The sequence below is a fragment of the Helobdella robusta genome (assembly GCF_000326865.2).
Source record: "Helobdella robusta unplaced genomic scaffold HELROscaffold_46, whole genome shotgun sequence".
Lineage (NCBI taxonomy): Eukaryota > Metazoa > Annelida > Clitellata > Rhynchobdellida > Glossiphoniidae > Helobdella > Helobdella robusta.
Window position 1 is genome coordinate 712,749 of NW_008705138.1, and position 72,089 is coordinate 784,837.

A 72,089-nucleotide genomic window follows, 5' to 3' on the forward strand; every position below is an offset into this window, starting at 1 on the left:
TGTTTGATAGCATCTGGTAAATAATATGATTAACGGGTGGAAGAGATTTTAAATGTTGTTCTGCTTAGGAGGTTCGCGCACACCTCGCATGGTTTACAAAAAATATGTAAGCACAAGTGCAAGTGTCATTGAAATAATAAATTGAAAATGATGATGTAAATATAATATTATGTAATATAAACAATATTAATTATTATAATGGAATTCTTTTCTACAACAATGTATGACGACGCAGTAACAAAGTCAATTTAATACCTGTACCTCAACAAATTTTTAGCCAGTAAATTATCATTTTACAAGCTTAAAACAGCTCGCACAAATTATGAATTTGAGCATTAATAAAATAGTAATTTTTATGTTAACCAATGAAACTTTTTACATTGCACGTGCATGTCAGTTCATTTGATTGATAGATTTCATCATTTCATCGCTGTCAATATCGAATTCTTATATAAGAAGATTCTCTTCCAAAAATCGTTGTTTGTTTGTGTGTGTGTGCGTGTGTGCGTGCGTGTGTGTGCGTGCATGTGTTTTGTTTGAGGTAGGAAAATACTTTTTATACTCCGGGATGCGTTTCCTGGATATGTCGGACTCGACGAGTAGATCCCATACCGACCAAAAACCTTCTTGACTCCTAGTCTCTGTTTCCCCCGCTGACACGCAGTTCATTTTATAATAACTACAACATTCAAATATCTATCGTTGATCTTTTGTCTTTGGTTATTATTTGCTTTTTGTCTTTCCATGATCCGCAAATTATAGACAACATCAAACGCAAATGCATCGATTGCATCCCAAGCAATTTTCAATCCATGACTGGATTTTCTGTTGGAGAACAGTTTCCAAATTTTTTCTAATCATGTTGAAGCGAGGAATCGAAAAATACATGCTATGCATCTTCATTAACTCCTGGACAGGATGGGCATCCCGAAGAAACATCATGCCCAAAGTGATGGAGTTATGTCCGGAAACATCCATGTCTCGAAAGCATCTGCGTCAGGTAATAGTTAACCTCACCGTGATTTCGGTTTAACCAAACATATATTTGAAATATAAAACGGTTTGATAGCATCTGAAATGCCTTGCGTGAGAGGTCCACCTACCAGCTGTTGCAGAATCACAATGCATTTGCCATCGATGTTGATATAAAGCCTTCCTTTCTTTGGCCAGTTCCATGATAACAGGCAATTGCCAGCAATTACACCTGTTCTGTTTTTTCCTCCTGTTCTGTTTTTGACTTTCCACGTTAGGCATTAACGGTGATAAAGCTATTTTCACTGTTATCACCGTTAATGCCTAACGAGGAAACACGTGTTTCGTTTGTTGTTTAAAGTTTAGTTGGTCGGGTATCAATCACTATCTTCTTTCAGGTACCAAATAAATGGTTATAATGATTTTTTATGTTCTCAAAATGACAGCGTAAAGGTTTTTCTTGTTTTCTTCCTGTAATAAGCGCTGCATCCGTTTTTTGTTTTGCCAGTTTCAGTTAAACAATCAGTTTTATCCATTTTATTTAAATTTAGAGCTTTCATGTCTTGCTCGATTGTTTGCGACCAGGACTTCTTTGGACGGCCTTTGAGACGTGTGCCAGTTACTTCAACATCTGCAAGAGAAGTTATGACACTGTTTCCACTTCGTTTGACATGGCCAAACCACCGCAGACGGTGTTGCCGGCATTCGTCCTTTATATCATCTAAACCAGCACGACGCAGGATTTTGGTAGATTTGATGTGGTCTTTCAGACTAATTCGTTGCATGCATCGGAGCATTTTTATGTCGGTTCGTTGAAGTTGTTGTTCCAGTTTGGTTGTCATTGGCCATTTTTCTGCACCATATAACAACACCGGACGTATTACAGATTTATAAAGTCGTGATTGTAGTGGTAGTGGGATGTCATTTATTCCAAGCTGCACGTATCTGTTTTCTCTCCAACGTGGCTATTGATATCACCTTCAATCAGGATTGTTTCAGATTTTGGTAATTTTGAGATGGTATCAGAGAATGCAGCCCAGAAGTCATTTTTCATCTCTTCTGATTCGCCTGTCTGTGGTGCGTATGCAGAAAAAATAGTCATTGTTTGCTTTCCTAGGCCAAAGCTTGATCCACATGAGACGTGAATGAATCTTTTTACTATCCAGTATTTCTTGGGCTAGCGGTTCTTTGACAAAAATTCCAACACCATCTTTGGCCGTCTTTTGACCATTCCAGAATAGTTTATATTTTAATTTAGTTTATAATTACTATCTCAATCAGACTCCACAACTAGTCTTCGGAAGACATCCAAGTTCCCTTTTAATTTCAGTGATCCTGGTTCATGGCCACAAAATTTTTCTAATTCAGAAAGGTGTTTCATAACAAAAATGAGATTTGAAAATTTGGCTGAACCAAATTTAATTAACAGTAGCAGAGAAGGACGCAATTTAACCAAAGATTGGTTTTATAAAGGTCTCAAAAATGGACAAAAATTAAAAAGATCATGGTTAGCTTATAGTGAAAATAATATAGCTCTCTATTGTATTCCTTGCAAGCTGTTTCCTCACTTAGCTAAAGGAAAAAGACTTACCAATTGAAAAAGAATAATACAAGACATTTTGGATGCAAAATGTTTTTCCTTAATATTTGACTGCACTCCAGATATCAGTCACAGTGAACAAATGACTCTGGTAGCTCGTTACGTCAAAAAGATACAACGGAAATAGATGAAATTTTCATTGATTTTTTCCCAGTTAGTGACAAAACAGGTAAAGGTCTCAATCAAGAAACTTAAAAAAATTAGACTTAGATGGACTTAACTTGGAGAATTGTAGGGGTCAATCTTATGACAACGGGGCAAATATGGCGGAAAAATATAAATGAGTACAGTCCAGATTATTGCAGAAAAACAAACTGGCATATTTTGTTTTGTGTGCTGCTCACTCTCTCAATTTGGTTGACTAAGAATTTTTTCGGAACTTTGAACAGTTTGTATTCTTTTTTTGCAGTTTCAACTTCACGCTGAGAAGTTATCCAAAAAAATGTGCCGATAACATTGAAGCCTGAAAGCAAAACAAGATGGTCTGCAAGATTAGATGCGGTCGAAGTTGTATATAAACATTATAGTAAAGTGATGCAGGCTCTAGAAGGTTTTAGAAGTCATGATCTCTCAACTCCTCAAACTGTGAGTGAGGCAAGCTCTCTTTTGAAAAATATTGAAAAACTTGAATTCATTGAGATGGTTAATTTTTGGCATCCATTGTTAGAAAAAATTGACCACGTAAACGAATTTTTACAAAAAAGAGATTTAACGGTAGATTTGGCTGCCCGAAACCTCAAAGAACTTTTAACATTCATGAAGTCTTGCAGAGAGTTTGCACCATCTGAAGCCATTGCTGATGGTAAATTGTTAGCAAAAATGAATAATCTAACATCTGAATTTTCAGAAAAGGAACCAAGAAAAAAAAAATGCCTGATGAGTTGTGTAACAGTGAAGCTTTTGCAAGTGTTGAAAATGTGTACCAAGTGGCTATGTTAGAAATCATTGACCGGATAATTACAGAACCTGGTGACAGATTTGAAGCTTTGAAAAATGTAAACAGCATGTTTGGATTTTTGAGTGGTGTTAAAATTGAAAAAATGCAGATAGTAAATCTAAAAATTAAAGCAGAAAAATTGGCAAATAGATACTCAGCTGATCTCAACATTGAAGAATTCAACTTTGAAATAGAAGGTTTTAAATATCACGCTTTGACAGTTGACAAAAGTTTGAAAAAAGCCACATCAAAAGAAATGTTAACTCTCATTTATAAAAATAAATTTAAAAAAAGCTACCCTAACATCACAGCTGCATTTGAGAATGTTTCTCACATCAAAGCCACATCAAAAGAAATGTTAACTCTCATTTATAAAAATAAATTTAAAAAAGGCTACCCTAACATCACAGCTGCATTTGAGAATGTTTCTCACATTGCCTGTCAGTGTCATCTGGAGAACGAAGTTTCAGCAAACTCCAAATCATCAAAAACTATATGAGAAGTACAATGGGGCAGGAGAGATTTTTCAATCTAAGCATAATTTCAATCGAATACAAACGAGCATCCCTTGTCAATTTTGATTATGTAATCAATACATTTGCAGCTAAAAAAAGCTAGAAGAGTTTGTTTTTAATGTATTACTAATATATAAAACAATTACTTGAAACGTAGACGCTGCAATATAAACAAAGTTTTTCACTTTTTAATGTTGTCGATTTCTAGGTATGTTAACATGTATATTGATATTAAAATAATGAAAAACATGTAATTTAAAAAACTGCATTTAAACGATAGCTTACGGTAGTAACATAATAATAACGTGGTAAGGGGCGGCACACTGAGTTTTACCTCCCTGGCAAATACGCTAGTTCCGGCCCTGAGTTCGATCGATGGCAGTTCAAAATGATGAGGTAAAAGGAAAAGTTCTTCATAAAAATTTGAAATACACCTCAAACTGAAATCTAATAAGTTACGGAAAAAACAGCGGCGATGTACTCGAGGGTTTTATATATGGGCAATTAAAGAGGTGTGTGGATTAATTGTTAGCCAGTGTAGATAAATGTACAAAAATGAGCTGGAAGCTATTCTGGAAAGTCTAGAACAGCTTTTGCAAGTTTGTTTTGGTGCTAAATAACGAAAATTATTAAGATGATTTTGATAACAAAGAATCACATTAGGGACAAAAAAGGGACATACCAAATCATATAATAGCAAGTTTTTATGAGATGTGTGATGTTTGAATGTACTGTCTAGAAGTTTGTGACTGGTTCATACGATTTCATGCTCGAGAGTGAACATTTAGTGAGGTTTGCTAAAAAGAACATAAATTTCACATTTCTGTGAATTTAATTGAAAGAGTTTAAAAAGTAGGTATGTATATGTGTGTCTGTCAGTGTGTATGGGTGTATACATGTGTATATTTTTTATAGACTTTTTTACATTTATATTAAACGTGACATTTTAGGCTTGAAGCATTTAGATCATAAACAAAATTGCAACTAAACTACTGAAGTACCAAGGTCACGAGGTCAATGTGGTCTACATGAATCTGGTCGTTTGTTGTTCAAACTTCAAGAGTATGGTGCGAATGGAAAAATAGTAAAATGGATCGAGAAATATTTCAGCAACAGAATTTTTCAGGTCAAACTAGATGATGCCTTATCAGAGTCAAAACCGATTTTGAGTGGGGTCCCTCAGGGTGGGGTTTTGAGCCCGTTGCTTTTTCTTATTTATATTGATGACATTTCATCTGTATATGACAATATCCTACTTTTTGCAGATGATTCAAAATCTACGGAGTATTGAAGAGTGAAAAAGACAAAAACAGTTTTATGCGAGATATTGGTAAATTAATAGTTTGGCTTAAAAATAGGTAATTTTAATTGGTAATTGAAATTAAACACATATAAATGTCAAAATTGGCTCAAACAAACCGTGTTTACCCTACACCATTTTGCATGCCAACCCAGCCGTCCATCTTTCCGAGGTCGGTAAATGAGGAGACGACGTAAGTTGTCTCATGTTGGCCGGCGAGATGGCTCAGTGGTTCAAATGCGCGCTGAATCAAATATCTCTTTCTTTTAATATTACTGATTCTTGTCTATCCTGGTTTTCTTCTTATTTCTGTAATCGTTTTTTTTCTGTTGTTCTCAATAATTCTACTTCTAACTCCTCTACTCTTACTTTCTGGGTACCTCAGAGTTCTATCCTTGGCCCTTTCTATTTATACTCTATACTTCTGAACTACCTCGTATTATTAATAACTTTTTTTTCTCTAGTCAACTAAATGCTGATGATTCTTACATTTATACTTCTTTTCCTCCATCTAATCTCAATAGTGTTCTTCATAATTTATCTCTATGTCTTTCTTCAATTATCGCTTGGTCTGACTCTATGTGTCTTAAACTTAATCCTTCTAAATTTGAATTAATTTGTTTTAATAAATCTAAACACTCTATTACTATTCCTCCTATTATTTTACCTGATTCTAAAACTCTTGATGTCTCTCATAAGTTTCGTAGTCTAGGTTTTATCTTTGATTCTACTATGTCTCTCTCTTCTCAGAGAGTTAAGAAGAAGTGTTGCTAGAAGCTCTTACTTTCATTTACGTAGAATAAAAAAACTTTTGCCTTTTCTTGATGATCCTACTCTTCTCCTTCTTGTTACTTCGTTAGTCTTATCTAGGATTGATTATTGTGCTCTACTATGGTCTTCCTGACTCTATACTCTATCCTTTAAGTAAAGCTTTTAACTCTGCTGCTCGTCTAGTTGCTGGTGCCCCTTTCTTTTCTCATATATCTCCATATCTTGTTCTCTTGCATTGGCTACCTATAAAATATAGAATAATTTTTAAAATTTGCACGTTCATGTATAAGTCTCAATCTAAATTATTTCCTAAGTATTTATCAGATATATTAATTGAACCTAAACGCCCCGGTTTATGATCGTCTTTTGGTTCTCGCTTCTTCTTAACTCGTGTTAAACACTCTTTTGCCAAATCTGCTTTTGCTTTTTCTGGTCCTTTTCTCTGGAACTCTCTACCTACTTCTCTGACTACTTCTCCATCACTTGCGAAGTTCAGAGCGGATATCAAGACCCATCTGTTTTCAAAATTCATTGAGGAGCGCTGTTGAACATCGCGGAAATAGCGCTTTATAAGCTAATTGATTGATTGATTGATTGATCTCAATGGCTATCATAAACTCAGCGTATATGATGCGGTTGACAGCAAGTAATGGCAATCTACTGTCCACAACCTTTTTCAAGAAAAACCATCGACAACTACTACAAGGTGTTAAAAAAGTCGTTGGTCGCCAATGTCTTGAAAAGGATAAGGCAAAAAAATATAAGAAGAAATCTCATAGGTATTCGGGCTGCTGATGAGTAACGATAGGGACGAAACACGTGTCCAGCCTATCCAAACGAATACTATTCTTTTCTTCTTTTCACTCCTGCTCACTGCTCTTCCTGGTATGGTGTTCTCATACATTAGCGCAATCACAACAAACCTGTGGTAACGTTAGATTAGTAGATTATGTGCGCTCGGTGCTACCGACATAGAGATGAAAGAACTCAAAGAATCGGCTATAATTGTTTATAATGTCAAATATGGAGCCGGTTTTAAACCACAAAATGTTCGATACCATACCTTTATTCAATCAATCAATTTATCAACCATGGGAGTCTCCTTTATATGATAGTTAAAAAAATCTCTGTAAAGTGACTTAAGAAAAAGATAGGATGATTTAAGAGGTCCAGTTGTGAATTGACACAATTTTTCTAATATTTTACAACAAATTACAGTTATACCATAATATTTTTTCAGCCCCATTTTTAGTAAAATAATTTCGTTATAGAATGAAAATATATTACGCATTATTATTTTTCCTGAATATTCATTAGCTACATAAAGCTAAAACTGCTAAACCAAGTGGAGTATTATCAGATAAAAAAATGCTGTTGTTAAGAAAACTATGAAACTGTTGTATTTCACAGTGCATATGATTCAAAAAACATCGTGCTCTTGACATGACAACAAAAATATTTAGTGATTATAATAAAAAAAACGTTGGACGTTTAGAGAGATCACATACAAGTAGGTGGAGTTATTCAAAGAGCGTGCACATCAGATCACATACAACATGCGTTCACATTAGACGTCTGTACACTCTGCATGTACCACTCATTTGCTTTTGTATCGGGTGGTATTAGTAGAAACAAAAATGAATGAACGAAGGCGCTGAGTCTTCGTCGTGTCCATTTTGTTTTCAATATACTTCGTTTTTACTTAATTTAACAAAATAGTAAAAGTTTAGCTAAAATTAAAATATTAAATTTGTACCTTGTTTACTATTCTAAAAATCGAAAATTCTAAAAAACTCTGGAAAATGGATATATAAACAAGGTTAATATTAAAATGGCGTTTTCTAATTTTCTCATATAAAATATAAAAATTGAATTGAATCCACTGAATGACTAACTAAACGGAACGGTATTCAGCCGCAAAAAATCGACAAAATATTGATCATGTTATTTAAATTTTGTAATATTAAATTTATAATTTTAGATTCTAATGTTTTTTTCTTTAGTTTTAGTAGTTAATTAAACATTAAAAACTTATTTATAAAATATTTATAATTTTATACTATATTACTAGTTTTATTAATTTAATTAAAATTATTAAGGACAAGCTGGGTAAAAAATATTGAAATATATTCTAAAGTTTTTTTTAATTAAGTATATATTATAATAATTATAATAACTTAATTATTGTTTTTTAAATAAGTGGGATGGTTGTTTAATTTCTGAAATCTGAAATGTAAAAAAATATTTAAAAACAGGATGTATTTAAATTTTAAAAAAGGAACAGCAAAAAATTAGAAAGAATGAAAAGATTAATTAATTTTGATATTAGTTAAATTAAATTAATATTAATTATTGATAATTTTATTTACCTTCATTGTATTATTAATTGTTTAATTATTATTATTGACCATTTTAGTATTAAATAAAGGCTTTATTTATTTTAGTGTTAATCATTAAAATGAAATTATTTGTCAAACAATTTGATAATTGACAATTTTATTGACCTGCATTATATTATTAATTGTTTAATTATTATCATTGACCGTTTTAGTTTTAAAGGCTTTATTTATTTATTTTAGTGTTAATCATTAAAATGAAATTATTTATTGAACAGCTGTTTTTAGTTTTATTGATATTGACATTTTATACTTATGTATGAGCTTGTACCAAAGTCAGAACATCATAAAATAAGCCAACCTAAAATGATCACTAAGATATTTTGTAGATTGTTGAAGTCTTGCCAAAATTAATCAATTCATATTTAAAAATAAATGATTAAAATTGATCAAAGAAAAATTAGCAAAACTTCTGTTGGTTTTTTATAGAAATATTTCTCTAAGTTGCTACTATTATTTAGTTAAATTTAGGGGAAGTGAGTTTAAAGATCTATAACCGTATATATGCGAGATTGTGGATAATAGTTTTGGTTTTTATTTTATAGTATGTAAAATTTAATTTCAAAATGTACTAATAAATTATAGGTTTTGTAACAAGTAAAAGCTTAAAATAAATATATTCAAAATTCTAAATTCAACTGTTTTTTCAATGTTAACTTAAGGTTTTCTAACTAGATTTCTTACTGCTTGCATATATATATATATATATATATATATATATATATATATATATATATATATATAAAGTATAAGATTTATATGTGGAGTTGTAGTTATGTGCAATATTTTCTTAATGGACAATGAAAGGTAAATTGTAGATTGTTCTAAGAAGGTTTTCTAACTAGATTTCTTACTGCTTGCATATATAAATATATATATATATATATATATATATATATATATATATATATATATATATATATATAAAGTATAAGATTTATATGTGGAGTTGTAGTTATGTGCAATATTTTCTTAATGGACAATGAAAGGTAAATTGTAGATTGTTCTAAGAAGGTTTTCTAACTAGATTTCTTACTGCTTGCATATATATATAATATATATATATATATATATATATAAAGTATAAGATTTATATGTGGAGTTGTAGTTATGTGCAATATTTTTTTAATGGACAATGAAAGGTAAATTGTAGATTGTTCTAAGAACTAAGGGTTTGCTGTAATTTTTATGCATGATTTACTTCGATTTCCAGTTTAGTAACAAGTTCTTTAAACAATTTTTAAATCTATAACTTCTGGGTAGAATCAATCAATCTTCGTTTTGCGTCCAGAGACCCGGTTTCCCGAGGTAGGACGTTGTTTTCTTTGCCATCAGCTTTTTGCGCCAAATTAGACGATCAGTAGTATTGTTTAAATAATAAATATTGTTCTAATTAATTATAGAACTCTCCAAGAAATAACTTAACAACATGCCAATAGCTGTGACAAAACGAAAGAGGGACAACACATCCCCTAATACAATTTCGTTAGGAGCAAGCAACATTGGCAACACTTCTGATGAAAGAACCAGACAACAATTTCTAAGGGCTTTTGAAAGAGAGTCCATTGTGGGACATCATGTATGTAACAATTTTTTTGTAACAATTTTTTGTGATCAAATTATTTTCCTAAATTATTCTCTAGGAATATAAAGTGATGTGATACAAAGTTTTCTGTTTATATGTTTTTGTGTATATTTTCATATATGTGTGTAGGTTTGTTTGTATTTACAAACCTAGGTATGTTTTCTTTTAAAATGTATATCCATGCAGACAATAGAATTTTTAAAATGGTAATAATATTTAGAGAATAAAAATGATTTTTGACAAATAAAATTATTTTTAAAGAGTAAAAGGTAAATATTCATAAAAGAAAACTTTAAAATGTGAACAATTTGTTTTGAGATTGATTGAGAGTAAATTAAATTATTGATGTTACCAACCATCCACTAAAACGCATAGTTTACAATCAGAAGATGAGGGATTGATAAAACTATAGTGGTTAGTGAGGACAGCAAGTTTCTACATGAATTGTTTTCATAAACCTTGCACTATGGCATTGAAACCGGCACAGTTGAGAAAAAAGCAAAATTCTGAAGAGAAACAACTTATGTTCATAACAATTTCTCAAAAGCATTTAGACTTTTTGACAAGTAGAACTGTAGACCATAGGAAAGAAAATTAAAAGTAAATGAAACAATGGCAATATTCATGAAAAAGAATGGCTAAAACAAGAACAGAAAGTCCCAAAAATTTGTGGCTTTCCAAAGAATAGTTAAAGATTGCATCTAAGATTAATTAGTTAGTCAACCAATGTAGATGTGCATGAGAAGAGAACATTGAGAAGTTGATGTTCATAGGTTGCTGCGTTGTACAAAATACTAAGGGTAAATAACTTAAATTAAATGCATGACATGCTACTTTATTCCTTGTGTTATATTAATTGACTTGACTTATCAATTTATTTGTAAAAAAATGGCTGTAAAACAAATCATCATTTGCAACTTGAACTAAAATGTAACCAGGCATTTTTTAAACAGTGTTTTGCACCTTCTTGAAATTTTTAGATGGTTCTATTTATTAAAAATGTTCAATATACATCAACCATTCAGTTTGAATTGGACATATCACCTCGAAGTTGTGAAAGCAACACCTCATCATTCCAATGTTTCAACACCCACTCTCCTCCTATACTTAATTTGAGTCCCAACTTGAGTCCGATGCAGGATGGTCACAGAACATCACCACTGGAAGTCAGAGTTCAAGAGGCAGTTGCTGCCATACCTGGTTAATTATTGTTTATTACATCTAGTCCATTCTCTTTTTATAGGCGACTTAAACATGATTATTGTTTGACTGCATAATTTTATTATTTATGTATTTTTTTATATCATCAATTTCCCATTTTCATTTACTTTTCTATTATTCTGTTAGATATTGGTCCTCAATTCGTTGGTTCGCCTATTTTGTATCCATGCATCATAAATGAACCTACCAACTCTATTGAGGTGAGTAAATTTTTAATAGTCATTCTAAAATAACATTATCTATGAAATTGTCTCCAGTGTTTTTGGTCCAGTCAAATCTCTTAACTGAGTCCGACCATTTAATTGGATGACTTCATTTTAAAATCTCTTTGCATCATAATTTAATTTCAATTAAGATTGAAGTCTTGATGTTTTAGCCAACTGGGCTTTGTGCATCATTCTTGTGGTTGCAATACCTCATGAATTCAGTTGAAAATGCACCTCAATTGTTTTAATTTTCAGTTCAATTTTTTCAAATCACCAGTTTTTCCAAAAATCTGATGTATATAATTTATATTCAAAACTCTTATCTTTTTCCAATATCATTGAAATGATCATCATGTTATTCCTCAACATTATTAAAATTCATACATCAGCTGGATGATACAATACCAAGCAAGAAACGCAAAGTGGCTGCAGAACTAGTTGGCATGTCGCCTGATGCTCAAATTGTTGTTCAGAGCCCAGGACTGAACAGGATGGAACAGGTGACGACTTCTGCTCCCAATCAGCTGAGAAGGAAGAAAGTGGATAGAATGCTGATGGAGCATAACAATGCTGCCAACAGTAACAATAGTGTTAACAATGTTAACAATACTAGAAGGTCTTTGAATGTTTTGCTAAAACCTGTAAATTGTTGTCTTTATTCTCCGTATGACCACTGCTTTAGTTTAAAATATCGTTATCATAAAATACGACATGGATTGTTATGCTACTTCTCTTTAGTCTAATGCAATTTTAATGTTGTGAATTTTTTATGAGTTTGTCTCCAATATTTTAATGGTCAGATAATTAATTATTTCTCAGTTACATATATATGTGAATCATTCTTCTTTCTTAAAATCAACATTGCTTTGTTGATTTTAAAAAAGCGTTTGATTCTGTCTGGCATGAAGGTTTGTGGGCAACATTAGAAAGTATGAGGACATCAGAAAAGCTGGTCAAAGTACTGAAAGGACTTTGTGAAGAATTAAAAATGTCGGTAATAATAGGTACAGAACTTGGGGATTGGATAAAGGCAGACATTGGAAGCAGACAGGGCGATCTAATATCACCAATACTATTCATAGCATTGCTAGAAAGAGCAATGGAAAATTCGGAATTGGGTGGAATTGACATATGAAGGAGAACTGTCAAAAATCTAAGGTTTGCTGACAATATAAGACCTTCTAGTTGCTAGTGAAGAAATTCTACAGAGACTAACTAACACATGTTGGTGGAAAAGATCACAGGTTGCATATCAACAAAGACAAAACGAAGGTGATGATTACGGGAAAAGGCAGAAACAATGCGGAATTTCAGATAGAATCAGAAAAAATCGAACAAGTAGACCGGTTTGTGTATCTTGGCAGTCTTATAACCTGTGACAACAACTGCACCAAAGAAATTGACAGAAGGATAGCAATAGCCCATGGAATGTTCGCATCATTGAAGGAAATATGGAAAAGTGGAAATATATCTATAAAAACAAAGTTGAGAATGATAGAATCTTGTTTTTTTCCGAGCTTGCTCTATGCATGTGAGACATGGACAATAAAGAAAAGAGACAAAGACAGATTGGAAGCATTTGAGATGAAGTGTTACCGAATCAGTTGGGAATCAGTTGGAGACAGAAAGTAAAGAATGAAACCATCAGAAATCAACTTGGAAGACAGAAAAGTGTATATGACAAAGTCAGAGAAAGAAAATTGGGATTTTTTGGACACATTTGTAGAATGAGAGAAGACAGATTGATTAAGATGGTACTAATGAGGAAAAGAGATTGGAAGAAAAAATTGGTAGACCTGCAAAGAAATTGATAGATGACATTACTGAATGGACTGGTGTTGGTATTCAGAATTCAATAAAACTGGCCAAAGATAGAAAAGGTTTTTGGAAAGAAAAAAGGAAAAAATAAAAAGTAAAAAGCATGTAAAAAGCATACACCATCGGCCTCGACGGTCCCTCGACGGACAAAGGAGGATCATTGATTGATTGATTGATTCATCTATAATACAGCTTGATCACCTCAAAGGTTACAAAAAGCTGTCTATGTCGTCAACACTAATACTAATACACAAATATTTTTGACTTAGCTGGTCCACAAAGTTATCGATGATCACTTATCAATGACTTTATATTATAGTCAATGTGTATGGTTTGTTTGGAAATGAAGTATTAGACATTTATTCATCGTAACTATTTCGCCACAAAGGATAAAAAATGTCTGTGCACCATCCAACTCAGTCAATGAAATAATTTTTGACCTTTATTCTTTTGAAGTTCTTTAAGATTCTTTTGTGTATAGGTATGTGTTTATGCGCGTGCGTTTGTGTGTTTGTGTGCAATTTGTTGAAAAGATGATGTAGAACTCTCAAAATCTTTTGTGATTTACCCGAAAAATAATCTAATTCTGATTTATTTAAATAAAATTGTGGATTGAAACGAAATGAGTTTACAATTATGTTGGTCTCTAACAGATTAGTTAAAATGATTTAGAGAAAGAAGCTGATGCATTTGTCATGTAGAATACTTCTAGGAGAGTGTGTGTAAAAATTTAATAGCAATTTGAAAATTAATGACAAATGTTTTTAATTTTGATAAGCAAATTTTTAATAAGCAGATTAAAATGATAAGAAGTGTTTGTAATTTTTTTTAATTTTTGCATTAAAACTTACCTGAAGCCCTGTTTTGAGAAGCAGACATCACAGGACTGCCAACAACAAAACCAACCCAACTCCAACTTCAATGAACATAACAACTCGCAGTAATTCTATGCAACAACAACAGCAACATCATCAAACCAATTCAAGAAGACTGCCTTGTTTGTCGCCCCCTGCTAATGTACCGCAGCTTGCCAGCCACCATCACCACCACAATACCACATCATCATCCTCGTCAGCAGCATCAAGAAGATCAGCACATAACCATTACATAGCACCTGAAAGAGGATATGTATATATCAATTCTGTTAACCAGCAGGTGTTTAATTGTTTTGACAGTATCTTGCTTTAAGTCTTTTTTATTTTAATAAGGGAATTCTTACTAATCTTAATATAAAGAGTCATGAAATCATTTTGCTTTTGTTCACTTCAAAGTTTAATTGAGCAATACAAGAACGGGGTTGAAATTTGAGCAAAATCTCTTCATTTGCTCATTTTTTGTTTGCCCTGATTGCTGCTGCTTGCATATTCTAATAACTAATTGGTGAACACATAAAAAGATAATAGCATCACAATAATAATATCATATAGGTGCAAGATTTCCTAGTGAGTCAACAGGACCCACAACAACAACATTTGATGGATCCCAACAGAAACAACACATATCTTCACAATGCCAACAACAACCAACAACACGTCCAACCTCCACCATTTATAGCTTCCAACATCATAAACCCACCACCGACTGCTTACCTACCTCCTTACACATTGAGACTGGCCCCTTATGAACTGCCCATCAATCATGTAGAAGTTCTTCCTTCCCCCAACTTCTACCCACACCCTCTGTCATCACCCACTGGCCATCAGTATGACAATTACCAACACAGAGCCACAAGACAGTACACCAGGCAGACCATGCTAAGAAATATGGAGGCTCCTATCAATAATAATATTTTGCTTGTGGGTTTTTAAGGGCTTTTAATATGATTATTTTTTATAAATTTTTCTTCCCTTCCAAAGTTGGTTATCAAATATAAATGTGTTTGTTTACATTATGTTAATTAGGATATGAGTTCATGTGGTTTATATTTTTGTAATTAGGATATGAGTTCATATGGTTTCTATTTCTGTTGTTGAATTAAATCATTATTTTCCTCAGCTTACGCTTGGCAATCTTAATGCTTTCTTCAGTATTTTTTATTTGTAATGGCACCTTATGAGCTGCTTGCTCATCCGTCATGCTGAAGTTCCTCTTTCTTTTAACATTTTGCCTTACACTCTTAATATTTTCATTTTCCAATTATACACCCCTAATGTTCAAATCTGTAAACCATGTTTCATGTGCACATATTTTTTACAATTAAAATGGGTTGAAGATGGAAGACATGAGTGAAGTTATATCATTAAATTGTCTGTTGTACATTTTGTATTGTTTTGGTGGCTGTGGTTGCAATTTAATGCAAATCTTTCACAGGGAACTTATTTATTTTATAATAGCAAATAGTTTGCAACATTTCTGTATTGCAATAAATGCTTTAGACGATAGCATTAATTTAGCAAATATTAATTTTTATATTAGATTTGAGAAATAAATTATACGTTTTTAGACATCTCATCTTCCAGTTGTGGACCCATTGGTCCCCACTTACATCAATTTTGTACCCTACTCGGACCCAAGCTACTACCAGCAGCCTCAACAACATGCAGCCAACAACAACAACAATAATGTTAGTAACAATGGTGCTACTGATAGAGCCCAACCCACAAGACTGCCTCTCAATGTCATTAATGAACCAATCAGAGCCTGGGATTATGTATGTACATCATTTTGTTTCGTCAGTCATTTTGTTATTTTATGTCATTTTATGTTCAATCGCATCCACGTTTTAAATGTCTAAATATAATTGTTTAAAACTTTCAAAGATTTTTTATCTTTATTTAATTTATGATGAAGAATATATCTATTTGTAGCAGTGATCTAATTTCAACATAAGTCATATAATTTCCTAATTTTGTTAATATTTCTCGATTCTCTTCTTTTTAAATTGATTTTCAATTTATTACTTTTTTGCATTTGTTTTTTTCTTATTCCTGCTTTCTATGTTGCTCTGATTTATAAATTTAAATGCAAAGCTATCAAATCTTAACATCTGCATTTTATTTTTGTTATAAACTTATATGAGTTTAGATATCTGGTTCAGCCGTATAAACTTATTAATGACAGAAAGCATGTATTGTGTATGTATGTATGTATACATTGTCAGTTATTATAATAATAATTGTATGTATGCACTCGCAAGCACCGCATCTATATGAATTGCTATGTATCTTGTTATTGATAATGATGATACTGAGGATAAAATTGTTCACAGGCAAGCCAGCACATGCCATCGTCTCCACCTCCATCATACAACATCATGTTACCACCAGCTGGTCGCTCGTACAGAAGGCATCCTGGTTATGCTAATGGATTCATACAACACTTCCTGTTAGTTTATCTTCTTATTTATCTTATAGTTGATTACTTGCAGTTGTTTAGCAATTTTTTGTCAGCTGGTCTATCAAAGTACGGGGTAATTATTATAAGTAAAAGAAGTTAAATAAATTTTTGTATTTTGAAAATAAATTTTTTTCTATAAAGTAATTATTCAGAACTGCAATGTAGTTATCTTCTTATTTAAGGACATTCTCTTTCTGAATTTAATTCTGATACTAATATTATTATAATAATAATATGAAGAAGAGTGTACGTACAACTGCATCTACATTGAGTGTATGTTTGTCGTCACTGTAGATAAAAATAAAATTCCTTCTGTTGTTAACCAATGTAATTAATGCTGGTGTCTTGACTATGTCCAATTAACCGTTGGGTTTACATTAAAATATTGGTTGCTGATGTCAACTTGCTGTGGTGGCAAGTTGGTATATCTCAGATTGATGATGGAATATCAGATTTGATTGGTCTCTTCAAAACCAATACTCTCTACTCAAATTTTATAATTTTTGATTTGTTTGTGGCTTGGTTAAAAATGACGAGGATCGTGTTATTGTTATTATTATTGTTTATGTTATTATTATAAATTTAGTATCTAGTCTTTACATAGATGTAGCTATAGCTAACTAGACAACTATAGTAAGAGTTTCATGAAGATACTCTCAACCAGTTCATAATCTGTTAATTATCATCTTATCAATTTGCTTTCCTCACTCCAGTTATCTAATTTTAGAAATTGTTTAATTATTCATTCATTAATGTCTAATTAACTATAATTTTTTAATTAAAAGTGCGCTTTAGTTTTTATTCTATTTTGGTTCAATGAATGAGCTAGCTATTAATGTAGTGTGATTACAGTGTGTATTATGTATGTACGTATGTATATATATATATATATTAGATAATATATATATATATGCATATGTATGTATGCATGCATTTATATATATATGTATGTATCTATGTGTGTATGTATGTATGTACAGTACATGGTATGTTATGCACAGTTTGCACCTGTTTGATTCAATTATGGTTGTATATTATATTTGTTTATTGCTGGAGAGATATGGGTTTCAAATAGGACGCTGGTGATGTTTTTCTTGGTGATGATGAGTTGGTGATGCCTGTAGCTTAAATGAACAAGGTTTATTGAAATCAAATTTATATGCATTGAATCAAAATTTGCATATATAAGGTGATTTTTTTTAATTGCTCATTTTATCTTAATTAATAAATTTTTGATCATAGATAATTTATAAATTTGCCTATTCTTCGTTAAATTTTAATTTTCTTACTAATAATAAATGAAAAATGCGAGATAATTTTAATGTCGTGAGGAGGTTCGGGAGTTTTGGAAACGCAAAAGTTGAACAGAGTTTTAGATAGTACTGAACCTTGAGGCACTCCTGATCGGATGATACGCTGTTTGGAATGTTGATGTCGGAACTCTGTTATGGCGGTGCGTCCATGCAGATAGTTTGACAGTCATCGGACAGTTGACCGTGAAAGCGATGATGGTAGAAGGTCGGACAACAGTGTTTGATGACCGTGTCAAATGCCTTTGTAAGGTCCAGCACTGAGGACTGTGCGATGGGCTGGTCTCTTATGGTTGAGGCCGTCGGCAATGTCGGTGACTATCAGGGTGATCCTGAGGTTGTTGAGTGATAAGAGCGAAAACCATTTGGTGGTTCGCAAGTGTTAGGTGTTTGACTATGAGCGGCAGCAGGCATTTTTCAAGTATCTTTAAGGCCGGGCATAGTAATGATATAGGTCGGTATGATTTTGCTTCACTGTCTGGTTTACCGGGTTTGAGGAGAGGAATTATTTTGGCTTTTTTGTATATGTCTGGAATTCTGCAGGTTTGCAGAGATTCATTAAATAGTTTGGTTGGGAAGGAAATTCCTGTATGGCCTAAATTTTTAAGGTGAACGATTGTCAGGTTGTCTGGTCCTGAGGCTTTGAACGGTTTAGAGTGCTTTATTGCTGCTGAAACCTGATCTGGTGTAAGAGTCGGATGATCATCAAGTGTTAATTTCTTGATTGTTCTGTTAGTGATTCTATTCTATTTGTTAGATGTATGACGATTAGTTGCGGTACACTGTTTGTTGAATAAGTTGGCCATCTGCAGGTTGTTGTTGAAACTGTTGGGATATTGTATTTGTTGGCCATTAAGAGTTTTCATGGTTCTCTAAAGGCGTTTGCTGTTAATATTTCTATTGAGACTGCCCAGGAAATCTTTCCAGTGAGTTTGTTTTAGTTTGTTAATCTGTTGTTGGATATCTGATGACATGATGGCGATGTCTTTGGATGAGGAGTCGGATTATCTGAGAGCATCCCGTTGCTTCATGAGCTCCCTGATTTCTCTCGGAAGACCTGGTGACGATGATAGTCGTCTTGTATCTACTGGCAGCCCACTAAACTTAACGGAATAATTTTTCAACTGCTGACGGGTTGCGTAGGAAAATGGTTATGGAGAAAGCGGCTTCGGTTTCAGTGATGAAGCCGATCCAGTTAGCTTTGGCAAAATGTATTATTTTTATTTTAGGAGTTTTGGTAGGAGAAAATTTTGTTTGTAATGTGATGTGGATTGGTAGGTGATCTGATGAGAGAGCTGTCACTGTTGACCAATCTATACCTGCGATTAAAGAATCTGATGCGACGGAGATATCAGGTGACGATGGTTGACGGGTTGTAGGCAGACGGGTTGGAAAATCTCTGTTGAGCGTGCCGCAGCCTGAGTTTTCGATTTTCCAGGCTAGGTCTTCTCGTGAATTATCCAGGCTGAGTGCCAGAGCGTATCGTGGGATGTCTAGAAATGTTGATATGGAGGCTGTTAAACAATCAATCAATCAATCTTCGTTTTGCGTCCAGAGACCCGGTTCCCCGAGGTAGGACGTTGTTTTCTTTGCCATCAACTTTTTGCGCCAAATTAGACGATCAGTTGTATCCATTTCATTTAAATTTAGAGCTTTCATGTCTTACTCGATTGTTTGCGACCAGGACTTCTTTGGACGGCCTTTGGGACGTGCGCCAGGTACTTCAACATCTGCAAGAGAAGTTATGGCACTGTTTCCACTTCGTTTGACATGACCAAACCACGGCAGACGGTGTTGCTGGCATTCGTCCTTTATATCATCTAAACCAGCACGACGCAGGATTTCGGTAGATTTGATGTGGTCCTTCAGACTAATTCGTTGCATCCATCGGAGCATTTTCATGTCGGTTCGTTGAAGTTGTTGTTCCAGTTTGGTTGTCATTGGCCATGTTTCTGCACCATATAACGACACCGGACGTGTCACAGATTTATAAAGTCTTGATCGTATTGGTAGTTGGATGTCACGCCGCATCAATATAGAGGCAAGGAGATGCCATTTATTCCAGGTTGCCACGTATGCGTGCTGAAACGGCAGCTTCAGCTGTTCCAGTACAATCCAGAACATCTCCTAGATATTAAAACAATGTGACTTTCTCTACCTTAATGGCTTCAAAAACATTACTATTTTGAATTTGTTGCTGTGGATTGATGCAAACAGGACAAACAAAATTGGACACTTTAGATAAATTACCAATTATTTTTGAGCAACGTTTGTGGCACCACTGATTACACTGCTGACACTTGATTGAATTGTTATTTACACCAGCTTTACAAACTGAACATCGTCCAGTAGCTGTGGATTGGATGGGTTCACCAGTGTTCTTTGCTATGGTTTTGCTGATGTTGACTTTGAATCCATGATCGACGAGTCTGGTGTTCCAATCTTCAAACATCTGTGCTGCATTCTGCTCAGACGTGTCTGTTAAAACGATATCATCAGCATATATTAGATTCCAAATGTCACCAGTGCGTATCGGTTTTGTGATTTCTTCCATCACAGTTATAAATAACAGTGGACTAAGAATCGAGCCTCGTTGAACTCTAACGCCGATGTCAAATGCATCTGTCTGTCCAACCGTTGTGCTGACGAGAGTCTTAGTATTCCTATACATTTCCATCACAAGTCGAACAAGATATTCTGGAATGAGTTGTCGACGTAGACTCCACCTGATTGCTTCACGGGGAACTCGATCAAATGCTTTTTCAAGGTCTACAAAAATGTGTGATAGTTGTTGATGCTTTAGGTACTTCTCTTGCAGTTCCCGAAGGATGTGAATTGCATCGATTGTTGATTTTCCCGCTAGGAAACCAAATTGATAATTTCCGATTGTGATGCACGACGTTAATCTTCTCTCAATGATTTTCTCGACAATTTTCAGGGAGTGTTCTAGCGGACGTATACCCCAATATGATTAACAGTTCAATGGATCACCTTTGCCTTTGTATAGCGGGACTGTCATGCTATAGTTCCATTTAGTCGGCATTGAGCAATTTCTCCAGATTTCACGGCAAAGTTGTAGTAACGTTTGGATACCTGCAGTACCAGTTGCTTTGATAATGTCATTTGTGAGTCCAGAGGGCCCTGCTGCCTTTCCATCCTTCATAGCTTTCAGAGCTTCTGTAAGCTCCTCTACAGTGATGTCTGGAATCGGACCTTCGATGGGTGGAGCGTCAAAGTTAACATTGATGGGATTTGTTTCGTTTAACAGACGGTTGAAGTATTCTCTCCACTGTAGCTTGATCTCATCTTGTTCAAGAACCATCTCATTTTTGTCATTTTTGATACATGAGGCACCAACTATGTCTTTTTTCGTACGCTTTGTTTATTTTGCTATACGATACAAAGATTTCATTTGTTCACCTTTGCTTTTAGTGAGCCACTCTCTGCACTGATCTGTCCGAGCCAGTGCAACTTGACGTCTTGTATAGTTGTTCTTCTCACAGAAAATTTTATGGTCATCAACAAACTTTGATTTTTGCCATTGCTTGAATGCAACTTTCTTTTCAGCTATTGCATTTTGTACACTGTCATTCCACCACCAAGTGTCCCGTTTATGCTGACGTTTTGTACCAGTTTTCCCACAAACTGTAGTTGCAGCGTTTATCAAAACGGTTTTTGATGTACTCCAATCTGTACTGGCTTGCGATTGGTGGTCTAACTGTGTGGCGACAATCTGTTGATATTTTTCTGGATGAATATTGTTTTTCAGCTTCCACGTTTTGTTTCTCCGAGGCATTTGTTTAGACTTATGTTTTGACAGTTCGACAACCAGGTCTGCCACAAGTAGTCTATGTTGGGCGACACATGATTTGCCAGGTATAACTTTGGCGTTTTTGAATAGCCTTCGGTGTTGTTGCTTGACAGCGAAGAAATCAAATTGCGTGGCTGATGGTCCACTTTTGTATGTTATGAGATGTTCTAACCTCTTTCTAAAATATGTGTTCAGTAAACAAAACCCGTGACTTTCAGCAAACTCAAGGATGCGGTTGCCATCTTCATTATGTTCTCCATAGACAAAACCGCCATGTACGTTTTCAAAACCATCTGTTTTCTCTAACGTGGCCTCCAATCAGGATTGTTTCAGATTTTGGTATTGTTGAGATGGTGTCAGAGAATGCAGAAGTCATTTTTCATCTCTTCTGATTCGCCTATCTGTTATGCGTTTGCAGAAAAAATAATCATTGTTTGCTTTTCTATGCGAAGCTTGATCCACATGAGACGTAAATTAATCCTTTAAATATCCAGTACTGCTTGGGCTAGCGGTTCTCTGACAAAAATTCCAACACCATTTTTGGCCGTCTTTTGACCATTCCAGAATAGTTTATATTTTTCTTTGTCTGAGTTGACATGACAGACACCATTCAATTTCCATCGGGTTTCCTGAAGGCAGCAGATGTCAATCCTTCTACGCTCGAGCATTTCTGCGATTTCCATGCTGCGGCCAGTCAGTGATCCAACATTGAGCGCTCCAAATCTAAGTACCATAGAGGGGCCATTTTGAATTTTTCTGCAACATCCCTCCGCTATTGCATACTTCCCAGGGATTCTTAGCACTCCTTGACCACTTAAGGCCTGCTGGGGACAAGGGACCGTTGTTTTTCTTTGTGATGGCATAAGAGTAATTTGGGGAAATGTTTTTACATCCGGACACCCATCCTGACGACAACCACCAGTTATAAGCGGTGGGCCTAGCCTTTTGCTCAAAAGCACGCAAGGCAGCGTGGATGCAGTTTTATGTCATGCCCAGGACCATATGGAGGCTGTTAAACCAGGAGGGCAAACTGATTGAGGAGGAATGTAGATGTTTAAGATGTTGGTATCTTCGCCGTTTATTTTAATCGTGATGGCTTGACTTTCTGTTGTTGCAAGGTTAGGTGTAGCTTTGATGGTTTAAGGAATGCTGTGGTGGATAAGTATGATTAAACCACCACCTCGTCCGTTCGTGCGGTCTTTTCGATACAGTGCGTAGTCCTTGAAAACTGGGTCTTTAGAGCTTTATGAAAGCTTTGATTTTTGTATGGCTGCGACGTGGATATTGCGTTCTGTTAGGTGTTGTGCGATTTCGTCGTGTTTGTTTTTTATGCCATTATAGTTCAATTGAAGGATGTTGGATTGTCCGGCATGTTGAGTGGGTTTGTTTTGTGAGTTCGAGCTTTTAAATGTTGTTGACGGCCGCTGTAGTGAAACATCTGGTACCTTAGAGCTACTCGTGTCTGTGGACTGATGTGGGCAGTTATCACAGTGGTAATAACCGTTTTTGTTGGTGATGCATTTGTCTAGATGGAACCAGTTGCAGCAGGTTCTGCAACGGGCCGAAAATTGGGTCTTGTTGATCTTCTTGTTGCAAGCGGGCTAATCCAAATTTTTGGGCCTGGATTTTACTCTAATCCGGCTCTTAAAAGGAGGAGGCGGGAATAGCAGCGGTTCATTGGAATTTCTGAAAGGTTTGACTTCAACAGTCGATCCAATCGGCTCCACCAAGAGAAAGCCGCTGCACCAGAGCTCATGTTAACACGTTTATGTTGATCTTTGGTGTATTGTTGTCTTTTTCCATTAAAGTTTTCTTTTTGAATAATATTGATAATATTACATTTATTTACATCTTTTATAGCTGTTTTATTGATGACTATTACATCATTAATTTTCTCTTCTACAAAATTTTCTTGTTTCGGTTGGTTTTTTTAAGGTTATTGTGAAACATTGAGCTTAAAATTTCAATTGTATCTTTTTTGTTTATTTATCTTTTTTATTTCTGGATTTTCAACTTTCTCTTCAATTTTTTTGGATTGAATTTGATGTTATACCTAAATCCTCATTGATAAAAATTGGAGTCATTTCAGGAAAATTATTCAAATTTTTACTTCTTCATGTTTCATAAGTACTTTGAGTTATATTCTCTTCTTTTACCGCTTTTGCTGATCGGCATGCCCAAATTACTTGTTTATAGTTTTCTGTTGTCTATTATTGTCTTTTTCTCTTTATGACATCTGAAGATGTAATCTTTATTTTCACTTCTTCTGAATTAGTTTCAAAAATTTCAAGATTTTGAAAATGTGCATTAGTTTTGAAAATATTTCCCACTCTTTCATCAATATTGATTACTTTCATTCTTTCATTAATATTTATTATAAATCCTGAATGCTTAAAAAAGGTATTATATTAGTAGCCAAAAGTTATCATTAATTTAGTTTAGACAAAAATAAACAACATTTAATAAAACGTTTGTCTTCCGATTCATCAGGATATAATTTGTGACAACAATGATAATTATGAGTCAGTTTTATTAAATGAAATGGTATTTCAAAAAAATGAAAGGGTAAAATGTTGAAAATAATAATATAATGTTGGTTGAGTGCCATTTTTGACGTATTTTGATTATTCTGCCTGGTGATATCAGATTATTTATTGAAAAATAGTAAACTTATTTTCATGCATATTTACAAGTTGTGAAATAACTCTATTTTAAAAAAATATAAACAAAATTGACACTTGAAAAAAAATGTTGCCTGTTTTTGAACTTTGTGATCTTTAAAGAAGAAAAATACCATTTTTGTTTTATGACATGTTGCTCAACTATGAAAGCATTATACAAAACGACTTGATTGGTTGATTGATTGATTGATTGATTGATTGATTGATTGATTGATTGATTGATTGATTGATTGATTGATTGATTGATAGTTTGGTTTATCGGTTGAACATTAGGTCCCTCCTGGGAACGACTCATCCAACATCAACGAGGAGTACTGTGCCTGGCTCTGAAGTTGAAAACTATGAGGTCAGTCTTTCATGTAATTTACCTTGTGTACAAAAATAATTCATGTTTTTTATGTTGAAATTTTTATTATTTTTTTTTTCATTGAAATATTGCACACTTTATGACAATGTAACAAATAATTTTTGGATGGACTTTGTGAGATGTTATCTAAAAATTATGTTTCTTGTATTGTGTGCTATGTGAAGTAATAATTTGAGGCTTTAACATCTTTAGTTTTGTACTCAGTTAATGAAATATTTTTAAATTAAATCAACCAATTTATCCTTTTCAATCTTTTGATGTGTCCAGTCCACTTTATTTTTGTCCATTCCAAAATCATTTTGTTATTTTATTCCATCCCACCTATTTCCTAACTCTTTTTCCAGGTTTCTCAGTCTTGTTTCTTTTTCTGTATAGTTCAGTTTAATTAGTCTAGCATTCAGTAGATGTACCTTGTCTTGCGTTGCTATTACTTGATGGCATGGTTGAAACACTGTCCGTCCGATTCTCAAAGACCATCATACCTGTATGATTGCAGTGCTTGCATGTGGTGTGAATACTACAGTCTTTGCGGCACATTTGTTTAAGCATAGGTATAGAATAATAACTTGCAAGCAGCTCTGCATAAGCAGCTCTGCGTTTGACAGAGCTGAATTTAAAAAAAGTGACTTACTGAAGTATTTAATTTCCTGTTAGTGAAAATCTGTTTTTTATCATATAGTAGAAAAAAGAGGTTATTTCAATTTTGGGGGTGAGATGATATATATATATTATTATTTTTATTATTATTATTATTAAAGAATTTAAACAAATTAAATACATTTAAATAATTAAAAGTTTTGAATATTTTAAATTAAGAAACCCAAATGAAAAAATTAAAATAAACATCATTAATATGGTTTCTACAGGCTTTGTTGAATCTTGCCGAAAGATTAAGTGGAAGTGGCAAGCCTCGGGGACTGACGAAGAGTGAATTTGAAAAGCTGACAGTGTACAGGTTTTCAACATCATCATCTTCACCGGCGTCGGACATGCAGACATCGTGTGTCGTCTGTATGTGTGACTTTGAAGATCAACAGATGCTTAGAGTTCTACCATGCACTCACCAGTTCCATGCAAAATGTGTCGATAAGTGGCTCAAGGTTTTTCCTTTTGTTTATTTTTTTTATTGTATTTATTTGGTTTAGATGTTGATGTGTTCACTATGGAATAGTGGTCGATGCGGTTATCGTGAGTTGCACAGCATTTCTATTTCGATTTTTTAAACAATTTTTTGCGGGGTAACTTTTTTAAAAAATTTTTCACCAAAAATTGAATTTCTTTTTTAAAGCAAAAAGATGGTTAGTTAAATAACGTTTAAAAGAAATTGTCTGTCACTTTTTGATCGAACCAAAAACTTTGTTGCTACAGTGGCATAACACTTTGGTAGTCTGTGATTTCCACATTTAAAAAATGTTGTTGTTGGTTGGATGGAAATTTGGATAAGTATTTATAGGGGGTGCATGAGCTAAAATTCGTTACTTATTTATGTTATTTAAAGTTAAACTGTATCACACACCCGAGCACTCACTTACACATATGCAGGCTAATCAGACTTGTCCCATATGTAGAGCAAGTGCCTTGGAACAAACGAAGCAAGACAGCGAGTGATCAGTGTTCAACACAGCAACACCATCCCTCTCCCTCTCTCTCTTTCTCTCTATCTCTGTCTGTCTGTCTGTCTACATCCGCCATCTTGTCATCGTTGCTTTCTCGACGTCATCATCAGGATTATTATTATTATTATTATTATTATTATTATTATTATTATTATTATTGGCTTGTCACAATTTATTCTTATATTAATTTTTGTAACTGAAATTATTGTTATATAATTATTTTTATTAATTGATATTTTTGTTGGAAATTGATATTATTTCATTGTTATCACCATCATATGGTATTGTTGTTGTTTTCATTGTTATTATTATTATTGTTGTTGTTGTTGTTATTATTATTATGAGTTCGGTTTGTGTTAGCAATGTTACATTTTCAGAGGTGAATCGCTACGAAAATATATTTCATTTCTTCGTAGCTAATTAACGTTAACTGTGTGCTTATCATCATCATCATCATCATTTTTCATCATATCATGTAACTTTTTCAATCCTCGCAACAATTGTATAATAATAATGATGATGATGATGATGTGATGGTGGTGGTGGTGATGATGATGAACACGATAGGCGGTGAGATGCACTCTTCGTCGTCATCTTCTTCAAAAGTCTGCAAGCTTGTGCTGATGATGACGAGGGATGGTCCAACCAACATTAACATTTCCTTCATTATTTGTAAATATTTGTAATCCAATCGACGAGAGTGTGAGGGTCGGTCGGTCCTTTGTTGTGTATGGGCCTGTCACCTGTTGACATTATTATTCACATTATTATTGTTAATACTGTTGTTGTTGTTATTATTGTTTTTGTTACATTTTATTTGTTATTATTACCATTGCATATAATCTACTACATTAATTATATAATTGTAAGTATCTTACTTTGCGTGAGTGCGTGCATATATGTGTGTGTGCGTGTGTATATATTGCAAATTTTTTTGTTATTGTCAACCTACAGTCGCATGTTTGTTTGTTTACATTGGATTTCCATTTGTTTTTTTGTCATATTTTCACATGTTTGTTTTGCTTTTTTTGTATATTATTATTATGATTATTAAGTAATTATTATTTTAATTGTAAATTTTTTTCTTGTTTGTCAGTTAATAATTAGTAATGAGTCTTTTTTGTTCCAGTTAATAACTAAAATTAATACCACGATTTTTCGCTCATTTGTTCCTTCATTCATTCAGTTGATCATCTCATACATTAACTTTATTGTGTGTGTGTGATGTGTATGCGTGCGTGTGTGTGTGTATGTGTGTGTGTGTGAATGCTTGCTCGCGATCCCCGTGGTGCACATCTTCATTTTTTATCAATTAATAATCAGCTTTTCACCCAGGTTTTGCCACTTTCCTATTAGCTTGGTGACACATTTTCATGTCATGTATGAGGTTGAGGACTGAGGAGAGGATGCGTGCATGAATGTATGTGTGATATATACATTAGTGTAGTGTTGTTACTTTTAAATGTATTACTTTAGTTTAACGAATGTTATTACAAAAAACATTCATACATACGTTTATATGTAAAATCTTTAAACAATCGTTTTATAACAAATTTGTAATTCAAGTTTAGCTGAACGTTAGTTTATTTTATTGCAATCACAGCTTACAAATTTATAAAACTTTTGAAGTCATTATTCGGAGTTAAAATTCAAGTTACTTTTTTGTAGCTTTTTTGTTTTTTGCGTACATTGGATTGCACTTGTGCATTCGCATTACACAACGGGATATTATTTTGTTATTAAATCAGTAACATTAATCCATTGTTTAGTTATGCTTCTCACGGCGTTGGTTACACGGTTTGATTTGTGTCTGTGATGAACAGCTCAATTAATGTAATGATTTTATAGAATTGTGGCAACTGATTATACGAATGTTTTGAAAAGATGGGGCACAACAATTTTTTTCATCTGCTGTTCATATAAAATCTACTTGGTATGATTTAAATTCTTTTTTGTACGTGTTTTTCAAATTTGGCAAACTAACCGATTTTTCAGTTTTATTTATTATTGCATAGTTCTGTTGTTTACTTAAAGAGTGAAGGAGAGTATAGGCTTGCCTGTATGTACCTGTTGAATTAACACCAAAGTTACTATCAAGTGGTTTCTAAATGGAAATGTTCGATGGTTTGCTTTTTTACAAGCCAACTGTCAAATATTATTAAGAAGGGTTTCCATATGAAAAAAAAACCTTCAATTATAAGAAATTTGCATTACTTATAGATAGCTTTAGTTTATTTCAAAATTTAAATTATCAGTTGAAATGGGTATATATATTTTTTAAATTAACTACTTGGATTTTTATGGTTGGTGGTCTGTGCAAGTGGGATGTACGCTTAGTGAATATGCATAACCTTCATCATAGGCACAGTTTATTTATTTTTATTATTTTTTTGTTATTCAACCACTTGCTTTATTTTATTTAGTTCACATAATCAACTGTTATCTTTTATTTATTGCTTTTTACGATTCTAGGATCAAATTATGTTTTGTATTAATAATCATATCTTGTTTTAGTTATTTTGCGTGTTTGTTCTTTGTACATGTGTAAATGTTGTGTTATTTTTATTTTTCTGTGTATTCTTTAAAATTATTTTACGTGTTTATGTGTTGTTTTTGTGTTGTTCATGTGCAAATAAATGTCTACTTTTGAACATTGCAATTTGTTCACTTTTTTATTAATGCATTCAAACAATTCTAACTTTTCAATTTATTAATGTAAATTAATTCGTTTGTAATTTAATAATAACAATGACAAATTTTTTTCATTTTATATTTTTAATTGGTGTTTGTGAACAACATTACATACGCATATATATATATATATATATATATATTATACAATACATACTATATGTATATACAATACATACTATATGTATATATAATTCCTCCTATGCTATCATTTAATGCAATGCGCTGCAATGCAAATGCGAATTATTTGTTCCTTTACATTTTTAAATGAAGCAATAAAGATTAGGTTGAACTTTAATAACAAATTCGTCTGTTCATCCATTTGTTCATTCTTTTATTCACCATTATGATTTCTTGTTTTTGACGAAATGTTTCAAAAACAGCGCTTCTTGTATACATCATGTCCTGCCTGAGATATAATTGAGCTCTTTATAAATTTTTGATATTGTCCAAAGAAGACGATCGCGAGTCTATTGCGGAATTTTATAGAATCTTCATGATTCCTTCTACGTAGGTAATCTCTTTGCCTACTTGTTTGCCGATGAAGAACTAAATGTGCATGTGACGTTAGATACTGTATAATGTCAGCGATGTGGAAGATGACGCTTGATTTTGTTTATTTCGAACTAAAGTAATTTAATTGTAGTTTTTCTTAGGAAATTTGGTTACTGTGTGCTAAAACATTTTTGTGCAAGCGAAATGAAATAGTGCACAGTTATACATTTTGTCGAACCACGTTAACTTTAGTCGTATTAGATTATGGTGATCGGATAAAAATAAACTGAATCTGAGCAATGCCAAGGAAAAAATTACCATATGTTATCTTTATCTGTAGAGATGAAGAAATAGTTTATTATTTGATCTAATCTAGAAGCAGAAAACTTAAATGCCACTGGAAAGTCCAGGTGTATGAAGAAGGCAGAAACATTTTCGGGAAGAACAGCATAAAACAACCTACTCGGAATCGTGTTGTGTAGCGAAGTAAATCCTTAAACATGACGTGGTGAATATACTTAAGAAAAAGTCTTTAAAAATTTTAATTAAGATTGAGTGGTGGTGTCAAGAAATTATAAAAATATCAAGAGTCATTATTAACATCATTAAAAAAACAAAAACGACAAGGTCAACGTGTTTTTAGAATTTGAAGATAAAATGAACGTTATGACACTTGCGACACTATAGTGAGCTTTGATAACGATGAGAATTTTCTCAATTATTTTATTGAACATAACGTATTTATTATATTGATGTAACAAAAGCTTACTCAATATTTTGTCTTGTTTTAGTTAAAAGCAGGTCAGCGAGATGTCAAACTTTACAAACTCCCTAGCTGCTGATTTGCCTTGTGCTTAGTCAAGTAACTAGACTGCTAATTTTTAACTTGGATTTTTGGTGTGTAAATAACCAATTAGGCAAGCCCGTTATTTATTGGAAGTGTTGATTGAAATTGAGAACTGAATTTTTGTAGTTTAGATAAATTAAAACGTTGAGTTTACGGTAAAAAACCTCAATCCCCCTTCATTTTATATACTTGCCTCTCCGTCATGTTACCATGTGATGTTCTATATTTTACAATTTTTATCTACCTCCTCCAGCTGAAATTCTCAAGTTGTATTTTGCGTGCGTGTCCTATTCGTCAAACTTTACAAACTCCCTAGCTGCTGATTTGCCTTGTGCTTAGTCAAGTAACTAGACTGCTAATTTTTAACTTGGATTTTTGGTGTGTAAATAACCAATTAGGCAAGCCCGTTATTTATTGGAAGTGTTGATTGAAATTGAGAACTGAATTTTTGTAGTTTAGATAAATTAAAACGTTGAGTTTACGGTAAAAAACCTCAATCCCCCTTCATTTTATATACTTGCCTCTCCGTCATGTTACCATGTGATGTTCTATATTTTACAATTTTTATCTACCTCCTCCAGCTGAAATTCTCAAGTTGTATTTTGCGTGCGTGTCCTATTCGTCAAACTTTACAAACTCCCTAGCTGCTGATTTGCCTTGTGCTTAGTCAAGTAACTAGACTGCTAATTTTTAACTTGGATTTTTGGTGTGTAAATAACCAATTAGGCAAGCCCGTTATTTATTGGAAGTGTTGATTGAAATTGAGAACTGAATTTCTAGAAGCAGAAAACTTAATCCCCCTCAATCCCCCTTCATTTTATATACTTGCCTCTCCGTCGTGTTACCATGTGATGTTCTATATTTTACAATTTTTATCTACCTCCTCCAGCTGAAATTCTCAAGTTGTATTTTGCGTGCGTGTCCTATTCGATAAGTGTTTAAACATTTAGATTTATTGCTAAGAAAACGTTTAATTGAACGAATTAATTAAATTAATGAATAAATTGATTAATAAATAAAATTAAATAATAAATGTAAACAATAAATTTTAACGACAAATGAATTTTAATGGAACAAAGGTTTTTGTTAATTTTTAGTGTTATTCTTCCCTTCATTCATCGAACACAAATGTACAGCACTTAGGATTGGCATGTCTCAGCATTCCAAAAAATACAAAATAATTTATTAAATCATTCCACCTTTGCTTAAAACAGAGAAGAAACCAAAAATTTTATTCAAACTTTTGAAGGCTTTCAGCAGTTTTTTAAATTTGCAACCAGAACTCGCCATTCTAAAATCGCAGAACATAATAAAAAATGTTTGGCTCCAAAAACCACACTTGAGTAGATAGATGACTATAAATGACCTAAACTATAAATACTATTTATTGCATTATACTGTAACTTTAAAAACATTTTTTCGTATTTTAAAAAAGTCAGTTTTGGTGGCATAAAAATAAGTAATAAAAACAAAAGAAAAACGTTCAAGAGCGGAATAATTATGTTACGTTCGAAAAACACAAAATAAACAAAATGAGAACGCAGCTTTCAAAATGAACACGATTAATCCACAAAACCAGTCAACAATAAAAGCAGCTTGATTACAAAAATTCGTCCATTTTGACAACTCGACTCAAATAATATTTTTCTGAAATTTTTACTAGTCGGTAATTGTGTGTACAAATTGTATACTTGTTAAAGAGCTGTTGTACATTAGGGCTCTGGTGTTAGTGTTCGTGGTAGGAAGGTGATTTTTGAGACTCAACGTCAACGGGATAGACATTATTTTCATGAGTTGATATTTCTCTATTGTTTGATAAATTATCGTCAGCTTTCAAAACTTTTTCAAATCCACAAAGATTTTGTTGTTGAAGTTGTTGCTGCAGTTGTTGAAGTTGCTGTTGATATTGTTGCTGCTGCTGTTGGGAATTAACGCCATCATCAGTGTAATCTCGCTTCGAGTGTAGATGCATCAGTGCTTTATCGTAAGCACTCTGCATCAACCTTCTGCTGCTCATCTTCTTACAACTCAACAACTTGGACTTGTCGATGCATGCATCCACGCCTAAGGGCAGGAGTTTCTTCACGGAGAGACACTTCCTAAAAATGTTTGCAGATATTAAAAGAACAAGAAAAATCGTCAAATTTGTGATGAATTTCAAGCTAAATTAACATTGAAAAATCAATTTGTAGGAAGGCGTAATTAATCGATTGCACATTTCAACTGTTCTAATAACGAAAGATCGCTAAATATTTTTTTATAATATTATCACTCATTTTCAACAAAATTCAAAATGGACCATCAAAGCAGAGTGACCACAGGCATAAACAGCTTCATCTACGTTTAGGAGACTATCTGCTGAAACTCATTACAATTTGTTGATATGCATTTGGGTTGTCATTAAGAAGTGAGTACTTTCTGTTTATTAAAATTTCTGATTGGTTTGTGCTGGGTTTTAACCTAATTCTAAATTAAATTAATTTTTCAACATTTCAATGTTACGAATGGTGTGAACTGAACTTTGGTTAAAAATTTCAACTTATTTTACCAATTTTACCATTATTACATTATATTGTTTATTGGCAAAGAAATGCCGCAAAGAAACAAACCATGATGACTTGGCATCAAAAAAGACAACACATTTCAATAGGTGATTGTTGCTTATGATATCAACGGTCTCCTGTGGAATGGTCGGCATGTTTATGCAGAGGTTCGGAGGAGGTGTTACAGGTGCTGAAGGAATTATCTGATGGTAATTTATAATAATATTAAAACTTCAATAAAACTCGATGAATCACGTCTTTTAAAAAAGTAAACTAACTCATGAGCTATAATGCATTCCAAAAATACAATTTTATGCATTCCACAAACATAGACATACAAAATCTACGCAAAGCATAAAATAAATATCTCATAAACAACTGACTACATCAGGAAATCATTAGCAACAAACTAGTCAGTCCACAGCAAACTGAACTCACCATTGCCGGCTGCCACGGATGTTTGTGGCACTTGGCCCAAACGACATCGTACGCTTTGTAATCCATGCAACTATCTGACAATTGCAAATGTAAGAAAAATACGTAGAAAAAAAATTTAACGACTGAACTCAAAAGCAACGATTAAATAGTGATTTATGTTGTCTTGACTCCAAATAACATTCACACGTTCGTGAAGAAAATTCAATTATCAGAGTTTAATAATACACAAAACACCACAGCACTTTTCCATTTTTAATGCTATAACATTTAATGGTTAAGTGAGATTATAATGGTCAAAGAGCGGCACTGTTCTTAACAGTTGTACTGCAAGCACGTGTTGAAGGTCGTCAATATTTAGCATCAATATTGTTCTTCTATTACCAAAAACCCAGTCTTCAATGTCATGCAGCACTCATGAGACAATTTGAAGGACAAAAGCAACAAATTGTAAGTGGGGACAATGACACAGTGGACTGATTCGATCGAAGTTTCAAGTGACTGTAGTTGACGTTTGGTTTGCAGTCGATAAATTAACGAACTCTTATAACCACGGTGAACAAACGATCTAACAGTTTGATCGCTACAATTTTTTTTAGAATTTGAAATGTTTCCATTAGCCAATAATTTAAATATGGAATGTTAATGTAACTTGTTAAATTGTTAAATTCGGAATAGATTTATAAGTTGAAGATATTTCATTGATAATTAAAACAATATTCTTCGTTAACTAAAATGAACTATTAATCGAGCAGCCGATCAATCAATCAGTCATTCAATTAATCAATGGACAATTGGACATATTCTGTAGCCCAAGTTTCAACATGATAAAGGTAATTAAAATCACTTTACTTCCCAAATTTCCGTAAAATATCAGCATTTCTCAATTAAAATACTTTTTTCAAATTGTCTCGGCTTAGAACTCCAACTGATTTCTTTAAACTCATCCTAGATTTATCCCTCATTAGGATACGGTTGTTTTTTTTAGTATATTCAATTCTTCACAGCACTCGATTTTTATTTCTGTAAAGTGTACAGTTTTGCAAATGTTATTTCAATCCAGGTTCGCTGAGTCGGAAGTTTTTTAAATTATACATCTACGATCAGATAGAACTTCAACCGGCTTAAAATGAATGCCAAACATTGCTAATTAAATTGAACCGATTGAAAAAATAGACTTACAGTTAGCATCATCTTCTTCTTCGTCGTCGTCGTCTTCTTCATTACTTGCCTCATCATCTTCCATCATATCCTCAATGTTGTCTACCTCCGATGATGATAATGATCTTGTCTCTACCAGTTCACAGCCTTCAGCAAATTAATTACGTTTAAAATTGTATCAAAGTTGTTTAACAGTATAAAACAGTTTAAAACAATTCTTTCTGACATTAAACTCCTGAGTTTAATTACTAAATTATTATAACATTAATATTATGATTATATTGCATTTTAATATTATATTATATTATCGTATATTAAAATCATTAATAATATTAATTAAATTAACTAATCTTCCGACAAACTCCAACCATTTGTCATTTTCAATTTCTAAAAATATTTTACTCCCTGTTAAAAATTACTCGACAAAGATCTTCTAATAAAATTAAGAAATTCTCTGCAAAGAGAGACCACATTTTCTTAAAATTTATTGCTTTTGATTATAAACTCAAGCACTGCTGGCGATTTATTGAACAATATGATGGTATCTGGTTTAAAAAGTAATATTATCGTAAAAATATATTAAGTATCAAACTTTTTGAACAGTGTTTCTTCCTTTGTTGTTTTGAAATTTGATCTTTTTGTGTAGCAACTCTAAGTAAATTGGCACCTTCATTCTCGAGGTCGTCATCCGAAGTAACTGTCCTGTACTTCTGGAAACTTTCATTCATCACTGTGTGAACAAACGTGCATCACTTATTAATCGTTAATATGAGTGTCAATAACTAAAAGCTAAGCCCACCCCACGTTTCATGTTACTCCATTGTTTTCAATTTTAATAACAACATTGACAATTCCTATCGACAAATATTTTTTTACCGATTTCCCGTGTTTAATAACAGCACAACCAAGTTAAAAAATTGAAAACTTTTTAACAGTATATTATTAGAAAATATATGAAGGCTTTAAAACATTGTAAAAGTCAACTGTTTTTCAGCAAAGTTAAATAAGGATTGGTGTCTATATTTGTAACTGAATTCTGAATTTGTATAAAGGTTTTTAAGAAAGAATTCAAAATGCTTTCCTCGGTTCACATCACTGAGTTAATGATGAAATTGGTATTCACTGAGTTAATGATGAAATTGGCATTCATTGAGTTAATGATGAATTCTCTACACGACCGAGCAGGAGTGAACAGCAAACTTGCTTTGTCAATTTGAGAAGCTGGACCGACCAGATCCACGCTGGATAGTCGCTTCATCCCCAAATCTCCGATACTAACACTAGCTGTTTAGTCAAATAATATGATGTTTCACCTACCAAGCTATTTCTAACCGGCAGAGCTATTTGAAAAGTGACTGTTACAGCAGATGGCCGATGAAGTTCACTATGAATCCAGAATTTGCAAAATGCCAAATAAAATATAATTGATCATTAAAAAAATTTAAATAAGCGTTATGACGGCAGTACTTCCATGATCGAAAAGTGTGCAAAACGAACCAAATTATTAATTTTCACAACCGTTTTGAAAAAAGTAAAAGAGTAAGCCAACCCTAATAAAAACTAAAGTTTCACATTAACACTATTTAGTGCTTTTAAGTACAACAGCAACATGACTACAAGAGAAATCTCAGAATACCTCCACAAGTTAGTCCGTTTCCAGGGCTGTTATTATCATCGCTTTCATCTTTATGTCGATGATCCTGTTCAACACTACTGTCTTGGTTCTTCTTGCTGCATTTTTTGTTCATTCTTCTTTTATAGACCATTTTCTCAAAGAAAGCTTCTTTTTCATTTGATCCACCGCGCAACTTTTTAGGGTTGCCACTTTTAGCTGCATTCCGATTGCTGCTACTGCTGTTGTTAATTTTGTCCCCTGAGAAAGAGAAAAATGAAAAGTTTTGCATAATAATGTATGAGTAATTGTTAGATGCCACACTTTAATATATTTGAGAAGCTCGTTCAAAAAAGAATTAAGGCCAAATCTAGGTCAATGACATTTATGATTAGTGCAAATGGACTGGCAAAACAAATTTGAATTTATTTGCTAAGTATTTTCGAGGTAATGAATTCTGTCCAGAGAGATAGCCGGTAGCTAGCGCTACATTTTTAGTGGCGATGTAGAAATGAAAAAGGTTAAAAGTTATTTATTCTCCTTTATGCACTTGCTTCAGATGTACCGACGACACACACAGATACGTAAATATGCGAGCAAATCCGGCATTAAACACATTGCATATGACTGACGTGGATCCCTTCGCATTTGGACTCAGTCACATCGATCTGGTTAATTATTGGACTCCTGTCCATTCTGTCCATTCGTGGACTTCTGACACAATAAAATGTAATAGATTTTAACATCATGCTTCAAAAAAAAACCAATAAAGTTATAAATCTGAAATTGCTGTGGAACGAGAATGTACTTATTACTTTACTTAAAAAGCTGAACCGACAAACATGGAAATTTTAAAGAAAACAAACAGAATTTGATCAATCAATGATTGTTTGGTTAAAATTGGTGCAAACAACTGATCCGACAATTTGCACGCCTGCTACATGAAAAACGAGAATATCTTTGCATCTGAATCCCGTCATTGCAAAGCGAGATATATAATTATGGAACAATTACATTAAGTACAACGCAATAAATCAATAAATGAGAGAATGAAAAAAATTACAAATAAGGCCAAAAACTAATGACGAATGATGTCACAATCTTAATTTCGATAACGCCTGTCAATGGAAACTTCACTGTAATCCAAAAAAAATTTTTTTTAATCTTGCCACTGTTTATAAAATTTTAAAATATGGCGTCACAAGACACTGAATAATTACGACTACAAGTTTTTGCAACAATGCAGTACCTTACTGCTGCTTGTTAAAATTGATCAACCATTAAATGTCACGCGCTGGTTAAATGCATTATATTTGTTGACTCATTGTTAATGTTGACTCCCTTTGAGTTAAAATGTTTAGACTATTTCAGAAAAATTACTCTGGACGAATAATAGTTTGATGTGTTTCTCTTTGACGAGCGTTTATAATATAGAATCAGTTATTGTAAGTAAACAAAAAACATACCAGACTCATTCATCTTCTTCCTTGGTTTTCTGGTTTGTTTGCCAGGCAACTGAGTAGGTTGCAGTGGAGATGATAGAGTCGAGTGACTGAGCCTGAAGAAATAGTTTTTAATGAAACAATTTACAAACTAAAATAAAAAAAACTGAAATATAAATCATCTAAACTTACACTGGTGAACCAGACATTTGAATGAATGTTGGCATGACAACTGACAAAGAGTTTGAGGATAATGCTGTTGTAACTGTTAACGGACCAGATGATGATAAAACATGTGACACTGCAGTAGAAACATCCAATGGTAGTTCAGAAGATATAGCAGCTAAGCTCGAAGTCAGCTGAGTCGCAACTGAGCTTGAAGTCAACTGAGTTGTATCTGAGCTTGAAGTCAGCTGAGTTAATGATTTTCTTCTTCTTTGACTGCTAGTAGGTGATAAAACGCTGTTCTTAGAAGTTATGCTGGTCATCTTTTTTGTGTTTGGGCTGCCACTTTTCTTTCTAACACTTTTTGATTGATTTGTAACTTTTACATTCGACGTTCTCAAAGTGTCTGCGTGAATGAAAAAAAACTAAAACATATTTTTAAATGAAAACAAATCACTGAACCTTTTGAATCGCAGTCATCATTTTTTTTGTTGCTTTCTTGGTTAGAATACAAACTATGCAAAGTTGAAAGTGAATTTTGTTGTTGTATGGTTGACAGTTGTTGTGCAAAAATTTGTTGCTGAGAAGAAAATGGTTGTTGAACAAAAATCCATGGAATCAGACCCAATGACAAGACCTACAAAAACGTATTGATCAAGCTGTCAAATCATTTAAGAATTCGACCTACTATCTAAAAACCCAAAACTCTTAAATTACAGCAATCAGGTGCATGGTACGAAATTGCTATACTAAATCCATCAAAAAATAACTTTTCTAATCTGTAAAAAAATATTACGGACAAAAAGGTCAGTATGAACAAACAACAAACAAAATTATCGCACAAGAGTTAGTTTGCTCAGATCTATGCACGAAAAGATTTTCACAACTCGGACAATGGTATCAAAAAATCGTAGCACTCCGAATGTTGAGAACCACCCTCTAAATTAAAAGTTTTCCGTAAAACTTACTAAAAAAAACTTTTTCAAACCTTTCGTCCCCATCCCCATCATCAACTTTTACTCCGTCAGATCCACGCTTCCACAATCGTCAATACTATCAACTCTTTAGAATCCAACCCACTGCTCAAAAGTCATCCACCTCCTTTCACAAAATTGAAGCACCACTCGCTTCCAAAACAAGAACCATCCTGTCACAGCTTTGCTGCAGTTATTCTACCCACCTCAATAGTTGCCTCCGCTACATAAATAACACCATCCTCGACCAATGCAACCTCTGTCACTCACCCCACCACACTACTCAACACCTTTTCAACTGCTCTGCCACTCCCACAACTGTCACTACCGCCGACTTTTGGGCAGACCCGGTGGCCGCGGCTTGATTACTGAAAGTTGCTTAGTTTAGAATGGGTGCCTAGTGGCAAGCTACAACAACAACCAGACATGATAAAATATAAACGCAGTGTTTCAAACAAAAACATGAAGACTAATTATAAATTTGTAATCACTTTCTGCTTTATTAGTTGAGTTTCTTCTTCCGAACAATTAAGCAGAATTGACTTTAGTTCGTCAACAAATTCAGCAGGATGGGCAACTTGCCCTCTGTTCAATTTAATCTTCAAATCTTCAAACAATGCCAGCACCTGAAAAGGCACAACAAAATGAAATATTCCTTCCAATTAACCATTTACAAATTATGATACGCTCTTCGTAATTAAAATTACAAATCAAAAACTTGCTGATTTAGCTGAAGTCAATGATCAAAATATTGACAAAATAATTCAGCTCATTTAAAATAGTTCAACTACAAGGAAGATAAAAGATAAAAGAAATATCAAACCAGCAAACATTTTATGAATTGATATGAGCGGCGTTTTTGTACTACTTTACTTTCCTTAGAACAATATTTATCGTTTCTTGTTCAAGTATTATAGTAATTTTTGCGAATCCTACCTCGATTAATTCAATGAAATCGGAATCATCGTTGCATGGAACGAAGAATAAATTTCACTTTTAAAATTTTATATTTTACAATTATACCATGTATTATTACTTTCTGTTATCAAAATAAATTATTAGGAGATTGTTTTCATAAATATATAGCATATAAATACCTTTTAGGCAATATATAATTTTTCCCCCAAACAAACTCTATTTAACGAAAGTTCTATATAATAAATTTTTTTCTGTAACCATCAAAATCGTTATTCGGGGGTCCGATTGTATATAATTAGAAAATATATTTTAGTTATAATTCACCTTTCGCAAGATGAATAAACATAACTTATTTATAAATATAAATGCTGAATCCCTGGAACCATACAATCAAATAAGTTGATCACTAAAGTTTGATAATTTTTAAAAGTCATGTGCAAGCCTAAATATATTCTAACAAGGTTTTAAAAAACTAACATTATTTGGAATTTTGATTAAAAAAACAAGTGCATAAAAAAAATTTAAGAAAATTTGATTTTATTGAACTAAAATTGTTAACATTCAACAATTTGCTTCTTCCTAATTATTCAAGTCAACAATTTTTTATGCTCAAGAATTATGGAAATAATTTTGAACAGCAAAAGTTTTAGCTTTGAAACAGAGACGAGTCGAAATGGTTGTAATTTAAAAAAATTCTTGTAGACAAACGTTGTGCTAAGTCAATTACCCTGAAGTCTGTTAAACACAATTTCTACATTTTATCCAATATATTTCAGTTTTCATGAAAATTTTGAATAAATGCAAAAGTGGTTTTCCACTATTGACATGATTAAATATAAAATGACAGAAACAAATAATTTAAAAAAAAATTAAAAACAGATTTGGAAGTAGAAGCTTGATGGTAAATTATAACAATATTTTTTATTGTGGTAATTTTAAAAGTTTAAGTTAAGTTAAGTTAAAATAAAAATAAATGAATTTTAAATTATTTGTTTTAAATCTGTGGTTCGAACCAGTTGAAAAATTAGAACTAGATAGAAAATTGAAAAAATTAAAAAAATTTAAAGACTAGGGTCAAACTGTGATGGCGGAAGTGGCAGAACAATAGTGTAATGGTTAAGGTGCCTGGCATTGCTGATGCAGTGTCCCGGTTCGAATGGAGATCTCCACCTATCAAACGCAAATAAGTTTGTGAAGCGTTGATTCACGGATACAACGGGTGTTTGTTGTAATAATAATAATGCGCCTCAATCGCTTTCTATGGCGCTATAATTAATGATGATATACAAATGTCCAACCAATCAATCTTTGTTTAGCGTCCAGAGATCCAGTTCCCCGAGGTAGGACGTTGTTTTCTTTGCCATCAACTTTTTGCGCCAAATTAGACGATCAGTTGTATCCATTTCATTTAAATTTAAAGCTTTCATGTTTTGCTCGATTGTTTGCGACCAGGGCTTCTTTGGACGGTCTTTGGGGCGTGAGCCAGGTACTTCAACATCTGCAAGAGAAATTATGGCGCTGTTTTCACTTTGTTTGACATGACCAAACCACCGCAGACGGTGTTGCTGGCATTCGTCCTTTATATCATCTAAACCAGCACGACGCAGGATTTCGGTAGATTTGATGTGGTCCTTCAGACTAATTCGTTGCATCCATCGGAGCATTTTCATGTCGGTTCGTTGAAGTTGTTGTTCCAGTTTGGTTGTCATTGGCCATGTTTCTGCACCATATAACAACACCAGACGTATTACAGATTTATAAAGTCTTGATCGTAGTGGTAGTGGGATGTCACGCCACATCAATATAGAGGCAAGAAGACGCCATTTATTCCAGGCTGCACATATGCGTGCTCGAACGGCAGCTTCAGCTGTTCCAGTACAAGCCAGAACATTCCCTAGATAATGAAACAATGTGACTTTCTCTACCTTAATGGCTTCAAAAACAGTGCTATTTCCTATTTGTTGTTGTGGATTTTCGCAAGCAGGACAAACAAAATTGGACACTTTATATAAAGTACCAATTATTTTTGAACAACGTTTATGACACCACTGGTTACACTGCTGACACTTGATTGAATTGTTATTTACACCAGCTTTACAAACTGAACAGGGCCATCGTCCAGTAGCTGTGGATTAGATGGGTTCACCAGTGTTCATTGCTTTGGTTTTGCTGATGTTGACTTTGAATCCATGATTGGCGAGTCTGGTTTTCCAATCTTCAAACATCTGTGCTGCATTCTGCTCAGACGTGGCTGTTAAAACGATATCATCAGCATATATTAGATTCCAAATGTCACCAGTGCGTATCAGTTTTGTGATTTCTTCCATCACAGTTATAAATAACAGTGGACTGAAAATCGAGCCTTGGTGAATTTCAACGCCAATGTCAAATGCATCTGTGTTTCCAACCGTTGTGCTGACGAGAGTCTTAGTATTCGTATACATTTCCATCACAAGATATTCTGGAATGAGTTGTCGACGTAGATTCTACCTGATTGCTTCACTGGGAACTCGATCAAATGCTTTTTCAAGGTCTACAATAATGTGTGATAGTTGTTGATGCTTTGCGAGATACTTCTCTTGCAGTTGCCAAAGAATGTGAATTGCATCAACTGTTGATTTCCCTGCTAGGAAACCAAATTGATAATTTCCAATTGTGATGCACGACGTTAATCTTCTCAATGATTTTCTCGACAATTTTTAGGAAGTGTTCTAACAGACGTATACCCCGATATGATGAACAGTTCAATGGATCACCTTTGCCTTTGTATAGAGGAACTGTCATGCTATAGTTCCATTCGGTCGGCATTGAGCAATTTCTCCATACTTTACGGCAAAGTTGTAGTAACGTTTGGATACCTGCAGTACCAAATGCTTTGATAATGTCATTTGTGAGTCCAGAAAGCCCTGCTGCTGCCATCCTTCATAGCTTTCAGAGCTTCTGTAAGCTCCTCTACAGTGATGTCTGAAATCGGACTTCGATGGGGGGAGCGTCAGAATTGACATTGATGGGATTTGTTTTATTTAACACACGGTTGAAATATTCTCTCCACTGTAGCTTGATCTCATCTTGTTCAAGAACCATCTCATTTTTGTCGTTTTTGATACATGAGGCACCAACTATGTCTTCTTTCGTACGCTTTGCTGGTTTTGCTATACGATACAGAAATTTCATTTGTTCACTTTTGCTCTTTGTGCGTTCCAAGTCTAAGTACCATAGAGGGGCCATTCTGAATTTTTCTGCAACATCCCTCCGCTATTGCATATTTCCCAGGGATTCTTAGCACTCCTTGACCACTTAAGGCCTGCTGGGGACTAGGGGCCGTTGTTTTTGTTTTTGGTGGCATAGAATAATTTGGGGAAAGTTTTTACATCCGGACACCCATCCTGACGACAAACCACCAGTTATAAGTTTTATGTCATGCCCAGGACTGGATGATATACAAATGTTGCCAATATCTATTCAAAGGACAAATTGTATAATATATATTTTATTTTTTTTCTTTATATGTATTTTGTTCTTTATATGTGTTCTTGATATGTTCTTTTTATTTACATTCTTTATATGGTTATTGTTGTTTTTGTTGTTGTTATTGTTAAAAATAAAAAACAAAATATATGGCCGAAACTTCAAAAAATGTCACACCATCAGCCACAATTTGGGTTTAATTGTAACTACAAAATATAAAATATTACCTAATGATCATAATAGAAAACTGAAAAAACTAAAAAAAATGATTCTACTTTCTTTGACTGGAATGAACTAAAATGCTTCAAGATTTCATCAATGATTTGAACCATTGCATGTGCACCTTCATTAATTACTGATAATTCACACTCAAATTGCTTTTCTCTAACTCGAATCTGAAAAGTAAGACCGCAAAAAAAGTATTAGAAAAATGCTAATAATTTAGTTAACCGTTAGATTAAAGCAAAATTTTATGCACCATTTAAACTATTTAAATGATTTATAAATAGAATAAATGAACAGCGAAACGATGATGACCTGTTCAGCCTTTAATTTCTCTCTCTTCCTCACCAATTCAATCAACAGTCGCACCTTCTCCAAATCCCTCCTCAACATGTGGCTTATTCTCAAATGTTCCACAAAAGATTCGTATTCGTCATCATCGTCTTCGCATACGTCGCTCATTACATCATCATTATCACTACTGTTCTTACAGGCCACATCCTCGTTAGATGCACCCATCTCATCAGCTTTCTTCTCCTTTGAATTCACGGTTTCTAAACTTTGTTGTGTGATTTTTGTGCCGTTAGAACCAACTTCAGTTATTTCATTTTCAAGACTGTCATCGTCTTCAACATCGTCAGGCTGGTGTGAATCTTTATTCTCTTGTTCCTTACTCGACGCTTGTTGTTCGTTGGGACCTGCAAGAAACTGTTGAAAACCATTTTGACTAAATTTGACAAAGTTTTCAAATTTTAAACTGGTAATTATAATTAATTCATTACATTGTTAGCAGCTTTGCTTTTGAAGTGCTGATGCTGAAAAAATGTAAAAGCCTCAAGTCATGGAACTTTATGTAATTCAATTCTAAAAAAACTTTACAACTAAAATAAAGAAGAAAGTTTCAAACAGTACAACATTATAGTCATCAAAATTACAAAGAGATGCTTTTAAATTTCAAAATAGATAAACTTGCAGAATAAATCACAAACAAAATTTTCATTCAGTTCAATAAAGAAAAATTAACCTGATTAACATTGAGAATTTTGATGTTCTCACCAAACTTTCTTGAATTCAACAGTGGATACCCATCTCTAGATTGCCTCTTTAGTGTCCAGTATGAATGCAACCTGCCTACAAATGACTCGGACTTGTCCACATTAAACTCACGAGCTTTCCTCGTTATCTTTGTTATGCTGTTCAACGATTACAAACATTTTGCAATTCAATGATTTCTGAATGATGACTTTGTTCTAATTTATTTAACTAAACAAAAATTCAATTGCAAACAAAAATGTAGTCATTTAAAAAGCCAAAGGCAAGTTTGCCCATGCCCTTGAACTTCATGCCCGCTTAATCTATTGGCTCACATGCAGTTAGACAGGTATGCAGATTTAAAATTTTTCGATAGTTTTTTTAATTTAGTTTACCACGAAAGTACCTCAACTGATTAATTATCATTTAGGATGGACAGTAATCAAACCTTAATCTTATTCATTATTAGGAAGCAGTCAAAAATGATTTAGAAAAAATTATATCTGAAGTATATATAAGTCTAGTTAAACAAAAGAAACATCACTTAGATAAATTTAATGTTTTGTTGTTGTTGTTGCTTTGCGTTAGATAACGGCTTATTGGATAAAACGGGAGCGGAGCCAATTTGCCACTGCGATCGGGTTTAGGGGGCAGCTGACCAGAAATGACATCATCAGGATGTTGATGGCAAAATGAACAAATTTTGTTGAGCCCACTGTTTTGATTCTGGATTTGTAGCTACTAAAAAAAATGTTGTGGCCAAAGCAGAGCCAGGCTAGGCTACTGATTGTCAGGAGCAAATTTTTTCTTCTGACTTGTCTATTTGTTTGTCGCGACGGCCATTTATTAAAAAGCACCGAAGCGTGGTAATACTTGACGGCGGTCCAGCTTGGTAAAAAACAATGAAGCTTGGTTGTGAACGATAACAGATGCAGCCTTCAGTGTGGTTTTGTAGGAAGCCCCGATTAAAATGTTGGTGAACGTAGGGTGTCCTTCATGTTGCGGTAAGGAGGATCCTGTGTTAGAATGGTGTGGCAAGGGTGCTGCAGACTGTAGCACCATAGGAAGTTTAGAATGTCCGAATGCTACCTCACAAAGAGCATCAGACACTAAGAGAGCAGATGTTCTGTTACAATGTAAAGTTGCATTCTGTTACCGTCGTAGTTGGTTGGTGTTGGAGTCTGACGTCAGTAGAGACAAAGCAGGACAAGCATACTTTATGATTGGACGACCAATGGCTTTGTAGATTTGTAACAGAGTTTCTTTGGTGGTTTCACTGAGCGCTTGGAGGCCTTTGATGCCGTCAACTTATGGTGATGTAAAGTCAGTATAGCGTCGAATGTGCCGGTCGGAAGCCGTGTGGATGATTTGCCAGAGTTAAGTGATGTTTGGTGATGATTTTTAGAAGACATTTTTCTAAGTAAGACCTTTATTGCTAAGCATAATCGTTATCAGGTTTACCTGGTTCAAGTACAGAAATTATTTTTGCTTTTTTGTATAGGTCTGGAATTTTGCAGGAACGAAGTAATTCGTTGAAGATTTTGGTTAGGTTGACAATTCCCTGTGAGCGCAGATGTTATGAGGTTGAAGATGGTTAAATTATCTGGTCCAGTAGCTTTTGACTGCCTTGAAAGCTTAATGGCTGTTAAAATCTGTTCAAAAATAAAAATAGAGTAATTGCCAAGGTTTATATTCTTCACGACGCGTGTGGTGGTCCTGCTTACTTGCGTTGTTATGGTATTATTTAGGTTTGTCATTTAAAGATTTTATGGTGCCCAATAGGCGCATTGTGTTAATGTTCTCATTTTTGAGGGAAGTAAATGATTTGCATATGCAGGTTGTTGGAGATAAGCTTGTTGTTGGAACTGATGGCGTTGTTTTGGTATTGTTTAGTTTTCCATTCAAGGATTTTATGGAGCTCCAAAGGAGCTTTGGGTTAGTGTTTCAGTTGAAAGTGTTGAGGATGTCCTTCCAACGTGTTGATTTGAAACTATTGATCTTAAGTTGTATGCTAGCTGAGAGCATAGCAATATTGTTTAATGAAGGATCGGTAGATCGAAGAATACCACTCTGTTTTATTAGGTCAGTAATTTTCTTCGAGGGACCTGGCTTAGAGTGTATGTGTCTGCCCAATGAAATGGCTGGAATCCAAATTTTGCGGAAAGGTTTCTTAGCAGGTCAGGAGGAAATGTTGTATTTGTTCGAGTGGCTTCTGTTTCGGCTTTAAATCCATACCAAACTGCTCTGGTGAAATTGATGGATTTTATTTTAAGTGTTTTTGTAGATGCATAGTCTGCTTAGAGTGTGATGTAAAAAGGAAGGTGATTATAGAAAAGAGCAGTTAAGGTGGACCAGTCCATGCTTTTAATCTGGGAGCCAGAGGCAATTGAGATGTCTGGTGACGATGGTTGACCATTGGATGGCAGGCAAGTGGGAGCATCCATGTTGAATGTACCACAGCTTGATTTGTCGATTTTAGAAGCGCTTTATGTGCATTCATGCCACCTAATAAGAGTGTGTTAGGCAGAACGAGGAAATGTGATATTGATGCTATGAAGTTTGACGGAAGTAAATTGTGGAAGTAAGTAGATACTGATGATGTTGATTTCTGCAATGTTGGCCTTGATGATAATTGCTTGGCTTTCTGTTGTGTGCTTGGCTTTCTGTTGTGTATGAACCTGGTAGGTGTTTAGTGGTGAATGGAATGCTGTAGTGGATCAACATGAGCAGGCCACCAGCTCGTCCATCTCCTCGGTCTTTGCGATAAATAGAGTAGTTTAAGAGTTCTGAAGCCCTGGCTCTCTGTGTAAGTTTTGTTTCCTGATTCCACAATAAAAAATATTGAGTGTTGTGAGGTTTAGCTCAATTTCTTTACGTTTCCCCTGAAGCCATTGCAGTTTGGTTAGAAAATGTTGAGATGTCCAGCAAATTGAGCATATATCTTGATACTGGTGAAATAACGACAAAGGAGCGCAGCAAAAAAGGCGCGGACAAAAAGAGCGCAGCAATAAGGGCTTAGTGTAAATAAGGCGCTGTCAAAAAAAGCGCATACAATAAGGGCACAAAACAAAAAAGACGCAAGATAAAAAGAGCGCGAGCTATAAAAGCGCGAGTAATAAGGGTACTGGTTGTTGATTTGAGTTGTGGTTGATGAATGTTGGTAGTCGAGGGGACGAATACCCGGATGACACCGAATTGCTAAATTAATTGTTGGATGAGGGCAGTTTTTTTGACACATGTAGTAATCGCTGAAGGAGGTAGAACAGATGTGCTTATGGGACTATTTGCAGCAGGTTCTGCAACAAACAGTATTGGGTTTTGTCTGTAGATTTTGTTGCAAACGAAACAGATCCAGATCTTCAGACCGAGATTTGACTTAGCACCGGCTCTTAGAAGACTTAGAAGAAGACAACAAAGCAGGCTGGACGATGAAGTCTGCTCCAATAACGAAAACCCGACACAGGATATCAAAGCAGAGAGGGGTTGTTGCAGCAGTTTGATGAAGACGATCTGATATATGTCCAGTCAGTCGCTACAGTTGACTCCACTTTGAAAAGGTTATTGTTCCAAAGCCTATCCATTTAAGCTAATGAATAGATATTCATTTTAGACATTAAATAGATATTTAATAAAGGTATATGATTTATCAGCAACAAAATACAAATTCAGCTCTGTTATTGTATCTAAAAATTAAAAAGCGGAAAATAATTTTTAAAAAGGCTAACTAACTGCTATTTCACCTGTGGCAACTTTTTTTTACATACGAAAAGTCTAATTCTTTCAGAACATATACTTTAATAATTGTGAAAAAGTGGCCAAGACATCTTACAATAAGTTTTAATGTGCCTATAAAATTAATAAAAATTATGAATTAAAAATATTAGTTATTATATTTACCATGCAACATTGACTACAGGTACAAAGATTGGTTGCTCCATGTCAATCCAAAGTGATACAATTTTACGAGCTTGCTTCAATCTAGCCTTCCATGGTATATGTCGTCTGCCTGGTTGGTTTGTCAAATGACAATTAAAATCTCCAACTTGAAAAATAATATTTATATAAACAATTTCATTGCAGCATGTCACATTGTGTTGCAGCGTTATTATTAAATGCATGCATCTCAAAAACAAAAAATATCTGTTTTTACCACTTTCACTTTTCATTTATAAAAATATAAAGCATATTTTTTGCAGCCAATAAAGCTATTAAAACCGAAATTAAATTTTAAACATACTAATTGTAAATGAATAAATGAAAAAACCTGCATCATCTGATTTCGGAACAGATGAATCAACATCGGATTGCTCTAGACTTCTGCTTTCTTCATCAGAAGAATTGGCCCCTTCACTGATCAGATGTTCATTACAGCTCCTCATCTGTTGACTTGCATTTGAATCAAGCCCATCAATTGCTGGTGAATGTACATCACAGTATGTTGTTACTTTCTTCTTCATTACCCCATCCACATCAACATGGCACTCCATTTTCATTGACAAACCTTAAATTTAAAAAAAAATAGTTTACACAATTTTTATATTACGATTTTGTATATTAACAAATTTAAATAGAGCCATTATACAAAACACTTACTAACCAACTAATTGAGCACAGGTTGCATGATAAGCTACATTGCAATTAGAATATTGGCATTGCAGACAGGCCCCTTTGTTTTTTTGACTGCAAATGTAACATACCAACTTCCATCTAGCAGATGAAACTAATTCAATCCCCATAATGGGTTCTCTGGTTGTTTCATCTCCAAAACTTACTTCAGGGATCCAGAAAGTGCAAGTGACATGAGCCCATCTGCCATCTAGCGCCCTTTTCAAAGCTCCTGACTTGCAAGGACACAAACAACAATTTGCTGCAGCTGCAGGTGAGTGAAGACATCTCTTACAAAGCCATATTTCATCAGGCACCCTGACTACCCCATAACATCTTTGGTGCACAGAAAGACTGCACATGTCACAGAACAAAATGGCATTTTCTTCATTGCTTGAACCATCAAGACATATTGCACAGTCAGCTTGATGCTCCAACTCTGGAGGCAATGGTTTGAAGTTTTTACTCATGCAATGAAAAAAGCATTCCTTTTCAAATCGGTCCATCAGTGCTTCAAATGTGTCATACGATACAAATGATAGCCCTGATTTTGTTCTTTGTTCATTCATGAGTTCTAACCAGGCAAAATCCTAAAATAGTAAACCATCTCAATAAATGATAACAACAACAAACAATTCAATAGAATTAAAATGACAAAAATCTCAATGTTTTGTTATGTGTTAAGTGTTAAATTTTTGTTTTTTATTCATAAAGAATAATTATTTTTAAAAAACTTGTAAAAGTTTCCTAATTTATTTCAACACTTTGAAAAATCTAACCACAGAATTTTGAATACTGCAAGAATATAAGCAAACCTTATACTTTATCATCAAGTAATGGTAAAACTCAATTTTGCATATAATTAGCAATATTAAATTTTGCCATCATTTTCAACTCTATAAATTTTTGTCAGCTTTAAAATCATTCTCTCCTTTTAAATTATAAAATGACTTCCTAATAACTTAGAGTTGGTTTTTGCAAATCGTTTCTTCAGTTTGATATTAATCACAAAATTTATTACTGTAGTCACATAATGGCATTAACATGGCAAGTTGAGATGGGCCAATGAAGACAAAATAATATGAAGATTAGAACAATCAACCACTGAGAGCTTATAGCTAACCTTAAAAATAACTGGAAAATGTAGTGAAGTAGTTTCATAAAGACAGAAATACAATTTACGGATTCTGACGATGAGATTTTTGATTGTTGTAAAAAAGTAATCTATCATTTCTTAATGACTTAATCAATTTCAAATTGGGACTCTCTGGTCCAGGCATATTATTTTGCAGAACAACATGACAAATTAATAAATTAACTGAATGAAACTAACTAAAGTTATTTTAATAAGAAATAAAAGAAAATAGGATATAGATAGGGTTATAAAAAAAGAATTTCTTATTCAATAGGAATAGAATGGAGCAATAGAGAATCAATGGAGGGACACCAAACCAGAGCAAACCAAAACATCTTGTCAATGGTCTACTTCTTGAATAAAAATTTTGAATCCAGCTACTGGTAGTTAAATTTAAGTTAGTAACCAGTAAAAATAAAATTGATATTGATAAGACCTGGATAGGTTCGAAAAAACTAAAAATGACATATTTTATAATTTTATACATAATACTTAGGAAAAGTATAATTTTCTGCCTACCCATACAATTAATTTTGTGAGAAAAGCATGGAAGTGAGAGTATAAATAAACTTGAAGTGAACTTAGATTAATAATAATAATAATAATTAGAATGTTAATCTCATATTACTTTGAATAATAAACATTTGATTCGGCACATTTTAATAAATAAATTGAAAAAGAATAGCATATTTACAATGGTAGTGTTTTAAAAAAACGGATTCATATTGGATGTGCATAGAAAGCAAGAAATTGTGCTTTTATGCATTATGCAGGTAGACAGGAAAGTATACTTATCTATATGTATCTTTAACATTGGTAGGCATTAAGATTAAAATACATTTTGATGAGTGCTTTTTACCATTAGCAGGAGTAAAGTAAGTGTTAATGTACTTTGAGTGGTTGGTGGCTCTGAAAAGAGCTGTTAACTTTCACCAACTTAAAAAGCGTGAAAATACTCTTAGTCTTAGCTTAGAAATATAAATTTTAATCTAAAAAACCCAAACCTAATCCTATCTCATTTTTTATACAAATTACACAACGTGAATTAACGTTAAAATAATGCCAATTTCACTTTTCACTTTATTTATTTTATACTTTCATTTTCATGCTTATCTCACAAAATTAATTGCATAGGTGGGCAGAAAAATATACTTTTGCCTATACTTTTTACTTTTTAGAACAATTTTTAAACATGATGGGGAAAAAAATATATATTTTTAAATTTTTTAAGAGCTGGTGGCTCAACTCTCAACTCAACCTCTTCATCCATATCATACTCCAACTTGGCATCCAATTCTTCCAATGTGGGTTTCACATATTTGTAATATTGGTCTGTTTGCAAGGGAGCCCTTGGTGGCAGGACGTAATCCTCTAAAATACGGTAATCATTTTCAATGGACATCGCTTTCTGTGGTGCAAATGTAAATGCAATTGCGTCGACTGCAGTTGTGATTATGTAATAATATGTAATCTAAAATGTGTTTATTGTAAACTTCATTTATTTATTAGCAAAATCTAAAAAATTGTGAAAAAGTGGATTTAAAGTTTAAACCGAAATTAAAATTAACAATGCACCAAATACTTATAATACCTATACTTGCCCTCGAACGCACCCTCGCACATTCTCGACGCGCTTTAAAAAAAAACCACGTTCTCCCGTTCACCCAGTCCGTATTTATCGCTCAGCTGTTTGGTTATTTCTTTCTTAGCAAATAAAGTTGTTAATTATAATAAAGTTCACAAAATTTATCAATCCTCCTCGTTTTTGAAGATAATTGTAAATGTTATTAAGTTGTTACCTGTTACTAACATTTCATAACATTTAAGTTTAATTTATAGTATAAAGCTTTTTTCAATTTTACTACCTTTAATTTATGAATATAATATATGACTTCATTTTCACTGTTAAATACGTTTTTACACAATAAAAATAAGTTATCAAATATTTCACCATAACATTACGTAACATAATATACATATAATGGGCTCAAGCTGAAAAGTCAATTTGTCTATCTCTAAAACAATTACAATGTTTCCCAAAGAAAATGTCTTTACGATGCATAAATGTTTAAAATCAAATTAATTTAAATTTTAAGTATATAACTTAAATATTCAACAGCTATACATATATCAGATTCAAAATTATTAAAAATTTTATGATCAAATTAATGACGATAAAGTGTTTATCTTATATCAATCAATCAATCAATCAATCAATCAATCAATCAATCAATCAATCAATCAATCAATCAATCAATCAATCAATCAATTAGTTTATAAAGCGATATTTCCGCGATGTTCAACAGCGCTTCTCAATGAATTTTGCAGATGGGTCTTGAGATCCGCTCTGAACTTTGTAAGTAATGAAGAAGTAGTCAGAGAAGGAAGTAGAGAGTTCCAAAGAAAGGGGCAAAAAAAGCAAATGCAGATTTAGCTAAAGAGTGTTTAACAAGGGTTAAGAAGAAGTGGGAACAAGACGACGATCGTAAACCGGTGCTTTTAGGTTTAATTAATATATATAAGTACTTAGGAAATAATTTAAATTAAAACTTAAACATGAATGTGCAAATTTTAAAAATTATTCTATATTTTATAGGCAGCCAGTGCGCAAGAACAAGATATGGAGATATATGAAAAAGAAAAGGGCACGAGCAACCAGACGAGCAGCAGAGTTAAAGCTTTACTTAAAGGATAGAGTGTAGATTTAGGAAGACCATAGTAGAGCGAGTTATAATCATACACAAATTCAAAGTCGTTCATAAAAGCATCTAATTTCATCTTGAAGTGTTTCACATTTGCTGCTTCGACGACCTCTTCTGGAAGTCTGTTCCATAGAGCCGCAATTCTATTTGAGAAAAAGTTCTTCTTAATATTTTTACTACTTCTCATCAGATCCTATTTGAGACTGTGACCTCTTAGTCTGTTATCACACCACATTACCAGTTTAGGCTGACAAATATTCACATTTCCCAGCATATTGTAAAGATAAATCAGGTCACCCCGGACTCTTTAATATCTGAGACATGGCAGCTTTAGATATTTCAGTCTGTTGATGTAACATAAACGTTGACACTCTTTGACCTATTTAGTCTAAATTTGACCTGATTAAGGATTTATTTCTCTATTAATATTTCTCGCATAGTCCAAGAAAACCAAACAGACGTATTCCAATTTCAACCTGACTAAGATTTATACAAAATTAGGAATGATGTTCTATTTAGATGACAGACACTTCTTAAAATTAAACCCAGTATAGAAAATGCCTTGCCAATTATTGTGTAAATGTGATTGTAAAATTTAAGAGAGCTGCCAAATAAAATACTTTGTTAACTTGTTCATAATTCAATAAATTTAAATCTCCAATCTTGTAAAACTATTCATCATCAAATTATTTCCTTTTTTTAATGTCCTGCATTTAGCAATATTTAAGTTAATGCCCCACTCTTATACCACTTAGCTAAATTATTTAAACAATTTTGCAATTCTTTTCTATCTTTATCTTTGTCAACAATTCTATTTTATAATTTTGCATCATCTGCATACAAAAGCAAATTACCTGAGGAACCATTATTGATCATATTAAACATGTCATTAATGTATATTATAAATAATAATAAATGACCTGCAGATTTGTACAAATATTCACTCATTTAAAAGATAAATCATTGTGTTGGGCTGCGCGCACATTACTCTTTTATTCCGGTCGATTTTTGTTTACAAATGCATGGTAGGGTAAACAAATTTTTTACTTTCTTAAATTTGCTATAACTAGGTCAATTTTTGGTATTTTTGGTTAGGTTGCTAATGAGTTGCAGATTATGGGTATAAAGTTGAACTTAAATTTTTTTCTCGTGCATCTACCTACAGTTACACGTTGAGTTAACGTATTTCTTGTTAGTTTGTGTTTTTGTTTTGCATGGTAACGTAGGATCTTGAAGCTCGCGCCCAGAGCCGGCGCTTATGCATAAGAAGCCGGGTTCAAAATTAAATTATAATAAATATAACCGTTTATTTTATGTATATAGACGTATATACACAATAAGTGTGTGAGAGATATAAATATATGTGTGGTGCGTGTGTGTGTATGTGTGTGTGCGTATGTGTGTGTGATGTATCACATAAAAACATAGATGCATGCGGTGTATGCATGTTCGTTTGCATATGTGTGTGTTTTTGTTACAAATATGCCAGTGTTTAACTAAATTTTGTGTATGTATTTGTTATAATGATAATAAAATTTGTGTATAAAAATATGTTATATTATTGATATCGAGTGAATATATCGGAGTTGTTAGTTGGTTGGTTAGTTAAGTTACACTGGGCCATTAAAGGACATTCCGTTGATGGTTGTGCGCTCAACCGCGAATGCTCACATATAATTTGCGACAAAGGCATTGTTGCAGGCTGCAAGAAGTAATTGTATGTCTTCCAAATACTACTAATGCCGAAATAATTATCATTTAATCGTTTGCATAAGAATGAGCCTGGAAGGATTGCTTTTAAATGAGCGACGCAATGTGTCAATTTCGTTTGCATGCCGACACAGCACAGTGAAAATTGCAAGCAGGCATGCAGCACAGCTCACTGAAAATTGCATTGCAGTGAGTTACATTTTTGATTTTGTGAGCAACTTCGTGCAGTATTTTAATTTTGAATTTCACCAACTAACTAAAATTATTGCAACTGCAAAAATGGTTACGACATAAACTCGTAAGTATAAAAGATGAACGTAACACTGTACGAAATTCATGTGAATAAATAGCTTAATAATATGTTTATTCTACGACCTATCAGTGTTTCAATAAGCATTAGATATATGTTATTGGGGGAAATTTTTTTGGTATTTCAGTGTTACAATAAGCATTAATCATGTCACGTATATTAAGGCTGAAAAATTTTCATGTCAACAATATGAAAGAAAATCGTCAATATCAAATTTTAATTAAAAGTTGTTAGAGCATATTGCTATGAAGCTGTTTTGTTTCGTTAGCCAATATCATTGAGGCTTCATCGTTCCTTTATGTTTTATATTTTTAAACCAATCTTCAGCTAGAAATTTTTCAATATAAAAAATGTCAAACTAATAAAATAGTTACACATTTCTGATTAATGAATAATATTATTATTAATATTAGTGGTTCATTATTATTAAAATTTATTATTTTTTTACATTATTTATTATTATTAATACTACCCTAATTAATTCTCACAGGTTTCAACAACCCACACACACTGAACTAGTATGGGACCACGCACCATACACAACACACCGCATACATGGAATCTCTTTGAATTTCCATTCGAACAATATAAGAACAATATATATATTTAAATATATTTATAAGAACTATATATATATTTAAGAAATATCAAAGCATTTTCAGCTATGATCAGATAACTGATCAAAGCTGAAAATGTAGTGATATTTCTTAACAATTGTATCTACGACAGTTTCAGCTCTAATTATATGTATATGTATATACATACACACATACATATATATATATATGTACATATATTCGCAAATTTGCAATAAAAAATAGTCGCAAATTTTCTTTTCACCTTAGAACCCGACACCACCTTCTAAGCCTAATGTTCAGACCTGTCTTTATTTTATTTTATTTTAATAATTGTTAGTTTCGTTAATGTACTGTCTTTATATTTTCTTTTTTTTTAATTTTATATTTACGTACTTTATGTTGTAGTTAAGTTACATTGTTAGCTTATTTTGGCTTTTGGCTCTTCTTTAAATAAAAGAAATGTAATGAAAAATTATATATATATATATATATATATATATATGTTCACAACTCTCAAGAATAGACATAGATTCAATAACTGTTAATGATGAGGTCATCCCATTTTGTCAGACATCAGCTAAACTGGGCTTCATAATTGATTCAGGTTTGTCAATGAAACAACACATTAAGAAGCTCTCAGCCGAATGCATGTTTCAAATCAGGAAAATCAATCAAATTCGACGATCCCTAGATGCGTCCACGTTGCAGACGTTGGTTCATGCATTTGTGCACTCACGCGTCGACTATTGCAACAGTTTGTTTTATGACTTACCTGATCGATCCATGGCTGTACTGCAGTCAATACAGAATCGAGCCGCAAAAGTTGTTGTTGGAGCTCTAAAATACGACCATGTGTCTCCAATGTTGAAGGAACTTTATTGGCTAACCGTCGAAAAAAGAGTGTTGTTCAAAATTTCAACACTTGTCTACAAGCCTCTATATATATATACATATATATATATATATTATATATATATATATATAGTGAGTCGACTTGAATTATTATTATTATTATGTTATTCACTGTATTGACATTCCTCAGAAGATTACTGTGAACACCTAACTCGTTCTAGGCTAGGCGCACTTAGTCCCTTATGGGACTCATCTGTAGCCCGAGTTTAAACACTAATTCTGAATATATTGGTTTGACGACAACCAAGCTGTAGAGAAATCTTACGATGCACGTACAAACTGGCGTTATAAAAAATCACATTAAAGGGAAACACAAAACTAAAATTACTAAGCAAATCTTGGACCACAATGTTAAAATCTAACATTACATTAGCAACCATTATAATTTACGAATAGCCGAATCAATACAGAGAAACATCCGGTAATAAATATCCAATAACGTGCTAATGGAATCCTTCACACTAACAAATTTTAAAACTAAGGAATCATCGATAATAATGTAGCTAACGAAGTAAATGAATAAATATAAAATATAAATGAAATAAAATTAACTACTAGGGTATCGTCTTATAATAAATACTATAACAAAAATAAGGTGTAAATTAACTTAAAATTGTTTAAAATATTAGTTTTAATTAAACAACTTCCGGTTTGTCATCGCTTGATTATTCTTAACTTTTTATTGTCAAACTGATTTGAAAGTGTCGACCACCGCAAAGTTGTGGTTGTGTGTGTGTGTGTGGTGTGGTTGTGTGTGTGTGTTTGTGTATTTTGAGAATGGAAACATATAGAATTACATTATCGACAGATGTTCATCAAGCAACTTGTTCTGAGGAATAAAACAATGTTTTGTTGAGACACATACACAAACATATATATATATATATATATATATATATATATATATATATATATATATATATATATACACGTTATATGTTAAAACGGTGGGCGTATTAGTGTGCGTACATTTATAGAATATGCTTCTGCATACCTATTCAATATTGATATGAAATATTTAAGATGCATATACTGGATATGAACGTTATGTTGAGGTATAATACTTATGTAAGTTTTACAGGTTTACATTTACGCATATATATTGCTTATCGCGTATATGCATCTAAATGTAAATATATATTGGCATATATATATATATGTACACAGAAAAGCATATATAACATAACGCGCCGATGTATGGTATACACATATGTATTATATATATATATTGTATATATATTATATATATATTATATATATATCTATATATTATACATGCAAAACATGTGTGGTACCTTAAAGGACAAAGGCTCGCTTGAATGGCCGCCACGCGCACACCAGCACGCCCGCAGAACAACTTTGTGGTGGTCGACACTTTCGTATCAGTTTAAAAAAAAACTTTGCTATAGTCGAACGTTGATTGGTATATAGGACGTTAAGCAATTAAAATTAATATTTTAAATAAACCCTGATTGAGAGGGGTTTAATAAAGTTATTTTTGAAGAAGTGTCATCATTTTAATTAGTATTAACAATTACTTTCAGTTTTATGGATTACGTGATTATAATTTCTACAAGATGATTAAAATGAAGAGATTTGGTTGCTTGTTAATTTCCATGCTTGTGACAGGTGAGCAAATGACGTCAGTTGTATAATTTTTTTATCAATTGCTACTCACACATGTTTGTTTGGAAATCGATATTTTTAATTTTGTGTCCTATAAAATAACAATTTTGTGAGTACTACTCTGGAATAGTTGTAATATTAATTTTGTTTCCTACTAAAAACATTCACATTCTCTTCAGCGAATTCGTGTCCGCGGTCGAATTATTCGTAAATAAACTTGAATGAAAGCGATAAAACATTAGTTTATGAAATGAATGTTTTATTAGATGATATCTAATTCTTTCCATACAAACTCTAATAAATGCTTTTGATGAATGTGTTTATTACATTGGCTCGTCTAAAAGATTATGGTCAGCAGTTTTAGGATTAAGAGGCTTGTATTGTGCGTAGTGGTCAACACCGAAAAAATCAAATGGTTTCAAATTGGAACAATCGAACGATGGTGGTGAAATACTCTTCAATTTTTAATATCGAAATAATTGGTTTCTGCTGTTTTTTAATGCATTTTGTTATCTATTTAATTTGTATATAAATAAATAGATTAATAAAAGTGTTAAATGTAAATTATTATTATTATTATTAACATTCTTTAAAAAATCAGAATCTGAGAGACGTATAAACTGTTACAACATGCATGGCAATAATAAAAAATTATAACGAATAAGAAACTACTAATGAAGAGAAATAATGGGCCAACACAAAGTGATTTTTTGGAGCCAATAAAGTAGGAACGCACAGATATATGAGATGCAACCAACAGTTGATAAAATGACATGCTACATTGAAAATGGTAGAGCATTACCAATAAATGTTTTTTCTGAATAAGATAAAAATGAATAAAGATGTAGCTAAAAACTTTGTTTTTTATTTGAATAGGTTAAAAAACAATGACAAAAATACGATACGAAATATTGAAAAATTGAACCAAAAACTGGTCAAAGCTGAAAATGTAGGTATATATTGGTTGAATGTTCTTGCCCATTTTGTATTAATTAATTTCTTTTAAGTTTGTTCAATAAGACGCAATTGTTGTAACTCAATTTTATTAAACTCGTCTAGCATTTCGAACGGCTGACGACGTCGTTTCGATAGTGTATGTCATCATCAGAGCCTGGGCAAGAACATTCAACCAAATTTGTTATAACGAAAACCTCGTGCCAAACGATATATATATATATATATATATATATATATATATTTGTGTGTGTGTGTGTGTGTGTCGAAATGTTAAATGAAAATGAACCACAATTACGTAATTTGCTAATAAATGGTTTTCATTTTATTAAACAAATATTACAATTTTAATTTTGTATCTGAGACAATGCCACCTCCAAAATTTGACCCACTTCTCTCCTCATACTATCAAATGTTTGTGGTTTCTTATTTCTTTCAACCTACTAGAACAGGAAAATATTTTGCATGCCCGTCTCTCTTTAAATTCCAATTTTTCATTCGACAAGTGGGTGGACGTCATTGAACGTACTGAACAGCTGCACGGAGGAGTGCGTCAAGTTATTAATTATTGTCACCAGCGTCTTATCGTCTTTCTCCTGGTTTATTTTTTTATACCACACTTTCGTTTATTTTTTGCAGTGATATTAGTTTTTAAAAAAATACTTCGTGTTACATTTATTCAACTAAATTTATATATTTCAAAATAAATTTGTCTTCCAAAACGTGCGCTAGTTTTGTTTTGATCACTTTTTGAATGAACGCCTTCTCATTCTTCTGTTTTACCATTGCAGACAAAATAGTTGCACGTACATTAACAACTGCATGTAGTTGATGACTTATGTGCGTGAAAACAAAATGATTTTTCCTTCTTTTTATAGATCAATCATTCAGAAATTCGATCAATCATTCAGCATATCCAGCTAGCAATCTTTCGTTGTTTCATTCGTTTAATTATTCATTCATTTATCGATCAATCCTTCATTCAGCTTTCACGTTTTATTATCTGAATACATAATTTTATTTATATATAAGTTTTATTATATTTAATTTAATAGTTCAAATACTGTCTGTCCGAGACCATCATGCCCGTATAATGCAGGCTTAATATGTATGGGCGTTATGTGGTGTGGATAGTACAGCCTTTGTGGCACGAATGTTTCATTATAAGCATAGGTATAGAATAACATGTAAGCAGCTCTGCGTTTGATAGAGCTGAATTATAAAAAATTAAAAAAAATAATTAATTAAATAATGCAATTATTAAATGCTAGAAAAAAACGGAAAAAAGATTAGTCAAAATTTTATTTTAAAAATTTTCTCGTTATAAGAACATGCATTTAATTGAGTATCACACGTATTTCAGGTTACATGCTGAACATTTTAACAAAGAAATCACTTGACGTGCATTGAATACAAATTATAAAATTCGCCTGCTCCTATGTTATGCATAGGCTGACGAAAATAGGTGTCTAGATGCAGACCTTCGTCAACAAACAAAACCAGGCATGTACGTATTTACCTTGCAACAACCGCGCACCTTAGGCACAAATGCAAGCATGCACGCACAGCACAGTGCACACATGTACCTACTATGAAGTCCTATATATTATCATATTATCGATTGCTGCCTCTGTAATCATTAGGATGTGTGTGCCGTGATGACTGGGGTCGTAGTGATGATGATGATCATCATGATGATTGTGGTGGTGGTGGTGATGATGGAAACAAAGGAAAAGACGATGATGAATACAGATATTCTTTTAATAATCGTGAAACAGCGCCGTTTTCGACTGCGATTAACGACGGCGATGAGATAATGTTTAATTTTTAGTTGTGATGATGTGACCATAATAATGAAATAATGTTCTGACGATAACCTAATCAGCTGCCTAGCTACCGTGCAGCAGGCACAGGCGTCAACCTAATAGGGCTCTAGAAGACAAGGAGAATATTAAATTCAGTTTCTGCATGCTATTTTAGTTATATGGAATGACTAGCATGAAAATACAGTATGTCAGTTGAACAGTTTGCAAAACTAATTCTTAAAACACATGGATGCTTAATAAACTAAATTTAAGATTTTCAGATGTCTACACTTTTGTTATGTCGTTCTTTAATTTTCAGACTTGCTAGCGGACTAAAAATTATAATTATCAAAAATAAATTGAGGAGTTTTATAAGCCAAACTAGTTACTACTAAATAGATCATACATCTTCTGCGTCGATCATACATCAAAATTTGAGATTTTCATGGATGTGACTCATCTAAGCATTGGCGGAACTAATGATGGTGGTGGTGATGATGATGTTGATTATGGTGATGGTAGTGATGATGTTGATGGCGGGGGCAGTGATGATGATGGTTTGGAGGGATGGTGATGAAAGGATGAATAAGGTCACGTAATATCACGACATGTTATGATGAAGAGGACGATAATAAGGAGGACAATGATTCATGCAGGACTCTATGTTTGCACACGCAATGCGAATTCAGCACCAGCCTCACTGTAACGTTATTAATTTTTTATATATCTAGTTTTTTTTATTCATTCATTTGCTACCACTACGATCAAGACTTTATAAATCTGTAATACGTCTGGTCTTGTTATATGGTGCAAAAACATGGCCAATGAAAACCAAACTAGAACAACAACTTCAACGAACCGACATGAAAATGCTCCGATGGATGCAACGAATTATTCTGAAAGACCACATCAAATCTACCGAAATCCTGCGTCGTGTTGGTTTAGATGATATAAAGGACGAATGCCGGCAACACCGTCTGCGGTAGTTTGGTCATGTCAAACAAAGTGGAAACAGTCCCATAACTTCTTTTGCAGATGTTGAAGTACCTGGCACACGTCCCAAAGGCCGTCCAAAGAAGTCCTGGTCGCAAACAATCGAGCAAGACACGAAAACTCTAAATTAAAATAAAATGGATACAACTGATCGTCTAATTTGGCGCAAAAGTTGATGGCAAAGAAAACAACGTCCTACCTCGGGAAACTGGGTCTCTAAACGAAGATTGATTGATTCATTTGCTTTTTAATTTTGATTTTAAATTTAATTTTCTCGACCATTTTATCATGGATTCATCTATCTGACATTTGTTCAACATGGAATAATTGTTTATTTAACTATATTTAAATTTTTAGCTTTCAATTAAGTTTCACTTGTTAACCAAAGTCGTTCTATATTTGCAGTAGGGTATGTTACTGTTAGAATTTGACTGGTGATAGGTCGAAGGGGGTTGTTATTTTTGTGCGTTTTGATGTTGCAATAGATTTAACCAGGTGAGTATTCGCCTTGGAGTAGCTAGATTTTTTTCTTGAGGTATGTTTTTGTTGATTTTCCTTAATATTGCGTTGAGTCTAGTCTTTGGGTGAGGAGTTGGGTCTTGTGATTATGATTGTTTGGAATTTTTTGCTGTCGTTGAGTAAGTGTTCGATTTTGGCGTTGTAGTCAGTTTTGTCTAAGACCACAAATTGATTTGACAATTGTCTGCACGGCGAATAACAATTTTTTCATTCTTTTTCAATTCCTTTGCGGCAGTCCTAAAATCCTCTGTCAGAAATTTTATTTGAAAATTGCCTCTTTGTTTCTTGGCTTCAGATTGTAGCTCAACCACTATTGATGAATTCACAGCAACCTTTGTTTGTCGTTCTGCCTCGTTTATTTGCACCATCAGTTTTTCAATTTCAATTATTTTTTCAATATTGTTCGGTTTTTTAAGATATGAAAGTTTAATCCAAAATTTAAAAATTTTCTTTGTTTATCAGTGAGGGGATGTTTACTGAAGTTAATAATCCGATGAGGTTATATATATATATATTTATATTTATATTGGAACGAGGTTTATGCTGATGCAAATTTCAAATTTTATTGAAAATTGTGCATCATAATTTCATTTTATTATCACTGCTAAATAGAAAACACTTTGCAAAATTGTCGTTTTTTTGAATAAAATTGCTCTATTTCTATGTTTTTAAACATACTGTAAAAATATGTGATTTTGTAAACATTATTGGCATTTATTGTCAGTGTTAAAGATGAATGCCTATTACTCCGGCCTCACCAAAAATTCAAATGTTTATATAAAAAATAATGCTATATATAAATTAATATATATATATATATATTGTTAATCCAATTATCATTAAATATTGTATTCATCTTATTTTTATCAACTTTATGATAAGTTACTCAACACGACGAAGCTTGTTTTAATTCATATATTTTTTTTAGTAATTAGTGTCATACTTAGTCCAAAGACGTTGTTTCTGCAGAAGTGTCATCTCCAGAGCCCAGAATTATAGAATTATAAAAGAATCGATAAAACAAAAAACTAATTAATAATGAAGGATAAATATGTAAACATGAAATAAATAAATCATAACTTTTGAATAAAATGTAAGTAATTTAATAATATGACTAGACATGAAATTACAACATCTTTGTCGTGTTGAGTTACTTGTGAAAAAATGTTAATTAGAATAAAATGGGTACTTGCACTTCATGCCTTAATTGTGTGTGTGTGTGTGTGTGTGTGTGTGTGTGTGTGTGTGTGTGTGTGTGTAATTGAAATAAAATTAAAAAATGATAAAAAGGTATTAACGAAAGAAGTTGAACAAATGACAATTTTTTTTACTTTATGATTGTCGGATTAACTGAACAATGCACCGAGCGGTTTCGGAGATGATTGATTTTGTTTAAATTTCTTCCATTCAAGCGCACATTCACTTAATTTATATCGTCTGTCGATATCAAACGTCTTTTATCACAAACATGTGTGCAAAAGTAAAAAAATGTGTGGCATGATGGGGTGAGATTTCGTATTAATTTTGATGGCTGATTGAAGGAAGAATGAAAAAAGATAGATATATTACAATATAATATAGTGGGATGAATCTATAGATAGATATAGATGGATGGATGGGTGGATGGATGGATGGATGTGGATGGATGGATGGATGGATAGAGAGATACTTAGATTTTGAAATAATTGGGTTAATACATGGATAGGATGAAATGTTTAAATATTTTAATACATCAAGTTAAATTGGATTGAATGTTCAATGCACAAAAATTTCATGAAATGGTATGAATAAATAAACAAATACAAATATGAAAAATATTGATTAACTTAAATTTTATTTTTTCAAACCAAATTGAAATTATTTTTATAAATTATGATTTAGAATTTTTATATAAAAGAAAAAAGAATGTTAATGTGCTTTTTTTTAGACGAACAACGAAGTGAAACAATTATTAGAAACAAATATGCACCCTTAATATAAGTTTATTTTAATATTTTAATATATTTTTATTTTAATTTCTGTTTGAGTAACCCTGCCACGTTTGTATTAATATGTTAATTATGAGCTGCCCGGCAACAGATGGGTGATAATAAATGGAATACATGAGCATAAATTTCAGCATTCAAGTTGCTACTTGCTGATCAATCGCTGGTGTGGCCTTCTTTGTGCAATCGTTCAATCATTCATTTTCATCTGGCGTGTCCATGTTCTACACATGATAACATATGTATTACAAATTGAAGTGGTGATGAGGCTGATGGTGGTGAAGGTGATGATGATGATGAGCGAAGAGTGATTTTCATGATAATGACTATTATTATTATAACTAGTAGTAGTAGTGGTAGTAGTTAGTAGTAGTAATATTATTATTATGTTAATATGCTGAGAACGATAGTGATGGTGATGACGATGATGGACGGATCATGATGATGATTTTGATCATATGATGATACGATGTTGGTGATGATGATGCGGATTAGGATTTTAGGTTGATGACAATAAGGATGTTAAGGACAATAACATGAAAATGATGGCACCTAGCAACGATATAAAGGTCAAAGTGACAGTTGGTAAATAAATGCTGAGCAGCCAAACCGTACATCTGATGATAACAATAAAACTCCTCCAATAAATTTTCTTTACTATTATGTCAATTTTTGAAATCGTTGGCTGTTGCGATAATAATGTTAATAATATTAGCGTCAATAATAATAATAATAATAATAAGGATGATGCCTTCATTTTATTCCTACATACACCTCGAGTTTAATGCTGATAGACTTTGATAATGATGTTATGTCAATTGTGACGATACTGAAGATTGGGATGACGATGATGATTGTGATGACGTTGATGATGATGATGATGATGATGATAGCAGAACTTGTACGCGATAAGAGCTATCGTCATCAAGCGTGTTGAGTGTGTTTGGTTTGTGGCCGCCGATGAAACGTGGTTATCAGGTTGCAGTTGCAAGAGTTTTGTGGTGGTGTCTGTGATGTTATGCAATTTGATGATGTGGTGATGGGATGGTTATGTTTAAAATAGTTAGGCTAACGACGTGGATTCTTATTTCCAACACCAGTGTTGCAGCTTCCAACGATCGTCGAGTGTTCGTTATTCCGTGGGTGTCTCAAGATTTCCGATAGAAGAACACAGCTGCTTCAAACGCAAATTAAACGTTTATCTGAATTCCAACAGTAATAGAAATGCAAAACTAATCCGACTAGTAACTGCATAAAAACATAACCACAACACATCATTCAAAACATCATAACAAACATCTTCCCATCATCGCCACAAATAGCCCATCACATTGAATTGCCACAGGATCATTACAACACATTATTGCGTAACATCACCACGAACTAACATCTAACTAACATAGCATAGCTACGTAACCACCCCATAATAACTCCATCACAAACACCACACCACAGCCCCATAATATAAGTTAGAATAGGAAAATATACGGTGGTTGATCGTTTAAATGCATCTGTTTGTAGGAGGATTTTTAAAAATAACATCAAATTTATGACAAAAATTCTGCACAGTCTGTTGTCTGCTATTAATAGAGCTAATAATATTAGTATTATTGTTATTATTAATATTGTTGAATAACCAGTGAAGTCGATGGGATTATTCATATCAGCTTTTATGGCTCTAGCAATTAATGATGAAACATGTGATTGAAATAAAATAACATAGATGGAAGCATAAGCCATCGATCATCATGATCAGCACCAACCTTGCGCCACGTTGCTAATCATTGTCTTCTAAATCATACGCTGTGTTTGTGTTTGTTTGCTTGTGTGCGTGTGTGTATCTGATCTGTGTGTTTGTGTGTGTTTGTGAATGTGCGTGTGTGCTTGTCTACGTGTGTGTGCGTCCATGTCTTGGTTTTTCATGCACATACGTGTATGTTTGTGCGAATGTGCGCAAGCATTTATCAGTCAATACAAGAAATCAAGTATGATATCTCTGAACGTACGTGTTGTATGTACGAGAATGTCTGCGTTTGTACAGGTATGTATTAATATATAAGTCTGCGTCAGTATGTCTGCGTTGGTAGGTATGTATTAATATATAAGTAGGTAAGTTTGTACGTACACGCATGAATACGTGCATGTTCGCTTACTAGTGTGCAGTGTATGCGGGACGCGTTCAGGATGAGTCATGAGCGGTGGAAGGTGGAAGCACGAACTGAAGACATTTGCATTTGTAATCATTGAAAGTTTTATGTGGAATGAATGTGCGGCTTGTTATGTCTCATCGATTCACCATTCATTCGTCAACTGAAAACAATTCGACGTTCTTGCGATTTCTATGAAGTTTTATAACGTTGAAATAATAAAAAAATCAATGATTTGAAATTTTTTAAACTTATACGAACTGTATTTTTAATTTTATGTATAATTATTAATTAATAAATCATAAGTTTAACATAAATTGTGCATAATATGTTAAAATGATTTGCCGATTATTTTTAGAAAGTCTTACTTAAGATAATCATCATGCATGGCTTAAAATGAGGTGGATATAATGCAATGCAAAGCAAGCATTTCATCAAACCTGCACATTGCCTTAGGGCAGTTGTCGTTATGGCGACGATGAATTCGCGATAGGTGAGCATTCCAAAGTCACCTGTCCCTGTCGAGATGATTCATTCATTCATACATTCATTCATTCATTCATTCATACATTCATTCCTTCGTTTGTTTGTTTGTTTGTTTGTTTGTTTGTTTGTTTGTTTGTTTGTTTGTTTGTTTGTTTGTTTGTTTGTTTGTTTGTTTGTTTGTTTGTTTGTTTGTTTGTTTGTTTGTTTGTTTGTTTGTTTGTTTGTTTGTTTGTTTGTTTGTTTGTTTGTTTGTTTGTTTGTTTGTTTGTTTGTTTGTTTGTTTGTTTGTTTGTTGGTGGTTTCTATTTTTGTCCTCTTCCTTTTTAATGTTGTAGCTTTATATGAATTTTCATTTTTTCAATGAAAAATATATTAATAATGTTATGATTATCTAAAATGTTTTTTGAGAAATTTTAAAAACAAAAGTTGTTTATTTAATTAAATTTTCCTTCACGTGTGTTTGTACAGCATGCAAACTGTGATGTCTTCAGAGTTGCTCCGTATTAAAGCTTATTTCATTTATGGAATGTTTGTTTATTCAGTTGTGTGTTGTTCATTTGTTCAATTGTTTGTTGGTGCATTCGTTTGTTGGTTCATTTGTTTGCTTGCTCCTTCATTTGTTTGTTCATTAGTTTGTGTTTTTGTTTGCTCTCTTGTTTGTTCATATGTTTGTTTGTTTATTTGTTTGTTTGTCTACTTGTTTGTTTGTTCATATGTCCGTTCATTTGTTCGTTTCAATCATGTGTCCTACCTTCCCCACAAATATGCGTCGCAGGGGAGCTGCATGTAATGTACCCACATTAAACTTTAATTAACTACCAAAGCACAGTCGTGTCTGTGTGTGTGTGCGTGTGTGTGTGTGGTGTGTGTGTGTGTGTGTGCGTGTAGTGTTTGCGTGTGTTTAATTAAATATGCAATGTCCTAAAACTATTGGTCTGCAAAACAAACAAAAAAAATAATATAATTTTAATAATGTCCATTTTAAACTGTACGAAAATGGAATATTGATTATCGTAATATTGCATGGCCGTTTGGTTTCATTTAATTTATTACACATCCAACAAAATGCTGCATGTATCGTGTTTGCTATCGGTTTGATTGAAGTAGAAAATTTCACCATCGCCAGGAGTAATTATCCTGCGTGAGACCATCTGGCGAGGCATCTTGGCAAACAAACGAGTCTGTTTGCAAAGAAATTGAATGAAGATTTGAAGGGTCGTAGGCAAAAAATGTTGCAAACTGAATGGTGAAAACGTCGCGATATAACAAAATTGTAAGTGAAGTTGTTGAACCGGTAGGTAGGTAGGTAGGTAGGTAGGTAGGTTGGTAGGTAGGTAGGTAGGTAGGTAGGTAGGTAGGTAGGTAGGTAGGTAGGTAGGTAGGTAGGTAGGTAGGTAGGTAGGTAGGTAGGTAGTTAGGTGTTCAATGTTTTTCACAAAAAATATTTTTCTAATGCTCAGCGTTGACCTTTTAAAAAAGAGCCGAGTATATGAAATAAATTAACCTTATTAATCAAATCAAACAGAAATAAAACGTTGTTGGTCTAAAAAATTTTGCATTGGTTCGAGCATCTACAAAAAACTTCCACTAAAAATTCGATACATACAATACATCGCGTACAAATGTTGAGGAATAAAATAATGGAGAGGGCTGAAATTTGAGACAAGCGCAGTGCAAACAAAATAGATGTAGTATTAGTGTGTGCGTGCGTGCGTGTGTGTCTTTGCGTGTGTCTTTGTATGTGTGTTGTGTGTGTGTGTGTGTGGTCTTTGTATGCATGTGTGTGTGTATGTGTGTGTGTTTGTATTTTTGCATTTGGCATCTGTTTAAAAGATCATTGCTGGTGATGATGATTTTGATGGCAGGCTGAGGGGGAGATGGAGGAGGTCTGTAAGGAGTGCATCGACAAGGGGAAATTTAAATCAACAAAAATATTGAGTTAATTACTCTTAATAATAACAATTATTATATTATTATCATTATTATTATCATCTTTATTATGCCATTTACAATTTGTATTTTATCATTTCAATTGCTATCGTTAACTCGAAATTTCAAAAGCGTTACGCTGGCTGAATTTGAAAGAAATACATATAGATATTTTGAACTAGTGATGAACATCCTTCTTAAACAACGGACAATTCTAATGCCTTTATATGAAATATAAGTGAATGATGAAGTAACTGATGAGATGGAATGTAAACTTAAATTATGTTATTCCATAACAAATGCTATCTACAGGGCGATGTGTTTCATGTACGGCATGGCAGTCATCACAATCCTTATGATTCCAAACACAAATGTTAACAGTACCAAAAATAAACTCAACAGCAACAATACAGTGACCAAATTCGTAACAACGTACTAAATTTCATTAAAAAACTAACTAGCATAAATATAAATCAAACATTTTTGCAATAACAAATATGACCTTTTCAGCTAACAAAATTAATAACGCTCTTATTCCAACTGAATGGTAAATTGTAAAAGCTAAATTCACTTTAAGCAACAAAGACTTAACTGGCAAACCGCATGAACATGAGTTAATTAAATTATATATAATATTAATAAGTAAATGCAATATGTTTGCCACTTTGGCACGAATATTTCTTATGAAAAATACTGTATATAGTTATATTTAGTTAGCACGTATAACAGGAATGGGACAGGTTTCTTGGTAAACAGTGGCAGGCGTGACACAAACAATGAAGTGTGAATGTTTGTCTGTCACTTGAGTAAAATCATTAATGTTTTGGAGCACGGTGATTCGTTAACATAAATAACGTAAAAGTGAATTAATAAATTAGCATGTGATAGTAAATATATTGAAGAAAAATAAATAAATTAACTAATATTGATAAAAAATTAATATTGATAAATAAATTAATTAATTAATAACAATGAATAAATAAATAAATAGTTATGAGTAGATCAATAAATAATGACAAATTTATAAATAATGATAAACTAATAAATAATTATTAATATGGTAATGAATAAGGATAAATAAATTAAATTAATAAATTGTGATAAATAAATTAATAAACTTTTGGTCTTGAACATTTACATCATGGCGACACAACAGTCATTCATGAATGTATTTATAAATTTAGTTTGATTTTTGAAGAAACGATTAGGCATCCATGCAAATATTAGAAAAACAAAAATTCGAATGAATGAAGAAGAGATTGTTTATTAGAAAATGTTTTTCAAGTGATTAATTGAATTGTGTTGAGCAGAAATCTTGTCGCAGATGCAGGTGTGAGCAGATGTGAGATTAATTTCAGATGATTTATTTTATTTATTCATTAATATTACTGCAAGTAGGTATTATAATATGTGGATTAAGATTCAAAAATTAATGTTATCTCTTTGTTTTATACGTTTTATTAAATTATTTTTACATTTTATTTAAATCTTATATTTTAAATTATTTGAAACGAAAGTTCTCAAGCGTTTTCTAAACAGCAACAATTTTTTTTATTTTTACAGTCACCGTCTCCCTCTCACAACATCATCCAATTGCATTTGAAAAAGAACCATATGACGTGACGGTCTTTCAAGGTCATTCATTGATCCTCGATTGTGCTGTCCATTCGCCAACTCCATATGAGGTGGTCTGGTTGAAAGATAGCTCAATCATCAAAACATACGATTCTCACAGGTGATTTTTTTAATTTTGTTTTTTAAACTTACTCATGTTAAATACTCTACGCTAAATATAGGAAAGACTTCTAAAATTATTTTATTCACCGGCAAACAAAAAATTTTCATCAAAAAAATTATACGTCTATTTATTATTTTTGCGTTAAACATTTTATGCATTTTGTATAAAAACTATAAATCATTATTATTACTAATATTAATGCATGTTAATGATGTCTTGAAAGCAGGCAGCTGTTGATGAACAATTCTCTGTACATCCAATCATTCGACGAAAGTTCCTCAGAAACAGACGCAGGGACGTACCAGTGTGAAGCAAGAATCAAAAATGTCGGCTCTGTCATGTCCAGGAGGGCTACAGTTGTCGGTCGACCAAGGGAGGTGCACAATGTAACTTTGCACGTTTCTCAAGATGGCAACATTTTTATGCCCTGCTACGATGATCAACTGAAACTTGTGGACCATCGAGCTGTCGAGTGGCTGAAGAATGGACAAAAAATGAATGTTAAAAAATATGACGAAGATGATAATGAATTAACATATAAAGAAAATTTAACTCATCTCAAACATGATAATATCATTCAACACGTGGATGCACAACTTGAAATCGTTCGAGCAAAATTCCATCACGCTGGAATATATGAATGCATGATGTATCTGCAAGATGATTTCAAGAAGATTGTGAAACGTCTGAACCTTATTGTGGATCCTTCAAAAGGTAATGCAGAAGCAGAAATTTATAGTAATTTAATGTTATTTTACTTTTGATTTGACATACTTAAAACATGCAATTTGTATTTATGTGAATATTTAATGAAAATGAAATTATTATTTAACACAACAGATCCTAATAAAAGAGAAAATTACAACGTTAGTTTCTTTGAGGTGAACGCTCGTGTCGGAGAAACAACTGTCCTCGAGTGCCTCGTCGATTCACACGAAAGTGGAAAATTCAGTTGGACAAAAAATGATGAATTAATACGTTTCAGGTGAGTTATTTTTTAATTGATTTGATACCTGGCTTTTTTTATGTCAAATTTATTTTTACGTTTATAAAGCCTATTTATATCTGTAGGATATTTAAGTTTTTTAAAGTGATTATTTTTGTAATTTTTACAATAAATTTTTCAAACGTTGTAAAATTGATCAATGCCTTATTTAAATAAACTGAACAAAATGTTGTAAACTACCAGTGAAGGAAAGTATGAAGAGCACGGACGATGCAGTCTCTACATAAAGAACGTGAGCAGTGATGATGCAGCATTCTACAAATTGCATGTCGAGACGTCAAAACGGCGATACAGCAAACAGACCCACCTCAATGTTCAATGTACCATTTCCACTAACTTTCTTTTTCATATTGTTTCTTACTATTTTGATATTATCTTTTCAAAAAATGAATGTTACATTCAACTAAGAAACGAATTACTTCATGATGCACAGATGAATAAAAAGGAAATTTTTATTTAACATCATGCACCCGACAGCTCTACCGTCTTTTGTTGAAGCGAA

General features: G+C 33.0%; 8 protein-coding genes across 8 annotated transcripts in view; 4 read left to right on the forward strand and 4 right to left on the reverse strand.

Annotated features, from left to right (window-relative positions):
• Positions 1–3,441: 3,441 nt before the first annotated feature.
• On the forward strand, positions 3,442–4,416 carry HELRODRAFT_178172 (hypothetical protein; the record flags this gene model as incomplete). Its single annotated transcript, XM_009026306.1, has 2 exons — positions 3,442–3,866; positions 4,338–4,416. 2 exons carry the CDS (start codon positions 3,442–3,444, stop codon positions 4,414–4,416), a joined length of 504 nt encoding a protein of 167 aa, XP_009024554.1.
• Positions 4,417–9,920: 5,504 nt separating this feature from the next.
• Positions 9,921–16,757, forward strand: HELRODRAFT_178173 (hypothetical protein; the record flags this gene model as incomplete). The annotated part of the gene is made up of 9 exons (XM_009026307.1): positions 9,921–10,070; positions 11,102–11,276; positions 11,424–11,497; positions 11,893–12,119; positions 14,179–14,318; positions 14,397–14,476; positions 14,749–15,117; positions 15,765–15,884; positions 16,530–16,757. The coding sequence occupies 9 exons, from the start codon at positions 9,921–9,923 to the stop codon at positions 16,755–16,757; spliced, it is 1,563 nt and encodes a 520-aa protein (XP_009024555.1).
• Positions 16,758–17,648: 891 nt separating this feature from the next.
• On the reverse strand, positions 17,649–23,534 carry HELRODRAFT_178174 (hypothetical protein; the record flags this gene model as incomplete). The annotated part of the gene is made up of 7 exons (XM_009026308.1): positions 17,649–17,665; positions 19,287–19,460; positions 21,832–22,090; positions 22,276–22,599; positions 22,959–23,069; positions 23,224–23,329; positions 23,410–23,534. 7 exons carry the CDS (start codon positions 23,532–23,534, stop codon positions 17,649–17,651), a joined length of 1,116 nt encoding a protein of 371 aa, XP_009024556.1.
• Positions 23,535–25,686: 2,152 nt separating this feature from the next.
• Positions 25,687–25,929, forward strand: HELRODRAFT_136586 (hypothetical protein; the record flags this gene model as incomplete). The annotated part of the gene is made up of 1 exon (XM_009026309.1): positions 25,687–25,929. A coding segment is annotated over one exon (243 nt), but the record flags the coding sequence as incomplete, so codon positions are not given.
• Positions 25,930–32,201: 6,272 nt separating this feature from the next.
• HELRODRAFT_178175 (hypothetical protein) lies at positions 32,202–38,156 on the reverse strand (the record flags this gene model as incomplete). The annotated part of the gene is made up of 8 exons (XM_009026310.1): positions 32,202–32,574; positions 33,085–33,221; positions 33,457–33,530; positions 34,636–34,761; positions 35,207–35,344; positions 36,251–36,487; positions 37,693–37,784; positions 37,861–38,156. The coding sequence occupies 8 exons, from the start codon at positions 38,154–38,156 to the stop codon at positions 32,202–32,204; spliced, it is 1,473 nt and encodes a 490-aa protein (XP_009024558.1).
• A 5,264-nt stretch (positions 38,157–43,420) lies between these two features.
• Positions 43,421–46,891, reverse strand: HELRODRAFT_178176 (hypothetical protein; the record flags this gene model as incomplete). The annotated part of the gene is made up of 4 exons (XM_009026311.1): positions 43,421–43,588; positions 43,731–44,123; positions 44,440–44,608; positions 46,800–46,891. The coding sequence occupies 4 exons, from the start codon at positions 46,889–46,891 to the stop codon at positions 43,421–43,423; spliced, it is 822 nt and encodes a 273-aa protein (XP_009024559.1).
• Positions 46,892–49,039: 2,148 nt separating this feature from the next.
• Positions 49,040–51,589, reverse strand: HELRODRAFT_85492 (hypothetical protein; the record flags this gene model as incomplete). The annotated part of the gene is made up of 2 exons (XM_009026213.1): positions 49,040–49,642; positions 51,446–51,589. The coding sequence occupies 2 exons, from the start codon at positions 51,587–51,589 to the stop codon at positions 49,040–49,042; spliced, it is 747 nt and encodes a 248-aa protein (XP_009024461.1).
• Positions 51,590–69,619: 18,030 nt separating this feature from the next.
• Positions 69,620–72,089, forward strand: part of HELRODRAFT_193268 (hypothetical protein) — a gene marked incomplete at both ends in the record, with an annotated part of 5,685 nt that continues 3,215 nt past the window's right edge. The window contains 6 exons of the mRNA XM_009026312.1: positions 69,620–69,632; positions 70,407–70,578; positions 70,808–71,295; positions 71,422–71,566; positions 71,771–71,907; positions 72,065–72,089. The exon at positions 72,065–72,089 is cut by the window's right edge and continues 257 nt beyond it. Coding sequence (XP_009024560.1) covers positions 69,620–69,632; positions 70,407–70,578; positions 70,808–71,295; positions 71,422–71,566; positions 71,771–71,907; positions 72,065–72,089 — 980 coding nt within the window. The remainder of the gene's footprint in view (positions 69,633–70,406; positions 70,579–70,807; positions 71,296–71,421; positions 71,567–71,770; positions 71,908–72,064) is intronic.